Here is a 72,089-nt window from a genome sequence, read left to right on the forward strand (position 1 = left end):
TCGTCAGGTAGGAAAACTTGCCACTCTATTACAGGCTGCCCCCCCCCTCCCCCCCCCAAGGTCCACCTCCCAAGTTTGTGATCGATCGGTGCTTGTCCGGTGTCGATCTGACATCTAGAATCTGAGATATAAGTATCAACGAAATACTGTCAGCCGCCAGTGACGTCATATGAACTCTTAGCCACCAGTGACGTCACGGCGACTGTCTGCCGCTCCGCCGTTTCTGTGGCCTGGCCGCTGGGGGCCGGCCGCCAGCTGGCAGCACCTGTCAAGCGTGCGTGCCGGCCGACTGCGCAGGTGGCAGCACCTGCCCCGACTGGGCATTCGGCCGCCCATCTCCCCACCCCGCCCCCACCCAGCTGGCCGCCAGACCGTGGGAACGACTATGTGCGTGATGTTGGCGTCGGATTCGGATTCGTATTCAGCGTCGAGTACCGAATCACTTGAAAACGTCATATCTGGTCAATTCGGGGACGGGGAGCACGAATATGACATTAATTTTGCCCTAGCAGGTATCCCTTATCCCTTAATCGTCCCTTAAATGACGGGGCGCGCCAAAAGTGCCTCAGGGGCTCTTCCGATCGCGAAAATAATAGTCCCAGGCGATTCCCCGGGTCGATATCTAGCCGCACCACCACTAACTTCACACGTGCCTCATATCCCTTATCCCTTAATCGTCCCTTAAATGACGGGGCGCGCCAAAAGTGCCTCAGGGGTTCTTCCGATCGCGAAAATAATGGTCCCAGGCAATTCCCCGGGTCGATATCTAGCCGCACCACCACTAACTTCACACGTGCCTCACATTCCTCATCCCTTAATCGTCCCTTAAACGACGGGGCGCGCCAAAAGTGCCTCAGGGGTTCTTCTGATCGCGAAAATAATGGTCCCAGGCGATTCCCCGGGTCGATATCTAGCCGCACCACCACTAACTTCACACGTGCCTCATATCCCTCATCCCTTAATCGTCCCTTAAATGACGGGGCGCGCAAAAAGTGCCTCAGGGGTTCTTCTGATCGCGAAAATAATGGTCCCAGGCGATTCCCCGGGTCGATATCTAGCCGCACCACCACTAACTTCACACGTGCCTCATATCCCTTATCCCTTAATCGTCCCTTAAACGACGGGGCGCGCCAAAAGTGCCTCAGGGGCTCTTCCGATCACGAAAATAATGGTCCCAGGCGATTCCCCGGGTCGATATCTAGCCGCACCACCACTAACTTCAGACGTGCCTCATATCCCTTATCCCTTAATCGTCCCTTAAATGACGGGGCGCGCCAAAAGTGCCTCAGGGGTTCTTCCGATCGCGAAAATAATGGTCCCAGGCAATTCCCCGGGTCGATATCTAGCCGCACCACCACTAACTTCACACGTGCCTCACATCCCTCATCCCTTAATCGTCCCTTAAACGACGGGGCGCGCCAAAAGTGCCTCAGGGGTTCTTCTGATCGCGAAAATAATGGTCCCAGGCGATTCCCCGGGTCGATATCTAGCCGCACCACCACTAACTTCACACGTGCCTCATATCCCTTATCCCTTAATCGTCCCTTAAATGACGGGGCGCGCCAAAAGTGCCTCAGGGGTTCTTCCGATCGCGAAAAGAATGGTCCCAGGCGATTCCCCGGGTCGATATCTAGCCGCACCACAACTAACTTCACACGTGCCTCATATCCCTTATCCCTTAATCGTCCCTTAAATGACGGGGCGCGCCAAAAGTGCCTCAGGGGTTCTTCTGATCGCGAAAATAATGGTCCCAGGCGATTCCCCGGGTCGATATCTAGCCGCACCACCACTAACTTCACACGTGCCTCATATCCCTTATCCCTTAATCGTCCCTTAAATGACGGGGCGCGCCAAAAGTGCCTCAGGGGTTCTTCCGATCGCGAAAAGAATGGTCCCAGGCGATTCCCCGGGTCGATATCTAGCCGCACCACCACTAACTTCACACGTGCCTCATATCCCTTATCCCTTAATCGTCCCTTAAATGACGGGGCGCGCCAAAAGTGCCTCAGGGGTTCTTCTGATCGCGAAAATAATGGTCCCAGGCGATTCCCCGGGTCGATATCTAGCCGCACCACCACTAACTTCACACGTGCCTCATATCCCTTATCCCTTAATCGTCCCTTAAATGACGGGGCGCGCCAAAAGTGCCTCAGGGGTTCTTCCGATCGCGAAAAGAATGGTCCCAGGCGATTCCCCGGGTCGATATCTAGCCGCACCACCACTAACTTCACACGTGCCTCATATCCCTTATCCCTTAATCGTCCCTTAACCCTCGCACGACCAGGCCATTTCTCATAACACGAACGACCAGGGGGGGGGGGTTGTTACGACCCCCCCCCCCCCCCTGGCGTTTCGAAACGGAAGGTCGTAGAGCTTAGCGGAAAAAACCAACGGATTGCTCTCAACGAGATCTCGCGATTGGTGGTATATTTTTTGGTCCTAGGTCAACATTTGACCTACTTTTGACCGGTCAAAGGTCAAATTTTCGGAAAAATAGACTTTTTTCAACTTTCGGCGGCGATTGCGGCAAAACGGTGGGATATATCGACTTGAAACCTTCACTATCGTGTTCCTTGATCAATTCTCTATCGTTTGGTATGTATTTCGTTTCCCTAGCTCTAAAAATGGCGCGTTGGGAGCGCCGGAAGTCGGCAAGGTCACAGTCGGCGGCAGAAATTCGAAAAATCAAAATTTAAATTTTTGAAATCTGATTGTATTTTTGGATTTGGGAGGTCCATTTGCTCCCTATAGAAGCTAATATTGCTGCATATTCCCATTGAGGTGACAAGAATTAGCAAAATAGTGGTTCGGGCGCTTTTCAAAAATAGTACCGGACGCTGTTCCTCTTGTGACGTCATAGCTCCGTGACCTGACCGGACCCGGTCAAATTTCTTATACCATATGATAGCCAATACTTGCCCCAACATGCATGGGAAGTTTCATCACGATCCATCAACCGATGTCCGTACCACCGGCAGGAAACCTCGGGCGTTGGCACTCAGTTTGTGAAAATCCGGCCGGAGGCTGTACCTCTTATGACGTCATAACTCCGTGACCTGACATGACCCGATCAATTTTTTTTTCGGCAAAAGATGCGCAAAGGTTGCCCCAGAGGGTATTGAAAATTTCAGCCCGCTACGACAAGCCGTTTAGCGTGCACTTTGAAAAACCTCAGGGGGGGGGGGGTTGATACAACCCCCCCCCTAGGCGTTCTAGGGTTAAATGACGGGGCGCGCCAAAAGTGCCTCAAGGGTTCTTCCGATCGCGAAAATAATGGTCCCAGGCGATTCCCCGGGTCGATATCTAGCCGCACCACCACTAACTTCACACGTGCCTCATATCCCTTATCCCTTAATCGTCCCTTAAATGACGGGGCGCGCCAAAAGTGCCTCAGGGGTTCTTCCGATCGCGAAAATAATGGTCCCAGGCAATTCCCCGGGTCGATATCTAGCCGCACCACCACTAACTTCACACGTGCCTCACATCCCTCATCCCTTAATCGTCCCTTAAACGACGGGGCGCGTCAAAAGTGCCTCAGGGGTTCTTCTGATCGCGAAAATAATGGTCCCAGGCGATTCCCCGGGTCGATATCTAGCCGCACCACCACTAACTTCACACGTGCCTCACATCCCTCATCCCTTAATCGTCCCTTAAATGACGGGGCGCGCCAAAAGTGCCTCAGGGGTTCTTCCGATCGCGAAAATAATGGTCCCAGGCAATTCCCCGGGTCGATATCTAGCCGCACCACCACTAACTTCACACGTGCCTCACATCCCTCATCCCTTAATCGTCCCTTAAACGACGGGGCGCGCCAAAAGTGCCTCAGGGGTTCTTCTGATCGCGAAAATAATGGTCCCAGGCGATTCCCCGGGTCGATATCTAGCCGCACCACCACTAACTTCACACGTGCCTCATATCCCTCATCCCTTAATCGTCCCTTAAATGACGGGGCGCGCCAAAAGTGCCTCAGGGGTTCTTCCGATCGCGAAAAGAATGGTCCCAGGCGATTCCCCGGGTCGATATCTAGCCGCACCACCACTAACTTCACACGTGCCTCATATCCCTCATCCCTTAATCGTCCCTTAAATGACGGGGCGCGCCAAAAGTGCCTCAGGGGTTCTTCCGATCGCGAAAAGAATGGTCCCAGGCGATTCCCCGGGTCGATATCTAGCCGCACCACCACTAACTTCACACGTGCCTCATATCCCTTATCCCTTAATCGTCCCTTAAATGACGGGGCGCGCCAAAAGTGCCTCAGGGGTTCTTCTGATCGCGAAAATAATGGTCCCAGGCGATTCCCCGGGTCGATATCTAGCCGCACCACCACTAACTTCACACGTGCCTCACATCCCTTATCCCTTAATCGTCCCTTAAACGACGGGGCGCGCCAAAAGTGCCTCAGGGGTTCTTCTGATCGCGAAAATAATGGTCCCAGGCGATTCCCCGGGTCGATATCTAGCCGCACCACCACTAACTTCACACGTGCCTCATATCCCTCATCCCTTAATCGTCCCTTAAATGACGGGGCGCGCCAAAAGTGCCTCAGGGGTTCTTCCGATCGCGAAAAGAATGGTCCCAGGCGATTCCCCGGGTCGATATCTAGCCGCACCACCACTAACTTCACACGTGCCTCATATCCCTTATCCCTTAATCGTCCCTTAAATGACGGGGCGCGCCAAAAGTGCCTCAGGGGTTCTTCTGATCGCGAAAATAATGGTCCCAGGCGATTCCCCGGGTCGATATCTAGCCGCACCACCATTAACTTCACACGTGCCGCATATCCCTTATCCCTTAATCGTCCCTTAAATGACGGGGCGCGCCAAAAGTGCCTCAGGGGTTCTTCCGATCGCGAAAATAATGGTCCCAGGCAATTCCCCGGGTCGATATCTAGCCGCACCACCACTAACTTCACACGTGCCTCACATCCCTCATCCCTTAATCGTCCCTTAAATGACGGGGCGCGCAAAAAGTGCCTCAGGGGTTCTTCCGATCGCGAAAATAATGGTCCCAGGCAATTCCCCGGGTCGATATCTAGCCGCACCACCACTAACTTCACACGTGCCTCACATCCCTCATCCCTTAAGCGTCCCTTAAACGACGGGGTGCGCCAAAAGTGCCTCAGGGGTTCTTCTGATCATGAAAATAATGGTCCCAGGCGATTCTCCGGGTCGATATCTAGCCGCACCACCACTAACTTCACACGTGCCTCATATCCCTCATCCCTTAATCGTCCCTTAAATGACGGGGCGCGCCAAAAGTGCCTCAGGGGTTCTTCCGATCGCGAAAAGAATGGTCCCAGGCAATTCCCCGGGTCGATATCTAGCCGCACCACCACTAACTTCACACGTGCCTCACATCCCTCATCCCTTAATCGTCCCTTAAACGACGGGGCGCGTCAAAAGTGCCTCAGGGGTTCTTCTGATCGCGAAAATAATGGTCCCAGGCGATTCCCCGGGTCGATATCTAGCCGCACCACCACTAACTTCACACGTGCCTCATATCCCTCATCCCTTAATCGTCCCTTAAATGACGGGGCGCGCCAAAAGTGCCTCAGGGGTTCTTCCGATCGCGAAAATAATGGTAATCGGAATAACCCCTGAGGCACTTTTGGCGCGCCCCGTCATTTAAGGGACGATTAAGGGATAAGGGATATGAGGCACGTGTGAAGTTAGTGGTGGTGCGGCTAGATATCGACCCGGGGAATCGCCTGGGACCATTATTTTCGCGATCGGAAGAGCCCCTGAGGCACTTTTGGCGCGCCCCGTCATTTAAGGGACGATTAAGGGATAAGGGATATGAGGCACGTGTGAAGTTAGTGGTGGTGCGGCTAGATATCGACCCGGGGAATCGCCTGGGACCATTCTTTTCGCGATCGGAAGAACCCCTGAGGCACTTTTGGCGCGCCCCGTCATTTAAGGGACATTAAGGGATAAGGGATATGAGGCACGTGTGAAGTTAGTGGTGGTGCGGCTAGATATCGACCCGGGGAATCGCCTGGGACCATTCTTTTCGCGATCGGAAGAACCCCTGAGGCACTTTTGGCGCGCCCCGTCATTTAAGGGACGATTAAGGGATGAGGGATATGAGGCACGTGTGAAGTTAGTGGTGGTGCGGCTAGATATCGACCCGGGGAATCGCCTGTGACCATTCTTTTCGCGATCGGAAGAACCCCTGAGGCACTTTTGGCGCGCCCCTTCATTTAAGGGACGATTAAGGGATAAGGGATATGAGGCACGTGTGAAGTTAGTGGTGGTGCGGCTAGATATCGACCCGGGGAATCGCCTGGGACCATTTTTTTCGCGATCGGAAGAACCCCTGAGGCACTTTTGGCGCGCCCCGTCATTTAAGGGACGATTAAGGGATGAGGGATATGAGGCATGTGTGAAGTTAGTGGTGGTGCGGCTAGATATCGACCCGGGGAATCGCCTGGGACCATTATTTTCGCGATCAGAAGAACCCCTGAGGCACTTTTGGCGCGCCCCGTCGTTTAAGGGACGATTAAGGGATGAGGGATGTGAGGCACGTGTGAAGTTAGTGGTGGTGCGGCTAGATATCGACCCGGGGAATTGCCTGGGACCATTATTTTCGCGATCGGAAGAACCCCTGAGGCACTTTTGGCGCGCCCCGTCATTTAAGGGACGATTAAGGGATGAGGGATGTGAGGCACGTGTGAAGTTAGTGGTGGTGCGGCTAGATATCGACCCGAGGAATCGCCTGGGACCATTATTTTCGCGATCAGAAAAACCCCTGAGGCACTTTTGACGCGCCCCGTCGTTTCAGGGACGATTAAGGGATGAGGGATATGAGGCATGTGTGAAGTTAGTTGTGGTGCGGCTAGATATCGACCCGGGGAATCGCCTGGGACCATTATTTTCGCGATCAGAAGAACCCCTGAGGCACTTTTGGCGCGCCCCGTCGTTTAAGGGACGATTAAGGGATGAGGGATGTGAGGCACGTGTGAAGTTAGTGGTGGTGCGGCTAGATATCGACCCGGGGAATTGCCTGGGACCATTATTTTCGCGATCGGAAGAACCCCTGAGGCACTTTTGGCGCGCCCCGTCATTTAAGGGACGATTAAGGGATGAGGGATGTGAGGCACGTGTGAAGTTAGTGGTGGTGCGGCTAGATATCGACCCGGGGAATCGCCTGGGACCATTATTTTCGCGATCAGAAGAACCCCTGAGGCACTTTTGACGCGCCCCGTCGTTTCAGGGACGATTAAGGGATGAGGGATATGAGGCATGTGTGAAGTTAGTGGTGGTGCGGCTAGATATCGACCCGGGGAATCGCCTGGGTCCATTATTTTCGCGATCAGAAGAACCCCTGAGGCACTTTTGGCGCGCCCCGTCGTTTAAGGGACGATTAAGGGATGAGGGATGTGAGGCACGTGTGAAGTTAGTGGTGGTGCGGCTAGATATCGACCCGGGGAATTGCCTGGGACCATTATTTTCGCGATCGGAAGAACCCCTGAGGCACTTTTGGCGCGCCCCGTCATTTAAGGGACGATTAAGGGATGAGGGATGTGAGGCACGTGTGAAGTTAGTGGTGGTGCGGCTAGATATCGACCCGGGGAATCGCCTGGGACCATTATTTTCGCGATCAGAAGAACCCCTGAGGCACTTTTGACGCGCCCCGTCGTTTCAGGGACGATTAAGGGATGAGGGATGTGAGGCACGTGTGAAGTTAGTGGTGGTGCGGCTAGATATCGACCCGGGGAATTGCCTGGGACCATTATTTTCGCGATCGGAAGAACCCCTGAGGCACTTTTGGCGCGCCCCGTCATTTAAGGGACGATTAAGGGATAAGGGATATGAGGCACGTGTGAAGTTAGTGGTGGTGCGGCTAGATATCGACCCGGGGAATCGCCTGGGACCATTATTTTCGCGATCGGAAGAACCCTTGAGGCACTTTTGGCGCGCCCCGTCATTTAAGGGACGATTAAGGGATAAGGGATATGAGGCACGTGTGAAGTTAGTGGTGGTGTGGCTAGATATCGACCCGGGGAATCGCCTGGGACCATTCTTTTCACGATCGGAAGAACCCCTGAGGCACTTTTGGCGCGCCCCGTCATTTAAGGGACGATTAAGGGATAAGGGATATGAGGCACGTGTGAAGTTAGTGGTGGTGCGGCTAGATATCGACCCGGGGAATCGCCTGGGACCATTATTTTCGCGATCGGAAGAACCCTTGAGGCACTTTTGGCGCGCCCCGTCATTTAAGGGACGATTAAGGGATAAGGGATATGAGGCACGTGTGAAGTTAGTGGTGGTGCGGCTAGATATCGACCCGGGGAATCGCCTGGGACCATTCTTTTCGCGATCGGAAGAACCCCTAAGGCACTTTTGGCGCGCCCCGTCATTTAAGGGACGATTAAGGGATAAGGGAAATGAGGCACGTGTGAAGTTAGTGGTGGTGCGGCTAGATATCGACCCGGGGAATCGCCTGGGACCATTATTTTCGCGATCAGAAGAACCCCTGAGGCACTTTTGGCGCGCCCCGTCATTTAAGGGACGATTAAGGGATAAGGGATATGAGGCACGTGTGAAGTTAGTGGTGGTGCGGCTAGATATCGACCCGGGGAATCGCCTGGGACCATTCTTTTCGCGATCGGAAGAACCCCTGAGGCACTTTTGGCGCGCCCCGTCATTTAAGGGACGATTAAGGGATGAGGGATATGAGGCACGTGTGAAGTTAGTGGTGGTGCGGCTAGATATCGACCCGGGGAATCGCCTGGGACCATTATTTTCGCGATCAGAAGAACCCCTGAGGCACTTTTGGCGCGCCCCGTCGTTTAAGGGACGATTAAGGGATGAGGGATGTGAGGCACGTGTGAAGTTAGTGGTGGTGCGGCTAGATATCGACCCGGGGAATTGCCTGGGACCATTATTTTCGCGATCGGAAGAACCCCTGAGGCACTTTTGGCGCGCCCCGTCATTTAAGGGACGATTAAGGGATAAGGGATATGAGGCACGTGTGAAGTTAGTGGTGGTGCGGCTAGATATCGACCCGGGGAATCGCCTGGGACCATTATTTTCGTGATCGGAAGAGCCCCTGAGGCACTTTTGGCGCGCCCCGTCGTTTAAGGGACGATTAAGGGATAAGGGATACCTGCTAGGGCAAAATTAATGTCATATTCGTGCTCCCCGTCCCCGAATTGACCAGATATGACGTTTTCAAGTGATTCGGTACTCGACGCTGAATACGAATCCGAATCCGACGCCAACTTCACGCACATGGAACGACTCGGCTCAGCGCTGCCGGCCGCTGAACGGGGAAACCCCGCCCCGCCGCCCGCCGCCCGACACACTGCCGCCGGGCCGGCCGGTGGAATTTTCCAGCCGTCTCTCCGGAACGGCGGTAGCCCGCTCATATTCGCACGCGCATTCAGCGGCGGCTTGTCGATTTTTCGAGTGTCGGCTGCCGATCTCCCGAGAGCCGGCCACCTGTCAGCCGCCGCTCGGCTCTGTGTTAAGCGTATGGGGACGGCGAATTTCTCCCGGAGGGAAGCACCTCGCTCACAAAAGCACGTGAATCAGCCGCATTCCATGTCCTTCGCAATGCTGAAGAGATATGTCTGCACGCAGATATCTCGCAAGCCCTAAGAGAAAAAGCTCGCTGCAAAAACTGAGCAATTCAAAAAAACCCAAATCCTACTCAAATGGATATTTAAACAATATATTACTTGCTCGCTGTCGCTCACGTTATTGGCCATAAAATTTGGAATCGATTGGTGCTTATCCCGTGTTAATCGGACGTCTAGAAGCTTTGATATTCGCGAAAAACTTGCTGAACTTGCAAAAGTACTTGGTACTTGCTTGTTACTTGCCAAAGTACTCAGTACTTGCCAAAGTACTTGGTACTTGCTTGGTATTGGCCTAAGTACTCGGTATTTGCCAAAGTACTTGGTACTTGCTTGGTATTTGCAAAAGTACTTGGTACTTGCTTGGTACTTGTAAAAGTACTTGGTACTTGCTTGGTACTTGCAAAGATACTTTGTACTTGCTTAGTACTTGCAAAGGTACTTGGTACTTGCCTGGTACTTCGGGATAGTTTTCTACTTCGGGATAGTTCCGTGTTCGTTAGGTAGGAAAACTTGCCACTCTATTACAGGCTGCCCCCCCCCCCCCCTCCCCCCCCCCAAGGTCCACCTCCCAAGTTTGTGATCGATCGGTGCTTGTCCGGTGTCGATCTGACATCTAGAATCTGAGATATAAGTATCAACGAAATACTGTCAGCCGCCAGTGACGTCATATGAACTCTTAGCCACCAGTGACGTCACGGCGACTGTCTGCCGCTCCGCCGTTTCTGTGGCCTGGCCGCTGGGGGCCGGCCGCCAGCTGGCAGCACCTGTCAGGCGTGCGTGCCGGCCGACTGCGCAGGTGGCAGCACCTGCCCCGACTGGGCATTCGGCCGCCCATCTCCCCACCCCGCCCCCACCCAGCTGGCCGCCAGACCGTGGGAACGACTCGGCTCAGCGCTGCCGGCCGCTGGACGGGGAAACCCCGCCCCGCCGCCCGCCGCCCGACACACTGCCGCCGGGCCGGCCGGTGGAATTTTCCAGCCGTCTCTCCGGAACGGCGGTAGCCCGCTCATATTCGCACGCGCATTCAGCGGCGGCTTGTCGATTTTTCGAGTGTCGGCTGCCGATCTCCCGAGAGCCGGCCACCTGTCAGCCGCCGCTCGGCTCTGTGTTAAGCATATGGGGACGGCGAATTTCTCCCGGAGGGAAGCACCTCGCTCACAAAAGCACGTGAATCAGCCGCATTCCATGTCCTTCGCAATGCTGAAGAGATATGTCTGCACGCAGATATCTCGCAAGCCCTAAGAGAAAAAGCTCGCTGCAAAAACTGAGCAATTCAAAAAAACCCAAATCCTACTCAAATGGATATTTAAACTAGTGGATCCTGGCTTGCTTCGCGGCGCAAAAGGTTATGAAATGATGAGACATAAAATTTGGGATCGAATGGTGTTTGTCCCGTGTCGATCGGCTTTCTAGAAGCTAAGATAATCGCAAAAAACCTTTTCGACTTGCAAAAGTACTTGGTACTTGCTTGGTATCTGGAACATGCAAAAAGTACTTGGTACTGGCTTGGTACTTGCAAAGGTACTTGGTACTTGCTTGGTACCGGGTTCGCCGGGTAGGAAAATTTGCCACTCTACTCCCCCCATTTCCCAGTTCCCCCCCCCCCGCCCCCAGATTTGGTATCGATCGGTGCTTGTCCGGTGTGAATCGGTCGTGAATAGGCCTTGTTTGTCATTTCTTCCTGGTATTAAAAACGTCTCTGGCATGGCCGGCACTCGGCGATGACGTCACGGTCACTTCTGTCTTCATCGTCCTTGTTTGTCATTTCTGGTTTGGATTAAAAAACTCAGCTTTGTGTCATTTCTTGCTGGGATAAAGAAATGGACAGACACCTCGCAGTCAGATGCGCACCAACACAGGTGCTGCCATCTGCCCCGGGCGCCGTCTCCGCGCTGTGATCGGCTATATTTCTTTCGGGACGCGTAAATGGCGAAAGTTTATTGGTCTCACCGGGACTATTGAAAACGCTCTTTGTCACGGTATCATTCGTTTTTATAAACGTGCTTTGTGTGCGCCGTATCGAAGGATAATATCGGTAGGCCGAAGGTAGAGCTTCAAATCCTACCGATAGATGGCGCAAACTACAGTTGGTAAAATCGGGACCTGTTTTTCACGAATGGCTGGTGCATGTTTGGAGCTAAGGCAAAAGCGTGCATAGCGTAGAGTGGCCCACTATGTCACGATGGTATCTAGACTGATTACAGTGTCGTACGTTGGTCGTGCTCACTACAGGGCGCCGCAGAGCGTCGAACGGAGAGAGGAACTCCTCACCCGGTTAAAGTATAGTCTGAGATTCTCGTTCCGAAACCATCGAATCCTCGCCAAATAGTAATTGGACAATATATTACTTGCTCGCTGTCGCTCACGTTATTGGCCATAAAATTTGGAATCGATTGGTGCTTATCCCGTGTTAATCGGACGTCTAGAAGCTTTGATATTCGCGAAAAACTTGCTGAACTTGCAAAAGTACTTGGTACTTGCTTGTTACTTGCCAAAGTACTCAGTACTTGCCAAAGTACTTGGTACTTGCTTGGTATTGGCCTAAGTACTCGGTATTTGCCAAAGTACTTGGTACTTGCTTGGTATTTGCAAAAGTACTTGGTACTTGCTTGGTACTTGTAAAAGTACTTGGTACTTGCTTGGTACTTGCAAAGATACTTTGTACTTGCTTAGTACTTGCAAAGGTACTTGGTACTTGCCTGGTACTTCGGGATAGTTTTCTACTTCGGGATAGTTCCGTGTTCGTCAGGTAGGAAAACTTGCCACTCTATTACAGGCTGCCCCCCCCCCTCCCCCCCCAAGGTCCACCTCCCAAGTTTGTGATCGATCGGTGCTTGTCCGGTGTCGATCTGACATCTAGAATCTGAGATATAAGTATCAACGAAATACTGTCAGCCGCCAGTGACGTCATATGAACTCTTAGCCACCAGTGACGTCACGGCGACTGTCTGCCGCTCCGCCGTTTCTGTGGCCTGGCCGCTGGGGGCCGGCCGCCAGCTGGCAGCACCTGTCAAGCGTGCGTGCCGGCCGACTGCGCAGGTGGCAGCACCTGCCCCGACTGGGCATTCGGCCGCCCATCTCCCCACCCCGCCCCCACCCAGCTGGCCGCCAGACCGTGGGAACGACTATGTGCGTGATGTTGGCGTCGGATTCGGATTCGTATTCAGCGTCGAGTACCGAATCACTTGAAAACGTCATATCTGGTCAATTCGGGGACGGGGAGCACGAATATGACATTAATTTTGCCCTAGCAGGTATCCCTTATCCCTTAATCGTCCCTTAAATGACGGGGCGCGCCAAAAGTGCCTCAGGGGCTCTTCCGATCGCGAAAATAATAGTCCCAGGCGATTCCCCGGGTCGATATCTAGCCGCACCACCACTAACTTCACACGTGCCTCATATCCCTTATCCCTTAATCGTCCCTTAAATGACGGGGCGCGCCAAAAGTGCCTCAGGGGTTCTTCCGATCGCGAAAATAATGGTCCCAGGCAATTCCCCGGGTCGATATCTAGCCGCACCACCACTAACTTCACACGTGCCTCACATTCCTCATCCCTTAATCGTCCCTTAAACGACGGGGCGCGCCAAAAGTGCCTCAGGGGTTCTTCTGATCGCGAAAATAATGGTCCCAGGCGATTCCCCGGGTCGATATCTAGCCGCACCACCACTAACTTCACACGTGCCTCATATCCCTCATCCCTTAATCGTCCCTTAAATGACGGGGCGCGCAAAAAGTGCCTCAGGGGTTCTTCTGATCGCGAAAATAATGGTCCCAGGCGATTCCCCGGGTCGATATCTAGCCGCACCACCACTAACTTCACACGTGCCTCATATCCCTTATCCCTTAATCGTCCCTTAAACGACGGGGCGCGCCAAAAGTGCCTCAGGGGCTCTTCCGATCACGAAAATAATGGTCCCAGGCGATTCCCCGGGTCGATATCTAGCCGCACCACCACTAACTTCAGACGTGCCTCATATCCCTTATCCCTTAATCGTCCCTTAAATGACGGGGCGCGCCAAAAGTGCCTCAGGGGTTCTTCCGATCGCGAAAATAATGGTCCCAGGCAATTCCCCGGGTCGATATCTAGCCGCACCACCACTAACTTCACACGTGCCTCACATCCCTCATCCCTTAATCGTCCCTTAAACGACGGGGCGCGCCAAAAGTGCCTCAGGGGTTCTTCTGATCGCGAAAATAATGGTCCCAGGCGATTCCCCGGGTCGATATCTAGCCGCACCACCACTAACTTCACACGTGCCTCATATCCCTCATCCCTTAATCGTCCCTTAAATGACGGGGCGCGCCAAAAGTGCCTCAGGGGTTCTTCCGATCGCGAAAAGAATGGTCCCAGGCGATTCCCCGGGTCGATATCTAGCCGCACCACAACTAACTTCACACGTGCCTCATATCCCTTATCCCTTAATCGTCCCTTAAATGACGGGGCGCGCCAAAAGTGCCTCAGGGGTTCTTCTGATCGCGAAAATAATGGTCCCAGGCGATTCCCCGGGTCGATATCTAGCCGCACCACCACTAACTTCACACGTGCCTCATATCCCTTATCCCTTAATCGTCCCTTAAATGACGGGGCGCGCCAAAAGTGCCTCAGGGGTTCTTCCGATCGCGAAAAGAATGGTCCCAGGCGATTCCCCGGGTCGATATCTAGCCGCACCACCACTAACTTCACACGTGCCTCATATCCCTTATCCCTTAATCGTCCCTTAAATGACGGGGCGCGCCAAAAGTGCCTCAGGGGTTCTTCTGATCGCGAAAATAATGGTCCCAGGCGATTCCCCGGGTCGATATCTAGCCGCACCACCACTAACTTCACACGTGCCTCATATCCCTCATCCCTTAATCGTCCCTTAAATGACGGGGCGCGCCAAAAGTGCCTCAGGGGTTCTTCCGATCGCGAAAAGAATGGTCCCAGGCGATTCCCCGGGTCGATATCTAGCCGCACCACCACTAACTTCACACGTGCCTCATATCCCTTATCCCTTAATCGTCCCTTAAATGACGGGGCGCGCCAAAAGTGCCTCAGGGGTTCTTCTGATCGCGAAAATAATGGTCCCAGGCGATTCCCCGGGTCGATATCTAGCCGCACCACCACTAACTTCACACGTGCCTCACATCCCTTATCCCTTAATCGTCCCTTAAACGACGGGGCGCGCCAAAAGTGCCTCAGGGGTTCTTCTGATCGCGAAAATAATGGTCCCAGGCGATTCCCCGGGTCGATATCTAGCCGCACCACCACTAACTTCACACGTGCCTCATATCCCTCATCCCTTAATCGTCCCTTAAATGACGGGGCGCGCCAAAAGTGCCTCAGGGGTTCTTCCGATCGCGAAAAGAATGGTCCCAGGCGATTCCCCGGGTCGATATCTAGCCGCACCACCACTAACTTCACACGTGCCTCATATCCCTTATCCCTTAATCGTCCCTTAAATGACGGGGCGCGCCAAAAGTGCCTCAGGGGTTCTTCTGATCGCGAAAATAATGGTCCCAGGCGATTCCCCGGGTCGATATCTAGCCGCACCACCATTAACTTCACACGTGCCGCATATCCCTTATCCCTTAATCGTCCCTTAAATGACGGGGCGCGCCAAAAGTGCCTCAGGGGTTCTTCCGATCGCGAAAATAATGGTCCCAGGCAATTCCCCGGGTCGATATCTAGCCGCACCACCACTAACTTCACACGTGCCTCACATCCCTCATCCCTTAATCGTCCCTTAAATGACGGGGCGCGCAAAAAGTGCCTCAGGGGTTCTTCCGATCGCGAAAATAATGGTCCCAGGCAATTCCCCGGGTCGATATCTAGCCGCACCACCACTAACTTCACACGTGCCTCACATCCCTCATCCCTTAATCGTCCCTTAAACGACGGGGTGCGCCAAAAGTGCCTCAGGGGTTCTTCTGATCGCGAAAATAATGGTCCCAGGCGATTCTCCGGGTCGATATCTAGCCGCACCACCACTAACTTCACACGTGCCTCATATCCCTCATCCCTTAATCGTCCCTTAAATGACGGGGCGCGCCAAAAGTGCCTCAGGGGTTCTTCCGATCGCGAAAAGAATGGTCCCAGGCAATTCCCCGGGTCGATATCTAGCCGCACCACCACTAACTTCACACGTGCCTCACATCCCTCATCCCTTAATCGTCCCTTAAACGACGGGGCGCGTCAAAAGTGCCTCAGGGGTTCTTCTGATCGCGAAAATAATGGTCCCAGGCGATTCCCCGGGTCGATATCTAGCCGCACCACCACTAACTTCACACGTGCCTCATATCCCTCATCCCTTAATCGTCCCTTAAATGACGGGGCGCGCCAAAAGTGCCTCAGGGGTTCTTCCGATCGCGAAAATAATGGTAATCGGAATAACCCCTGAGGCACTTTTGGCGCGCCCCGTCATTTAAGGGACGATTAAGGGATAAGGGATATGAGGCACGTGTGAAGTTAGTGGTGGTGCGGCTAGATATCGACCCGGGGAATCGCCTGGGACCATTATTTTCGCGATCGGAAGAGCCCCTGAGGCACTTTTGGCGCGCCCCGTCATTTAAGGGACGATTAAGGGATAAGGGATATGAGGCACGTGTGAAGTTAGTGGTGGTGCGGCTAGATATCGACCCGGGGAATCGCCTGGGACCATTCTTTTCGCGATCGGAAGAACCCCTGAGGCACTTTTGGCGCGCCCCGTCATTTAAGGGACATTAAGGGATAAGGGATATGAGGCACGTGTGAAGTTAGTGGTGGTGCGGCTAGATATCGACCCGGGGAATCGCCTGGGACCATTCTTTTCGCGATCGGAAGAACCCCTGAGGCACTTTTGGCGCGCCCCGTCATTTAAGGGACGATTAAGGGATGAGGGATATGAGGCACGTGTGAAGTTAGTGGTGGTGCGGCTAGATATCGACCCGGGGAATCGCCTGTGACCATTCTTTTCGCGATCGGAAGAACCCCTGAGGCACTTTTGGCGCGCCCCGTCATTTAAGGGACGATTAAGGGATAAGGGATATGAGGCACGTGTGAAGTTAGTGGTGGTGCGGCTAGATATCGACCCGGGGAATCGCCTGGGACCATTTTTTTCGCGATCGGAAGAACCCCTGAGGCACTTTTGGCGCGCCCCGTCATTTAAGGGACGATTAAGGGATGAGGGATATGAGGCATGTGTGAAGTTAGTGGTGGTGCGGCTAGATATCGACCCGGGGAATCGCCTGGGACCATTATTTTCGCGATCAGAAGAACCCCTGAGGCACTTTTGGCGCGCCCCGTCGTTTAAGGGACGATTAAGGGATGAGGGATGTGAGGCACGTGTGAAGTTAGTGGTGGTGCGGCTAGATATCGACCCGGGGAATTGCCTGGGACCATTATTTTCGCGATCGGAAGAACCCCTGAGGCACTTTTGGCGCGCCCCGTCATTTAAGGGACGATTAAGGGATGAGGGATGTGAGGCACGTGTGAAGTTAGTGGTGGTGCGGCTAGATATCGACCCGAGGAATCGCCTGGGACCATTATTTTCGCGATCAGAAGAACCCCTGAGGCACTTTTGACGCGCCCCGTCGTTTCAGGGACGATTAAGGGATGAGGGATATGAGGCATGTGTGAAGTTAGTTGTGGTGCGGCTAGATATCGACCCGGGGAATCGCCTGGGACCATTATTTTCGCGATCAGAAGAACCCCTGAGGCACTTTTGGCGCGCCCCGTCGTTTAAGGGACGATTAAGGGATGAGGGATGTGAGGCACGTGTGAAGTTAGTGGTGGTGCGGCTAGATATCGACCCGGGGAATTGCCTGGGACCATTATTTTCGCGATCGGAAGAACCCCTGAGGCACTTTTGGCGCGCCCCGTCATTTAAGGGACGATTAAGGGATGAGGGATGTGAGGCACGTGTGAAGTTAGTGGTGGTGCGGCTAGATATCGACCCGGGGAATCGCCTGGGACCATTATTTTCGCGATCAGAAGAACCCCTGAGGCACTTTTGACGCGCCCCGTCGTTTCAGGGACGATTAAGGGATGAGGGATATGAGGCATGTGTGAAGTTAGTGGTGGTGCGGCTAGATATCGACCCGGGGAATCGCCTGGGACCATTATTTTCGCGATCAGAAGAACCCCTGAGGCACTTTTGGCGCGCCCCGTCGTTTAAGGGACGATTAAGGGATGAGGGATGTGAGGCACGTGTGAAGTTAGTGGTGGTGCGGCTAGATATCGACCCGGGGAATTGCCTGGGACCATTATTTTCGCGATCGGAAGAACCCCTGAGGCACTTTTGGCGCGCCCCGTCATTTAAGGGACGATTAAGGGATGAGGGATGTGAGGCACGTGTGAAGTTAGTGGTGGTGCGGCTAGATATCGACCCGGGGAATCGCCTGGGACCATTATTTTCGCGATCAGAAGAACCCCTGAGGCACTTTTGACGCGCCCCGTCGTTTCAGGGACGATTAAGGGATGAGGGATGTGAGGCACGTGTGAAGTTAGTGGTGGTGCGGCTAGATATCGACCCGGGGAATTGCCTGGGACCATTATTTTCGCGATCGGAAGAACCCCTGAGGCACTTTTGGCGCGCCCCGTCATTTAAGGGACGATTAAGGGATAAGGGATATGAGGCACGTGTGAAGTTAGTGGTGGTGCGGCTAGATATCGACCCGGGGAATCGCCTGGGACCATTATTTTCGCGATCGGAAGAACCCTTGAGGCACTTTTGGCGCGCCCCGTCATTTAAGGGACGATTAAGGGATAAGGGATATGAGGCACGTGTGAAGTTAGTGGTGGTGTGGCTAGATATCGACCCGGGGAATCGCCTGGGACCATTCTTTTCACGATCGGAAGAACCCCTGAGGCACTTTTGGCGCGCCCCGTCATTTAAGGGACGATTAAGGGATAAGGGATATGAGGCACGTGTGAAGTTAGTGGTGGTGCGGCTAGATATCGACCCGGGGAATCGCCTGGGACCATTATTTTCGCGATCGGAAGAACCCTTGAGGCACTTTTGGCGCGCCCCGTCATTTAAGGGACGATTAAGGGATAAGGGATATGAGGCACGTGTGAAGTTAGTGGTGGTGCGGCTAGATATCGACCCGGGGAATCGCCTGGGACCATTCTTTTCGCGATCGGAAGAACCCCTAAGGCACTTTTGGCGCGCCCCGTCATTTAAGGGACGATTAAGGGATAAGGGAAATGAGGCACGTGTGAAGTTAGTGGTGGTGCGGCTAGATATCGACCCGGGGAATCGCCTGGGACCATTATTTTCGCGATCAGAAGAACCCCTGAGGCACTTTTGGCGCGCCCCGTCATTTAAGGGACGATTAAGGGATAAGGGATATGAGGCACGTGTGAAGTTAGTGGTGGTGCGGCTAGATATCGACCCGGGGAATCGCCTGGGACCATTCTTTTCGCGATCGGAAGAACCCCTGAGGCACTTTTGGCGCGCCCCGTCATTTAAGGGACGATTAAGGGATGAGGGATATGAGGCACGTGTGAAGTTAGTGGTGGTGCGGCTAGATATCGACCCGGGGAATCGCCTGGGACCATTATTTTCGCGATCAGAAGAACCCCTGAGGCACTTTTGGCGCGCCCCGTCGTTTAAGGGACGATTAAGGGATGAGGGATGTGAGGCACGTGTGAAGTTAGTGGTGGTGCGGCTAGATATCGACCCGGGGAATTGCCTGGGACCATTATTTTCGCGATCGGAAGAACCCCTGAGGCACTTTTGGCGCGCCCCGTCATTTAAGGGACGATTAAGGGATAAGGGATATGAGGCACGTGTGAAGTTAGTGGTGGTGCGGCTAGATATCGACCCGGGGAATCGCCTGGGACCATTATTTTCGTGATCGGAAGAGCCCCTGAGGCACTTTTGGCGCGCCCCGTCGTTTAAGGGACGATTAAGGGATAAGGGATACCTGCTAGGGCAAAATTAATGTCATATTCGTGCTCCCCGTCCCCGAATTGACCAGATATGACGTTTTCAAGTGATTCGGTACTCGACGCTGAATACGAATCCGAATCCGACGCCAACTTCACGCACATGGAACGACTCGGCTCAGCGCTGCCGGCCGCTGAACGGGGAAACCCCGCCCCGCCGCCCGCCGCCCGACACACTGCCGCCGGGCCGGCCGGTGGAATTTTCCAGCCGTCTCTCCGGAACGGCGGTAGCCCGCTCATATTCGCACGCGCATTCAGCGGCGGCTTGTCGATTTTTCGAGTGTCGGCTGCCGATCTCCCGAGAGCCGGCCACCTGTCAGCCGCCGCTCGGCTCTGTGTTAAGCGTATGGGGACGGCGAATTTCTCCCGGAGGGAAGCACCTCGCTCACAAAAGCACGTGAATCAGCCGCATTCCATGTCCTTCGCAATGCTGAAGAGATATGTCTGCACGCAGATATCTCGCAAGCCCTAAGAGAAAAAGCTCGCTGCAAAAACTGAGCAATTCAAAAAAACCCAAATCCTACTCAAATGGATATTTAAACAATATATTACTTGCTCGCTGTCGCTCACGTTATTGGCCATAAAATTTGGAATCGATTGGTGCTTATCCCGTGTTAATCGGACGTCTAGAAGCTTTGATATTCGCGAAAAACTTGCTGAACTTGCAAAAGTACTTGGTACTTGCTTGTTACTTGCCAAAGTACTCAGTACTTGCCAAAGTACTTGGTACTTGCTTGGTATTGGCCTAAGTACTCGGTATTTGCCAAAGTACTTGGTACTTGCTTGGTATTTGCAAAAGTACTTGGTACTTGCTTGGTACTTGTAAAAGTACTTGGTACTTGCTTGGTACTTGCAAAGATACTTTGTACTTGCTTAGTACTTGCAAAGGTACTTGGTACTTGCCTGGTACTTCGGGATAGTTTTCTACTTCGGGATAGTTCCGTGTTCGTTAGGTAGGAAAACTTGCCACTCTATTACAGGCTGCCCCCCCCTCCCCCCCCCCCAAGGTCCACCTCCCAAGTTTGTGATCGATCGGTGCTTGTCCGGTGTCGATCTGACATCTAGAATCTGAGATATAAGTATCAACGAAATACTGTCAGCCGCCAGTGACGTCATATGAACTCTTAGCCACCAGTGACGTCACGGCGACTGTCTGCCGCTCCGCCGTTTCTGTGGCCTGGCCGCTGGGGGCCGGCCGCCAGCTGGCAGCACCTGTCAGGCGTGCGTGCCGGCCGACTGCGCAGGTGGCAGCACCTGCCCCGACTGGGCATTCGGCCGCCCATCTCCCCACCCCGCCCCCACCCAGCTGGCCGCCAGACCGTGGGAACGACTCGGCTCAGCGCTGCCGGCCGCTGGACGGGGAAACCCCGCCCCGCCGCCCGCCGCCCGACACACTGCCGCCGGGCCGGCCGGTGGAATTTTCCAGCCGTCTCTCCGGAACGGCGGTAGCCCGCTCATATTCGCACGCGCATTCAGCGGCGGCTTGTCGATTTTTCGAGTGTCGGCTGCCGATCTCCCGAGAGCCGGCCACCTGTCAGCCGCCGCTCGGCTCTGTGTTAAGCATATGGGGACGGCGAATTTCTCCCGGAGGGAAGCACCTCGCTCACAAAAGCACGTGAATCAGCCGCATTCCATGTCCTTCGCAATGCTGAAGAGATATGTCTGCACGCAGATATCTCGCAAGCCCTAAGAGAAAAAGCTCGCTGCAAAAACTGAGCAATTCAAAAAAACCCAAATCCTACTCAAATGGATATTTAAACAAGATATTACTTGCTCGCTGTCGCTCACGTTATTGGCCATAAAATTTGGAATCGATTGGTGCTTATCCCGTGTTAATCGGACGTCTAGAAGCTTTGATATTCGCGAAAAACTTGCTGAACTTGCAAAAGTACTTGGTACTTGCTTGTTACTTGCCAAAGTACTCAGTACTTGCCAAAGTACTTGGTACTTGCTTGGTATTGGCCTAAGTACTCGGTATTTGCCAAAGTACTTGGTACTTGCTTGGTATTTGCAAAAGTACTTGGTACTTGCTTGGTACTTGTAAAAGTACTTGGTACTTGCTTGGTACTTGCAAAGATACTTTGTACTTGCTTAGTACTTGCAAAGGTACTTGGTACTTGCCTGGTACTTCGGGATAGTTTTCTACTTCGGGATAGTTCCGTGTTCGTCAGGTAGGAAAACTTGCCACTCTATTACAGGCTGCCCCCCCTCCCCCCCAAGGTCCACCTCCCAAGTTTGTGATCGATCGGTGCTTGTCCGGTGTCGATCTGACATCTAGAATCTGAGATATAAGTATCAACGAAATACTGTCAGCCGCCAGTGACGTCATATGAACTCTTAGCCACCAGTGACGTCACGGCGACTGTCTGCCGCTCCGCCGTTTCTGTGGCCTGGCCGCTGGGGGCCGGCCGCCAGCTGGCAGCACCTGTCAAGCGTGCGTGCCGGCCGACTGCGCAGGTGGCAGCACCTGCCCCGACTGGGCATTCGGCCGCCCATCTCCCCACCCCGCCCCCACCCAGCTGGCCGCCAGACCGTGGGAACGACTCGGCTCAGCGCTGCCGGCCGCTGGACGGGGAAACCCCGCCCCGCCGCCCGCCGCCCGACACACTGCCGCCGGGCCGGCCGGTGGAATTTTCCAGCCGTCTCTCCGGAACGGCGGTAGCCCGCTCATATTCGCACGCGCATTCAGCGGCGGCTTGTCGATTTTTCGAGTGTCGGCTGCCGATCTCCCGAGAGCCGGCCACCTGTCAGCCGCCGCTCGGCTCTGTGTTAAGCATATGGGGACGGCGAATTTCTCCCGGAGGGAAGCACCTCGCTCACAAAAGCACGTGAATCAGCCGCATTCCATGTCCTTCGCAATGCTGAAGAGATATGTCTGCACGCAGATATCTCGCAAGCCCTAAGAGAAAAAGCTCGCTGCAAAAACTGAGCAATTCAAAAAAACCCAAATCCTACTCAAATGGATATTTAAACAAGACATCTTGGCTCGCTCCGCGTCGCTTTGGCCATAAAAAGACTAAGGAGAAAATTTGGGATCGAATGGTGTTTTTCCGGTGACGATCGGACGTCTAGAAGCTTCGATATTGGCGAAAAGCTTGCTGAACTTGCAAAAGTACTTGGTACTTGCCAAAGTACTCGGTACTTGCCAAAGTACTTGGTACTTGCTTGGTATTGGCCTAAGTACTCGGTATTTGCCAAAGTACTTGGTACTTGCTTGGTACTTGTAAAAGTACTTGGTACTTGCGAAAGTACTTGATACTTGCTTTGCCACTCTACTCGCCCCCCCCCGTTCCCGCGACTCTACTCCCACCCCTACCCCCTCGGGATAATTCCGGGTTCGTCGGGTAGGAAAACTTGCCACTCTATCCCCCCCCCCCCAGAGCCATTTGGTATCGATCGGTGTTTGTCCCGTGTCAATCGGTCGTAAATAAGCCGAGATATGCACGGCGAATTATTTCAATCGGCGCCGATCAGAATCTTCAGGACGGAGGTAGCCACCCTCATTCGTGGCCGTATCTCACTTTTCCGAGATCTACGTCAAACTACGTATTTAAAACTACATATTCTACAGCCGAATCTTCCAACTGGGGGTACCTCACTCACAATCGCACGTGAATTCAGCCGCATTCCATGTCACGCGCAATGCTGAAGAGATATGTCTGCACGCAGATATCTCGCAAGCCCTAACAGGAAAAGCTCGCTGCAAAAACTGAGCAATTCAAAAAACCCGAAATCCTACTCAAATGGATAATTAAACAAGATATCTTGGCTCGCTCCGCGTCGCTTTGGCCATAAAAAGATTAAGGAGAAAATTTGGGATCGAATGGTGTTTTTCCGGTGACGATCGGACGTCTAGAAGCTTCGATATTGGCAAAAAACTTGCTCTAGAAGCATAGATATGGACGGAAATGTGAAGAGAATTTAAGAAATACTGCTCTGAGGACTTCGTTGGATGAAAGTTGGGTGATACGGAGTCAAGACGGGTCATAGGGGTCAGCCCTGGTCACTCTGGGTCAGGCCAGGTCACATAGGTCACCTCTCGTCTGATGGGAGATCAGCCCGGACCCCTGTTCTACTTTTGCCTCCACCACTACCCCTACCCCTACCACTACCCCTACCACTACCCCTACCACTACCCTTACTACTACCCCTACCCCTACTACTACCCCTACCACTACCAGTACCCCTACCACTACCCCTACCACTACCCCTACCCTACCCCTACCACTACTACTACCCCTACCCCTACCCCTACTACTACTCCTACCACTACCCCTACCCCTACCACTACCCCTACCCTACCCCTACTACTACCCCTACCCCTACTACTACCCCTACCACTACCCCTACCACTACCCCTACCACTACCCCTGCCACTACCACTACTACTACCCCTACCACTACCCCTACTACTACTACCCCTACCACTACCCCTACCACTACCCCTACCACTACCCCTACCACTACCCCTACCCATACTACTACCCCTACCACTACCCCTACCCCTACTACTACTCCTACCACTACCCCTACCCCTACCACTACCCTACCCCTACCACTACACCTACCCCTACCCCTACCACTACACCTACCCCTACCACTACTCCTACCACTACCCCTACCACTACCCCTACCCCTACCCCTACCTCCTACCACTACCCCTACCACTACCTATTACTGGGTCATGTCAGGTCACAGACTAATTGAATCCAATAGGTACTAAAAAACAATCAGACTTAAAAGTCTTCCCAGCCCTGCCCCTATTCGTTCCATTCCATTACCCTTAACCGTATTTGTCGGAAATGGCGCTTTGTGACAAATGTGGCGCATTGCGGCAAACGTGGCGCATTTTTACCCGTTGATTGACCATACATCTTTGTACCAAATTGCACCCATATCGGACCATATTTTACAAAACTGTGCGATTTGCGGCAAAAATAACGCCTTGTGACCAATGTGACGCCTTGCGGCAAACGCGGTGCATTTGTAAATTCCATCACAAACTGTACCCATTTAGCGATAATCAACACATTTTTTCGCCACTTTTCATTCAAATTAATAACTTGCCCATCCGCCAATGCGAGGCACCCGTCGCCGATCGGCATGCATTTAGTCCACAAAGTTTGTCAACCCCAGCTCTCGATGAAGATCTACGAACCGATCAAAATTTCATTGGCGTTCTTCCGGCGCCCGCCACGTGCCAACCGTGCACCCCAGCGAGTCGGAACCTAGAAAAGGCGTTGACCCGCTCTGTCACCTAGAAGGTGTGCACATTTCAACCTCCTACGGCATACCGTCTACCCTGTAGGCGTGACAGATTGAACCCACTACACGGCGTGGCGGACACACAAACAGACAGACGGATTCTGTTAGAATAGTAAGTTAGACAAGGGGCTTCGCCGCTCGCTTTGCGTCGCGAAGATATGGTTTGCGCTAAATTGGCCAGTTCGAAAAGTGAAGGTTTCACGTTAGAGTGACTTCTAGAAGTCTAAATATGCGCAAAAGAGTGTTTAAGTGGTTAATTTGAGGTCGAAGGGGTCATTTGAGGTCACAGGTGTCAAATAAGGTCACCTTGGGTCATGTCAGGTCAGGTCAGGTCACGATAGGTCATGCCAGGTCACAGGGGTAGCTTAGGTCACAACAGGTCACCCCAGGTCACGATAGGTCACGTCAGGTCATCATGGGTCATGCCAGGTCACGATGGGTCAGGTCAGGTCTCCGGTCAACTCGGATCATGGAAGGTCACAGGGGTCGCTTAGGTCACAATAGGTCACCCCAGGTCACGGGTCACGATGGGTCAGGCCAGGTCACAGGTCACCTAAGGTCATGATAGGTAAATGCAGGTCAAACTGGTCACATTAGGTTAGGGCAGGTCAATTAGGTCACGATGGGCCAGGTCAGGTCACTGGGTTGACCTCAGGTCACGATGGGTATGGCCACGGCACAGAGGTCACCTAGGGTCACGATAGGTCAAGTCCAGATCAAGCTGGTCACGTTAGGCACGGTCAGGCCATTTGGGTCATATGAGGTCACGATGGGTCAGGGTAGGTCAAAAAGGTTTCATGAGTTGGGCATTGAATCTGGAATCCATCAGTTTGTTCCATGCCGATCTGACGTTCAGAAGTTGAGATATAGGAGAAACACCGTATAAGTACTTGGTAGGTACTTTTTAAAGTACTTGGTAATTGTCAGAGTACTTGGTACTTGGAACTTGGCAGGGCATAAGATTTGGAATCGATTAGTGTTGGTCCCGTGTAAATCGGACTTTTGTGTCCCCGCCCGCTGCTTGCAAACTCAGGCCAGCCTCCAATGACGTCACTCGAGGCCGCTGGACAAACCGCCTATGGAGATTCGTGGCGTTACGCTGTGCAGCAATTAAAACAAATCAAAGAGTCAATATGCACTGAAAATAAGCCTAACTCGCTACTTTATCTTTTCAATTCAAGAAAACATAAGCTGCTACCACAGGCCCACAGCACTCTTGCCAATCCCACACAAATCTTAAAAACTTTGTCCTAACCACCTGTCTAGTACTCGCGCCACTTACTGCTAAGTAGGGGAGAGCGGGGTCAAATGTAACACGGGGCAATTGTAACAGTGTTAATAATTCATAAACTTACCAATAGAATGCGCTAATGTTAAGACCGAAAATGCGTAATTCTATACTGCCTTTCCCAACGGAGTTTGAAGCGAAAGTGCCGGGTATGTCGATGGCTGTGCACAGTAATGTGTTTTTGAGTGCATTTTATAATTTTTTTATACCGTTATATTTGATTAGCTCATTCCCGCCATTGAAAAGATATCGACTTCAGACTTTGTGTAAGCGTTGGCAGGCTTGTTGTCCATAAATTGAAAGCATTAAATGCTGTACATGCAACATCTTTATGCGCCAGTTTCGTCTAAAATATGTCAAGGCGCGACGGGGACAATTGTAACATTTTTGCAGGGGTCAAATGTAACAGGTTATAGGTCAGTGGCCATTATGTCAAAGTCGTCAAATTTTCTTAAAAAAGCCACAACATTTCTATTGCCAGAATCGTGTTCCTCTCCCCGAGACGCGTCGAATGAACTATAATTTGACCTTGAAATGTCAACTTGAAAATTTGAACTCGGGTCAAGGTCATGACCTGACCGGAAAAGGTCATGTTGCATATCATTCGATGCGTCTCAACAAGACAAACACAATGAGACCATCCCCAGCGTCCTATCTCTTTCCAATCGCGAGTTATTGGCAAAAATCTGTTTGTAACCTCAAATGACCTCGGATGACCTTTCTAGAGGCTATCAGCAAAAAGACACCTTGGTCCTCACGGGTGGTCCAAATCATTGTGGTTCTGAAATATTTGGACTGTTCCTATGCGTACACACGGATCTAGAGGCATTTTCATTTTTCTCCATTGACTTATATGCGTCATATAGCATTAACCTTTTACCGCTGGTGCCGAATCGTGTTACCGCGTACTTTTTATGATACAGGCCATGGCCTCACTGCTGGACTGCTGGGGTCCTCAAACTGAATGGAATAGTTCGCCGAGCCGCCGCAGCCAAGAAGCGATACTTTCAAGACAGATAATGCTTGTAATGTAACATCAAAAACTCGCAGTGAGTATGCAGCATGGAGTCTGAGCGGTGGTGTTAACTCGCCACCTGTTCACAGACGCACGTGCGCCATCGGCAGTCGACGCCGCGCTGCCGGCCGACCGGTCGCGATGACGCCGCGCGGCGGCCGGCTCGCATTGGTCGGCCGCCGCTCGCCCAGCCTACAAATAGTGGAGCCGGGCGGCGGCGGCCGAGTCGCGACTGGACAGTGAAGGGCAGCCGTGCGGCGCCGTGCCCACTCCCACACCGGCCGCCATGACCTCCGCGTGGCGCACCATGATGCTGTGCGCCGCTCTGAGCGCCGGCTCGGCCGCGCCGGCACACAATCTGCACCTTCACTTCACCGAGGCCGAGCTGCGCCAGACGTTTGCCGTTAATCGTCACGACGACGTGCCAGAGTACGACGTGTTCCACGTGCGGTCCCGACAGCGGCGCTCCGTCGACGGCCGCGCGCGGCGTAGCGTTCATGTGAGCGCTTTTGGAAACCGGATCGATCTGGACCTGCAAGCCAATCATGAGATCGACGATCGGATTCGACTGTTCTACGCCGACGTCGGCGACGCAGGCATCAATATCGAGCGCGTGCGCGGTGACACGGCGATGCACGTGGGTGAGTTGTATCAGGACGTGGCGGCGGACGCGGCACTGCTGGTCGATCACGCTGCCGACGGCACGCTGCAGCTGAACGGTGTGGTGGCCGACCTGGTGATCGCGCCAGCACCGCGCCGCCTCCACCGGCTGGTGCCGCCGCCAAACGACGGCCACCCGCTGCTGACGGAGAGCGAGACGGCTGACCTGCGGCTCTTGAACGGCACCGGCAGCGGCCGGCGGCGCCGCTCGGCGGCCGTCACCAGCGGGATGCACCTCATCTTCCAGCGGCGGCACCAGCGCGGCCTGGTCGGCAGCGCGCCGCTCGCGCCAGCCGACGACGAGGCCTTCCTGGAGCCCGAGCCCGGCCAACAGCCGGAGAGCCGCCCTGAGCGGGACACCGGTAGGCGGAAACGTGCCCAGGGGGACGACCTGTTCCCGGAGGTGCTGGTCATCGTAGACTACGACACTTACGCAGTGCACAATTATGACGCTGCCACCGCCAAACGCTACATCATGAGCTTCATGAACGCCATCGACCTACGCTACAAGCAGGTCTCCTTTCCCTCTATCACCATCAAAGTGGCTGGTATTGTCATTAGCAAGAGCAAAGAAGCGACCCCATACCTGGAGAACAATCTGGTGGAGGGAATCTATCTAGATGCCGTGTCTGCACTGTCTTCGATCGGAAGGTACCTTTACAACGAGAACCGGCTGCCTAGCTACGATGCCGCCCTCGTCTTGACAAAGCGAGACATGTGCACACGAAATGGCAACTGGGGCTCCTGCAACAAGGTAACGGCGGGTTATGCATACGTCGGCGGCGGCTGCAGTATCAGCAAGTACTTTAGCAAGATCAACTCTGTAGCGCTAGTAGAGGACTCGGGTGGTTTCTCCGGCATTATCGTGGCCACGCACGAGCTGGGCCACCTGATGGGAGCCGTGCACGACGGCTCGCCGCCAGCCTCGTACGTCGGCGGCCCGGGAGCTCTCTCCTGCGCCTGGACAGACGGCTACATCATGTCGGACCTGCGCCGCGACTACAAGGGGCTGCAGTGGTCAACATGTAGCATCAGCCAGTTCGCGCATTTTGCCAACGACCGACGTTCTGCCTGCATGCAAAACTACCCGTCCCAGTCTCAGGACGTCTCCTCCGGGGGCGTGTTGCCGGGGAAACTCATCAGCCTTGACGCGCAGTGCAAGCGAGACCGCGGCTCGAGCGCCTGTTTCAAGGACCACCGCGTGTGCGCCGAGCTGTACTGCTTCGAGCAGACGAGCGGCTACTGCGTGTCATTCCGGCCGGCCGCCGAGGGCTCCTCGTGCGGCCAGGGCATGCACTGCAGGAACGGCTTCTGCGAGCCGGAGTCGTTCTTCTACTGAGTGGAACGTCGCGCTGTCATGGCGCCGTGTGTTCCACGCACTGTTCTCAGGTAGCTGCGGCGCCAGCGGGAGCGGGCCGGCGGCGATGGCCCCTCGCTGGCGAGGGCTGGCCGCGCAGACGCCAAGCGCAGGCCGCCAACTCGGTCGTGGCCGTGGGTTATGTTGTTGTTCGAAGGCACGCTGGCGTGCAACGGGTCACATGGTGCTGTTGTTACTGCTGCGCCGCGCCGTGCGGCGGGTCCGTCCAGTGCCAGATCTTGTTATTGGTAAATGTAACTGTGTGAGATGAATACCTGTGTGAGATACCGTGAATAACTGGCGAATTTAGAGTGAGTAGTGATACCTCAGCCCATCGAATAGTGCGCCGCAGCCGCGCAAACCGCACCCTCATGTCCATTGTTGCTTTTCTGATGGTCGTGTTCACACCAAAGGTAATATACGTCGACTGATCACGCAGAGTGCAGTTTGATTAGCGAGAAACTGGAAGCGGAAAGGGGTACGAGTTCGGCTGAATTGCACAGGAGCTACCCAGGAGGCGTCTCCGTCAGGCTAGGAGTGCTACACCTCGTAGCTGGATGGCATTAGCAAATAACATTGGGAACATCGAAACCGCAGCCTTTTTGAAATGATGCGTACCAAAATACGCAACAAGATACGTAGCTGATCCCGTAGCTCAGCCGGTAGAGCGTTGGACTCCGTGTGGTGAGAGCACGTGCCCTGATTAGAAAAGTCCGGTTCGAAACGCGACGGGCTCCAGATGTTTATGAGCGTCCTGACAGGTATGGTTACGGTTGGTAGCAGGCCGTAATCAGCGGAGATCAGTGATGGGGACCGGGCGTACATACATACGCGGCTATGTACGGACGTTAATGCCTACTATAAATTCTGACATAAACCAGGAATTGTGCGATTGGAGGGCAGAGGGCAAAGCAAGCGCAACAAGCTCTGCAACAAGTAAAACATAATATTTTTCCGTTCCAGATTCATCATTCAACAAGCCACTTAACTCAAGTGACTTGAGTCTAGCATTCGCGCCCCGCGCCCGGTAGAGAGAGAGAGAGAGAGAGAGAGAGAGAGAGAGAGAGAGAGAGAGAGGGAGAGAGAGAGAGAGAGGGAGAGAGAGAGAGAGAGACAGAGAGAGAGAGAGAAAACACACACAATATTGAAACTCGATCAGCAATCACCATGGACAGGCTAAGGCAGCTACCGAAGGCAGTTGAAAGAGAAAGCCAGTTGAAGGCCGAAAAGTTCTTAATCTTGGCATTACCTGAGTGAAAAATTCCTCTTATTTCCTAACTAACCCGCGCCCCACTGGGGATCCTGGATTTCCACGCCCTGCTGGGGGTGTTTGAATACCCCCCCCTTCTAACTCGGTTCCTAGGCCACGTAGCGTCAGCGATAAGCGGAAGGCGGCGTTCCAAAGAGCGCCAAAAATAATGACGAAATCACTTCAGCTACTTTTTTGGCCAGGTAAAAGGTCAATACACCAGAGATCATTAAAGGCAAAATTTTGCCGATTGTCAGGTCGCGTGTCGACAATTTCCAAGAACCCAACGCATAACTCGGGAACCAATAGAACGACAGCGCCGCGGAAAAGCACATGCGATAGCCCTATTTACGCCCTTTCTGGTTAATTCCCTCAGCATGGTGTGTCAAAAGTGGAAATAGCCGGTGCGCCGTCTGGCAACCCGGCAGCCCGCCGCCATAGGGGAATGCATGCTTTTTGTCGCTTTTTCGCTCCTTATGAGTCACTTGATCTAATTAGAGCTTAACTAGGAACGAGGCGGGTCACTTGGACGTATTCGGGAGCCGAATACGGTGTTTTGGAGCCAATACCTTGGAAACCCTACCCGCCCAATGCGAGTTTTTAAGAGTCTGCATGCCCAAATTAACGTTGAGCGCGGCCGTTTTCGGTCGGTTTTCCGCGACCTTGTGGCGAAATCGCCTTATTTATTCAACCAGGGTGGGCTAATTCGCTTAACTAGGAATGAGGCGTTGAAGAGAATTATTCAAGGAATAGAGCTGTGCAAAAATATTTTTTGTATTGTTAAAACTGTATCCGCCCTCGAACGATAAATATTGTTGACCCATCAGGAACACATCCCCTTGAATGCGTTTGGACTTGGCTGGATCTAATATTAGCGAGTATCTGCTAATGCAGTTTCTTGGCTTACACAGTACGCACACAAGCATACACACTTCCTGCCCTTGGTTATTCCTCACTTGAATGAAAAATTTGTTGTAATAACTATTCCAAGCAGTTAACAGGTTTTAGTGCAGTGCCAAGTCGGAACTGTTCAGCGCCGCCAGTCTCCCAGGCGGCGCGTGACGGCCGCCGCCGGCCGCCGCGCCGCCGTCTGGCAGGGTGTTTGACTTCATATCTCTGTTGCTAGAAAAGTTGTGGACCGATTTACTTGATTCTTGCATGAAAAGATCCACCATTCAATTCTTAGCAGATAACGAAAATTTGACGTCAATTGCACTATCCGCTGCCCATATTGTGGTACTGCCATCTATTGACAAGGCTGGCGAACTAAAGCTGGGCGGCTATTTCCACTTTTGACACACCATGGATTTGACCTAACGTCAACGGTCTTGCCTGCAGGGGGCAAAAACTGCCAAAATAACCGATTTTTTTCGGAAACAGTGCTTCTGCAATAACTTTTGGCCCAAGCCTTGCACGAGGTTACTTTTACTGGCATCGTGTTCCTCTCGTCAAGACGCATCGAATCAACTATAACTTAATCTTGAAAGGTCAACTTGAAAATTTGACCTCAGGTTAAGGTCATGACCTGGCCGAAAATAGTCATGTTGCATATTAGTCGATCCGTATCCTCAACCTGAACACATCTAAGGCGTTCTCATCGCTCTAGCATGCCTATATCAAAAGTTATTTGCGAAAAACTGTTGCGATACCATTCGTGACCTTCAGATGCGTCTGCGCAACAAGCTCTGCTTAGCGTGGGCTCCGGCTCTGTCAATCCGTCAATTCAAACAATCGAGCTGAAATTTATTTAAAAAAAAGGCCTCAGGGGCATAAACAGGGGTCAAGGACACCATTTTCATGTTCAGTGTGTCTAAAGTCTAAGTTATTCAGAGATTGGGAGTATTTATAATGGCTTTCGTCCAAAAGCGGCGCATTTAAGTTTTCTCCCATTGACTTATAATGGGGAGGTCGCAAAATTGACATGACCTTAGGCCATCGATATCGAAATTCTGAGATAAACATTTTGTACATGCTATTGCTAATCGCTGAAAGCTTCAAAGCGATCGGTCAATCGGTGTAGCTATGACAGACATTGAAACTTTTTATGACGTGAGATCACTTCAAGTGACCTAGTGATCTGACCTTGAATGACCTTGGTCTGAAATTCTCACAACATTAAGGTGTGCCAAGCGCCGCCGTTTTTTGAGATATTCGCAAAAAGCCACAGGGGGTGTTCAACCCCCCCCCCAGCAGAGCACCCCCCCCCCCCAGCAGGGCGAGGGTTAAACAGTCACAAAGCCAGGTATGCTATCGACATGAAGCACTCAGAGGGTGCCAGCGTGGTGCCTGACGTTTCCAAGGAGAATGGACTGCCGCTGTGGCCTGTGTCGGTGAGTGGACTGCCGCTGTGGCCTGTGTCGGTGAGTGGACTGCCGCTGTGGCCTGTGTCGGTGAGTGGACTGCCGCTGTAGCCTGTGTCGGTGAGTGGACTGCCGCTGTGGCCTGTGTCGGTGAGTGGACTGTCGCTGTGTTCTGTGTCGGTGAGTGGACTGCCGCTGTAGCCTGTGTCGGTGAGTGGACTGCCACTGTGGCCTGTGTCGGTGAGTGGACTGCCGCTGTGGCCTGTGTCGGTGAGTGGACTGCCGCTGTGGCCTGTGTCGGTGAGTGGACTGCCGCTGTGGCCTGTGTCGGTGAGCGGACTGCCGCTGTGGCTTGTGTCGGTGAGTGGACTGCCGCTGTGGCCTGTGTCGGTGAGTGGACTGCCGCTGTGGCCTGTGTCGGTGAGTGGACTGCCGCTGTGGCCTGTGTCGGTGAGCGGACTGCCGCTGTGGCTTGTGTCGGTGAGTGGACTGCCGCTGTGGCCTGTGTCGGTGAGTGGACTGCCGCTGTGGCCTGTGTCGGTGAGTGGACTGCCGCTGTGGCCTGTGTCGGTGAGTGAACTGCCGCTGTGGCCTGTGCCGGTGCCCAGCACGGCGAGCGCCTCGGCCCTCGCCACACCAGGTCCGGCGTCGCCGGGTCCCATCCGCACACCATCGCCGGCCACCAGGTCCGGCGAGCCCCGGCCCCCGCCGAAGTTAGTTGGTAGCACTGCTGCTCCACGGCGTACATTTCCTACCAGCCCATAGGCTTTACATGTTAAATGGCCTGTTTTCGGCGAGCGATATCTCGGTCAACCTTTGAAGGAATCAATGCTTCTTAGTCTCAAATGATAGATCGATGAATTTTCTTTCGACAATTCCTCTACCATTTTTCACGAAACCCAGCCGATCTTCTACGGCGTACAGGGTAAAGATTTCTCTGCACGCCAGCACCCGCGATCCGCCTCTCCGATCGTCGGCGCGCGGTTTTCGGTAGCGCAGTCGGTAGCGTATCGGGCTACGGATCCGAGGGTCATGAGTTCGAATCCTGGGAGCGCCGTGTGATTTCGGCTAGAATTGAATGATGTAGAATCTTGAATGTTTGCGTAATCAATTATGAATAGCTAATTGAATGTATCTGCGCACTAATCGGCCCCTAAAACCTGTTATTTAAGAAATTTAAGAAATGAATGTCACGTGCGCGTCACGACTGCCAACCATAAGCGCTACCATATTCTAGTTTGAACTAACTTTTTGCTAGTCCCGACCACATATAGTAGGTTTTCTAGTAGTTATACTAGAAATTCCTACCAAAGTTCGTCCTACCCTTCACTCAATATACCCTGGGCGAGCCCAGCACCGCACAGTAGCTGGTGTCCGGCGTCGGCTGCGTGCATCGGCACTGGCAGATGTTGACATTTCGTATATCCGCACACATCGAATAGGCACACACGCGCTCATTCAACTTTTTCAGACGAGACGAGCACAAGGATTGAGGAGTGTCGTTTGAAGGCAAGGGCCAAGGGGTAGTGGCGTGAGTGAGAAGCAGCGACACATTGATATAACATTTGCTCCAAATGTCCTTGAACTCATGCGGATTCCCATTACTTCAGGTAGGTAGTTGCAGATACCCAAACGTTTCTCGGCCGCCAAGTAGTTAAAAAAAAAATCAAATTCATGAGAACCCTACCTTTTTAGCTGTCAATGCTAATTTTAAGTCCTGAATACTGCTATCGATGCCGATCTACAACTGTGAAACTTCACTACTCATGACCAGAGAGATGGCAAATGTGCAATCGCAGGCAGTGATGTCACTTTGCCTGTAGCCCCTGTACAGGCGCTTCGGTGTGACCTTGACGGCCCATGTGTCCATTTCTGGTCATTGCTCAGCGCGCGGCGGGCCGCGGACCGGCCTGGTAAGCCGGCCTGGAGACCGGCCGTGCAGGATAATCCCTGCCAGTCCGGCTCTGTGTCTGAGAGCCGGCGAGGGACGCCGGCACTCCTCCGAGCGCGCCAGCAGAGCGGCTCGCCGCCGGCGGCCGTCCTCGGCCCACTCTGCACCCCGGCTCCCGAGGCGGCCGGTGCCGCCCGTGGCCCCGGCCGCAGCGCTGGCTTACAGCCACATAGAAGTGGATTTGCAGCTGAGTCGTGATTAGATTGGAGATTGTTGTCAGCTCCAGCGGCCACGTCCTGTTCTCTGTGGGAGACTGCGACAGCTGGAAAAGGGGTGAAGGTCATCGCTCGTCCAAGGCACACCGGTCGCTGCCGCAGTCGACCAACAGCGCAGTGTCGCAGAAATGCCATGTCAACACTTCACAGGTCAGCGTCTGAGACCGGTTTCAATACATAACGGCAGCATCGTCATCAGGATGAAAAAGTGGCAGGTAGAAAAATGACTTCGGTGGTTAGAATTAATTGATGCTGAAAGGGGTGCGTCTCAGGGACGTAGCCAGGGGAGGGGGTTACGGGGGCCATGCCCCCCCCCCTGAGGGCGAAAAATAAAACGAAATTGAATAAAAAAAAATATAAAAATAAAAACAGCTGCACCACACCCCAAAAATAGTGGGCCGAAACCGAGGAGCTTTCCGTTTTTGGAGGAGGTACGACCCTAGGCCGCGACCTGTGGGCCGTGGCCTAGGGTCGAATTGAATTGAAGTTCGGGTCGAAATGCGACCCGAACGACGAAGAAGGGTCGAATGCGAATTGAAGTTCGCAGCCCCCCCCCCCCCCCCCGGCCGGACCGGACCACGAATCAGATGGCCCAGCACCTGGCGGAGGCCATGATGAACGCTAGTGCACGTAACATCCCCCGAGGAACCAGAGCGGACCCCAAACCGTGGGCTGCCGACCCCGAGCTGGCTGCGGCGGTGGCGGAGCGCCGGGAGGCGAGAGCAGCTCTAAGCCCATCACCCAACGACCAAAACCGCGAGACCTGGAAGCTCAAGAAACAGCGCGCGTCCGCCGCGGAAGAAGCAGCCAGGAAAAAGTCGTTCAGAAAATTCACATCTGAAGAGCTAAACAAGCCGACAAGCCTCGGTCGTGTCACCGAAGTCCTATGCAAGATGGAGGGTTCGGTTCAGACATCCGCCCCAGGCCAAGCTGTCGACGGTAACCGCGGTCGCGAGGTCAACGTCAGTACAGTCCTCTTCTTCCCGCGTGGTATGGATTATCTTTCCGACAAGATCGAAATTACTCGAAGGTTATGCTATCAGTCACTTGGAAATCATAACCACAAGTCGCGCGATCTTCCAAACTATCGCGTAGGCCCAACATAAGACAAATTGTCCTCCTAATGATGAGGCAAGGAAAAGTCGCCGCCAAATTGAAATAAAGTTTTGATCAATGACGAGCCCAATTAAAGTAGTGTAGCCTTGCATGTTTTAGTTGTTAACGAGTGACTGATACCATAGCCTAATTGGGTGTGATGTATTGTCAGCTTTGTCGAAAAAGAAGAGTACGGCTACCACGCAGCGAGACCAGCACTGTACCGTTGTACATTCATATCTCACAAGCACAGGCACAGGGGATTATTTTGAACGGATATAAAACCCTACACCCTACACAGAGCCGACCGGCCGGGTGACGCGGGCTACGGTGGGGTGGCCATTCTGGTCAAGGACAGCTACACGGCGTCTGTCATCCCCCAGCCTGCGTCAGACTGCGCGGCCTGTCGGCTGGAGTCGCTGTGGCTGCGAGTGAAGCCGGCGACCGGCCGACAGTTCTCCATCGCCGCAGTGTACCGTCCCCCGCGCCGTACGGTGGCGGCCGTCCAGGCCGACTTGGACGAACTAGAGGTGCAGTTTCAAAGAGTTTTACTGCAGCACTCTGGACCAATTTTTATCATGGGTGACCTGAACTGTGACTTGTCTGACACTACCACTACCACCTGTGTTGGAAAGGACCGACTTCTGGAGATGCTGCGATCTTTAAATTTAGAACAGTTCGTTACACAACCGACCTACTCATCAGGATCTCTTTTAGATGTAGTTATATGCAATTCGAGTAACGTGGTGCAGCGTGTGAGAGCTTTTAGATGTGCTTTTAGCCCTCATTACTTTGTTCGTGCTCTTTTTAACGTTCCTAGATGCCGCCGTAAGCCTCGCCGTGTTAGCACTCGTCTTTTTAGGAACATCGATCATCTCACTTTGTTACATGACTTGTATCTTGTTGATTGGTCCGGTGTTTTTAGCTGTCCGTCTGTCGCCGAGAAATGGTCTTATCTCAGTCGCCGTTTGATTCATGTCTTTGACCAGCATGCTCCGCTCCGATTGACCTGTATCCGGAACCCGTGTGCGCCGGCTGTCACCTCGGCGACCCTGTGTCTGATGGCGGAGAGGAGGGGTGTGTTGCGCCGTGAGGGGAGATCGCCGGCCTTCCGTGCACTTGACAGGAGGGTGAGGGCGGCGATCCGGCGCGACTGCCGGGTGGACATCGAGGCGAGACTGCGCGATAACGGTAGCAGCTCTCTGTACCGCATCGTCCGCCCGCTGGTCGCCGGTAAGCGGAGTGACACAGCAACCCTCCCCACCGCCACGCCTGATGAAATGAACGCCTTTTTTGTTGATGTCGGCCCACGTGTCGCGGCTAGCCTGGCTGGCTCCGGGGTGCCGCCCGACGTTCCGTGCCGCCTGCCGCGTGTTGGTGCGTGTGGCTTTCGGGTCGCCGAGGTGACACTGGCGGAGCTGCGGGAGGTGGTGTTCTCCATGAAGCGTTCCGGTGCGTGTGGACCTGACGGCGTCTGTATTCGCATCCTGCTCCTTTCTTTCGAAGCCATTGGTCCCATCCTGCTCCATGTTGTCAATACCTGTCTTTCCACGTGTGACTATCCCGATGCTTGGAAGCACTCCCTAGTCCATCCTATCTTTAAGTCCGGTGATCCTGATCTGGTCTCCAACTACCGTCCTATTTCGATCGTCCCCACCATAGCCAAAGTTGTCGAGCGCTTAGTGCACCGACAACTTTCCGCCTACATGTCTAACAACCACCTTCTCTCTTCATCCCAGCACGGTTTTCGTCCTCTTCACTCTACCGAAACCGCTCTGCTCTCTGTAACTAATCGCGCTTTTTCCAACATGGACCGTGGCCTTATCTCCCTCCTCTGCCTTCTGGATCTTAGTAAATGTTTTGATGTCATTCCTCACTCACTGCTAGCTTCCAAGCTCCAGCTCTATGGCATCCACCCGACCTGGTTTTCCTCCTACCTCACCGGTCACACTCAGTCTGTCTGTATCTCTTCTCTTTCCGGTGACAGAGTGGTTTCGAAGCCCCTTCCTAACACCATGGGAGTCTTCCAAGGATCAGCCCTCGGTCCTCTGTTATTCACCATTTTTGCGAACGACCTCAGTCTGCACGCGCCGGACGCTCATGTGACCCAGTACGCTGACGATACCCAAATCCTTATTTCCGATACCAAGCGCAATCTTCCTTACCTCATCCAACGCATGGAGTCTACCCTCACCTCCTTGGCATCGTGGTTCCATGCCCACGGACTTAAACTCAACACGTCCAAAACGGAAATCCTCCTCCTTGGCACCCGACAGAATACCAGAGATCTCCCCCCTGTCAGCGTGCGGGTCGGTGGCGGGACCGTTCGGGAGAGCCAATATGTTAAAAACCTTGGTGTCATTTTCGACCGCCACCTTACGTGGGATGCTCATGTCAGTGACGTGGTACGTAAGTGTGTCGGCCTCCTGATCGGTCTCCGCCACCTGAGGCGCCTCCTCCCGCGGCGGGCGCTTCTTGCGGTCGTGCAGGGCCTGGTCGTCTCGCGCGTGAGATATTGTCTATCTGTGTACGGGAACGGCTCCGCGGCTAACAACGAGAGGCTACTGAAAGTTGTGAACTTTGCCACCAGAGTAGCAGCCGGTCTCCGAAAGTACGATCGTGTGTCTCGCGCGCGGGACGACCTGGGCCTGCACACACCGCGCCAGATGTGTGATGCGCAGACCGCTATCATTGCGCATAGAATCCGTGCCCTGGGCGAGCCCGAGGAGCTCGCCTCACTGTTTGTGACTTTCGCCGACGCACGGCAGTGTAACCGCCCCACTAGACAAGACCGTGACTTGCGCCCGCCAGCTACAAGAACAGTGGTCGGGCGGCGAGGGTTTGCATACCGAGCAGCCTCGCTTTTAAACTCTATGCCTAGTGAAGTGACACGGCTCGAGCCAGCAGCTTTTAAACCGGCAGCGAAACGTTTCTTTTATTTGGAGTGATTGTGCGTGTGTTGGTGTTGTGTGTGCTGTTGTTTCAGCGGATGATTGTTGTGTGCCGTGTCCCATTTGACTTCCCCAAACCGTTTTATTCACTGACAATTGACACGTAATAGCCACCGTGTAGTGGAGTGTCTGCTGACGTAAATATATAAAAACAATTTCTAATGCCAGTCGTATTTAACCTACGAGTTGTTGGGGACCTTAAACGCCCCCACTTTTTTTCGCTACGCTAAAAACTGTGCGCCGCAAGCGCGGCAATTTTGGGTACCTGTAGTGTTATTGCCACTGAACTCTATAATGTGGAATGCGCATCGGCCGCCAGATGGTGTCCAACGGTGCCGCCATGTTGCGCAGACCAGGAAGCGGTCGCCGCCTGTGTTGGGGAATAGGGAATTCGGGACCTCGATTTACGTTTGCGGTCGTTGCATCCGTTACGTTCAAGCTATGTGGACACGGAACCCGGCATCTTACGCAGAATTGAGTGGAGAACAAGATGAAATCCTAAAAAATCCTTAGATACAAGGAACTAATACGTTAAACCCTTATAAATCAATGGGGAAATATGAAAATTGCTATTTTGGCGCCGAGAATGATCTGAAACTATCTCAAGCATATAGAATCATGATTTCATGCAGTCTTTGCAAGATTCTATGCTTCATATTTGCATTGTTGTCCTTGCGTGACGTCATTTGTGACGTCACAAGGGTCACAATTTTCCTTCAATAACTCCCGATCAAATTGAGCTAGCGAGTCAGAAAGGCCACCAATGGACTCAGGAAGACCTGCCGAATCGAATGATATGCGACATGACCTCTTTCGACCAACTTCGTGACCTGGGGGTGCTGACCTGACCTTGACCTGAGGTCAACACCCTAAGTTGACCTGACCGGAACAAAAAGTATATCACTCGATGCGCCTGAGCTAGCTGAACACGATGATGCCAAAATCGCGGCTCTACGGCCATTTTTGGCGAAGTTATTTACCAAAAACCGAACCCGTGCCTTAGATCACTTGACCTGACCTCAGAGGCCACTGGTTGACCTGAAACCCTTACAGCGGGTTCCTACCAGTCACTCTGCATTATACTTTGCCGCAAACGACCACTTTACCGCTTAATTCTAGTTTAATTAGCGGCGCATCAGCGAGGTGGGTTCAATCAACCCCCTCGGCCGGGGCAAATGTAGGTCCGGCGAGTAAATTTGAGGAATTCTGAAGATACGATCGTGTTCCCCACTCAATTCTGCGTAGGGTGCCGGGTTCCGTATCTACGTAACATGAACGTAACGGATACGGCGGCCGCAAACGTAAATCGAGGTCCCGAATTCCCTATTCCTCAACACAGGCGGCAGCCGTTTCCTGGTCTGCGCAATATGGCCGCCACCGTTAGACACTACGGCCAATAGGGTTGAAGCGGCAGTGCTCCCCTGTGGTTATTGCCCATACAGGATCTAAATGGCGTTGCGTTCGATACGAATCAAACACCAAACACATTTTAGCTCTAAATTTATACTGGCGAATCAATGAGCCCACTCCCCCTAATCTTCTACCTTGGAGAACTGGCCTGCTTCAACTGTTAGTTTTGTTAGCCCTAAAGTGCTGGTAATGACATAATTTTCGCCCTCCAAATCGGTAATAGACAGGCCAGCCACTACTTGAGTCGGTACGGAAACGGCCCGATCCACTGTCGTCACTCGTCAGTGTTAGATGACGACCGGGCAAGTGTTTCAAATTAAGCTTGTGCATTAGTGACGTGGATATGAATGAGTGCGTCGACCCGCTATCAAGAAAGGCGAACGTCGTGCAGTGGCCTGATTCACTCTTAACCTTTACAGCCACAATGGGTAAAATGGCACACTTCGTACCTTCCGCTGAAATGCGACACGAAGTAACCTAGGCCCCATCAGCTTCGCCTTGTGTCCTCGGTTGATATTGAAGTGACCCGCCTCGCTGATTCACTGGTCCACCATGTTCATGTAATGCAGTTGGATGACTTCGATTGCACGCACGACATCTTGCCTAGTGATGTCAATCGGTTACCGAAAAGATATGCTGACCGATTCGGTAATCGGTAGGTCAGGCCCCCCAAAAATCGGACACTTTCGGTCACCCTCCCAGTGAAACCATTTTCAAAAAGAGAAAGTATTCCATTTTTGCCTAGTTAAAATGAAATTTATTGGGATGTTAATGGTAAAGAGTTGCAAAATTTCCCCCAAAGGCTACAAGAGATGCCACATTTTGGCAACCTCAGTAGCCATCCCACTCAGCAGGCAGCAGCCACCCATTGTCCAACCAAAACTACAAGCAGGCTAATTTTGACTCCGTTGGCCCCACAAGTACACACAATTTTGAAACTCAATTCCAGTCTGTTAAAATATCACCTGTAATCAAAGAGATACTGCCTACAAAAATCATTAGTCATCTAAAAAGGCAAGGAGAAAAAGAACTTGAATTAATGAAATGTGTTTCTGAAGACTGGACAGTTAGCACTTAGCACTTAGCAGTGATCACATTCACATTTCACAGGTGTTCTTCTATTCCACATTCTCCTTAAATATTGCAGGTACCAACCAAATGTTTGAAATCTAGATGACCACCACATAAAAACATAGGAATCTTGATAAAAACTACAGATTCGGCCATATCCGCTTTCTGGAATCTTCCACATCATCTCCAAACACATGGGTTATCAAGGATTTCGAAATAGATGCGCCATAAAAGAGGCTATTTTTTTAAACCAGCTGATTAAGTTGCTACAAAAAAAGTTTTGGATTGCTACATGCTGCCTCGTGAATTATTTTATTGATGTAAATGATCCAACACGATATTGAATCCTAATGAAATCAATATTGTAAGTGTAATTCACAACAAGGAAATTAATTTCCCTTCAATAATTCAACCAAAAGGGCATATAAATAAATATTACGTCATCTTGCATCCTTTCGTTAGGGAAGAGAGGATCCTAAAAGTCAATTCTTGGTTCTTCTATTATTTTACGCCTCTTTGTATTCATTTTGTCTGCATATTGTGTTTTCTTGTAAAGAAAAGACAAAATGCCAGTTAAATATATTTTCAGTTCATTTTTGGGACGAAATTTAGGCTCAGGGCTACCTAATACCTGCCTTTTCAGCTGGATTTTCAGTGTCAAATTCTTTGTAGAGTATCTCAGACCACATCTCAAGACTCAAGGCCAGTTTCCAAGCAGTGTTGATGTGTTTTGTGGGGTTTTGATTCTGCCTTTTCTCCTAGGGAATGCTGTCATGAACATACCTATTATACCAACCATTTGACTAATTGATCGTGCTTTTGCAACATGAATGAGTATTCTTCCTTACATAGACCACAGTAGATTCTTGACAATTCTAATTAACCAAATCTGTGAAATGCTGAGGTCCATGTGTAACCACTACCCTTAGCAATGTAACGTCTACCACAAAATGTATTTTGCAGTGGCTAAGAATTGACTGAACTTGGACTGAAATACCATTTCCCATTATTTTCCATCAGTTTAATTTTGGGGTAGAAAAATAGCAAATAGAATTCCGGTCAAATTTCGTTCAAATTTTGGCTTGGGGTGTTATCGTTCGGTATTTGGTCGGAAATTTTTCGCACTTTTCGGTTTCGGTCGGTATCGGTCACGCATTTTTTGGAAAATGACACCACTAATCTTGCCGGTCTCTGGCGGCACAAACTTCGCCTGTGGGCTGTGACCACTGCGAAGGCACCCAAAGCAAAATGAATTTCTAATAACAAATGACTTCTTTTCTTCTGCCGACAACTCCTTCAGCTTAGCACACTCGGGGAGGTAATGCGAGTTGTCCCCGCAAAACAAACGTGTCGAATAATCATGCGCTTGTGTCGCTGTCACTAGTGACCAGTGGCGCAGCCAGGGGGGGGTCAGAGGGTCAGCTGACCCCCCCGAAATTTCTGTCAGGGGCCCGCTCGAGAAAGAGAGGGAGAGAGAGAGAGAGAGAGAGAGAGAGAGAGAGAGAGAGAGAGAGAGAGAGAGAGAGAGAGAGAGAGAGAGAGATCCTAATCTACATAATCGGACGGGTCCGCTTCGAAAAGTAAAGTGCCTAGGTACTGGGACATCACGGGTGAGGGGTAGGCCTGAGGGCCCCGGTGGATGGGTCCGGGCCCCCGGGAGAACGGGCCCCGGAGCCCCGGGTGGACGGAGCCCGGGCCCCCGGGAGAACGGGCCCCGAGCCCCGGGTGGACGGGGCCCGGACCCCCCGGTGGATGGGGCCCAGGCCCTCGGGAGAACGGGCCCGGGCCCCGGGTGGACGGGGCCCAGACTGCGGGTGGATGGGGCCCGGACCCCCGGGTGGACGGGGCCCGGGCCCCCGGTGGATGGGTTCGGGCCCCGGGAGTACGGGCCCCGGGTGGACGGGGCCCGGGCCCCCGGGAGAACGGGGCCCGGACTCGGAGCCCAGGTGGACGTGGCCCGGGCCCCCGTGGGGATAGGGCCCGGGCCCTCGGGTGAATGGGGCCCGGGCCCCCGGGTGGATGGGACCGGGTCCCCGGGAGAACGGGGCCCGGGCCCCGGGTGGATGGGGTCCGGCCCTGGGTGGACGTGGCCCGGGCCCCGGGTGGATTGGACCCGGGCCCCGGGAGAACGGGGCCCGGACCCTCGGGTGGACGGGGCCCGGGCCCCAGGTGGATGGGGTCGGGGCCCGGGTGGACGGGGCCCGGACCCCCGGGAGAACGGGGCCCGGGCCCCGGGTGGATTGGACCCGGGCCCCGGGAGAACGGGGCCCGGACCCTCGGGTGGACGGGGCCCGGGCCCCTGGTGGATGGGGTCGGGGCCCGGGTGGACGGGGCCCGGACCCCCGGGAGAACGGGGCCCGGGTCCCTGGGAGAACGGGCCCCGGGCCCCTGGTGGACGGGCCACGGAGCCCCGGGTGGACGGAGCCCGGGTCCTCGGGTGGACGGGGCCCGGGCCCTCTGATGGACGGGCCCCGGAGCCCCGGGTGGACGGGGCCCGGAGCCCCGGGTGAACGGAGCCCGGGCCCTCGTGTGGACGGGAACCAGCCCCCTGTGGATGGGGCCCGGGCCCTCCGGGTGGATGGGGCCCGCTAGGGTGACCCGTTTGCTCCGCAACGCGAATAAGGCATATTTTCGATCGGTGGGCGTTTGGTTGGTCTTGTGTCCGTGGGTCATGTATACATTTCGGTCGGTTGTCTTTTGACGGCTAAGCATTTTGGTTTGGAAAAAAACATCCATCGCATCGAGGTGCTCGTGTCTGATAACCATACGTCTACTACAGAACTTGTCAAGTGTATTTTATAGCATAGGTTGACGTAGGTCATTGAAAAATGAGAGCCATAGATGAATTGCCATGTAGAGGTTTGAAAATTTATCTTTTTAAGAATACTGTTGCTCGTCTTGCAAAAGCGATGATTGGATCTTGGACAAAAATGAATGCTCTTTCCAACGATGCCATTTTTAATTGTCAACCGTATCAGGTTATGCAGCAAATGCCGTGTAATTAAGTAAGTCATGAACAAAAACCATTTTCTCCAGCGATTTGTTCCACATTGTTTTTAATCAATGCGGTGTTTTAATCAATGCGGGTTTAATCAAAGCGGGTTAATAAACCCGCTCCGTCTGACAGTCACCCGAAAATAGCATTAAGTCCAAAATCCGTCCGAAACGTCAATTTTTCAAGCATAAGTGCCCTCACGGGTGCACGTGGCGCGTGCCATCCCTGCACCGCTCACCATTCGATAGCCCGTTCGATCCTCATTGTTCCCCATGCCGATCGGACCCACGGTTACCGAGATACTGCACGGGGACCGGACCCGTGTCGGTCAAATTTAGCCATTTTCGCCCAATTTTGCAAGCCTGTAAAGTCTATTACGCGAGTTTGCACTTATTGAGCACGCGCCATGTGCTCACCACCAGCCCGATCAAGCTGAGACCCCTCACAGGCACGTTCCCCATCAGTTGTTCTATAAGTTGCGCAAAGTTCAGCGCACTAACGTAGGTGCAACGGTCTGGCCTGTACCTACCCCGGGATAAGTAACACCATGCCGGGACCACGGTGACAGACAGAATCTACGTCACCACATCACCACACCACAATTCAAACCTGGCCCAAGGCAATACATGACCCATGTGAGCACGTTAACCCTCGCCGGCTCAGGCCATTTTGCGTCCTTCGACGGCACAAGGGAGGGAGGGTACGACCCCCTTCCTCGCGTTTGGCGTATGATCGAGCTAGAGCTTCGCGGAAAAAAAACGAGCGTGTTGCCCGTGACGAGAGGAAGCCGATAATACCCAATTCCAAGGTCCTAGGTCACTGGTTGACCTTCCAGGTCAGGTCAATGACCCAAATGTCGGGAAAATCGGGACCTGTTAGAACGTCGTAAAATGTGGCTGCTATAGGTTTTTTGTCGGGGTGCTGATCACGAATATTATGTCAGTTTTGATCACAGATGATGTCTTTATGCAGTTAGGCCAGGTCGGGTCAGGTCAGGTCAGGTCAACCAGTAGTGGTCCCGCCGGGTATTCGTAGTACCTACCTACGTGTCAACCGCCTCTGACAGCTTTGTAACATGTTACGAAGGCACCAGAACTACTTCGTAAATGATCAAATGGTTGTTAAATTGGAATTCAGGTCCAAAAAAGCTAGCCTAGAAACATGCATAACTTGAAAAAAAGTGTACCGAGGTCATCATAGGTCAGTGACCTGACCTGACCTTCAGGTGACGTTGACATCCACCCTTATGCATGGGAGCATCATCAAATCACATGTTTGAACGCTGGAATCCACGAAAGGACTGCAAACGCGCGGCTAATGCGAGCCGGCATATGCCGAACCGCGATTCTGGCCAAACATGGTCTCGGAAAGTAGGTCACAGCTCAAAGTTCATTTGGGTAAGGGTCATTAAATTTCTAGGGTAGGTGTAAAATTGATGAACGCGAGGGTACTGAAAGTTACGTCGCGATCAGCCGCTTTTAACGCGAGTTATTCGCGAAAAAAAAAACCTTAGGGGGGTTGCATCAACCCCTCCCCATGTGCCGGCGAGGTGAGTTCTTCTTGCTTCTTGCTTCTTGTGAGCGAATTCACGTAATGAAGAAGAATAAAGGCACAATGCTTTGTCCGACAGAAGCAGGCAACAGTTCTGATTGCATTATATGCTATACATATTGCGGAAAGGGCACATTTCGGCCTCGAAAGATACGAATACATACGTCATAGTAACATATTTCTGTGGTGGTCAATTTGCGTAAAAATTGAACACCGGGTGATTAACTACCGAGCTATTGTTCTATCCAAATTTTCTGATTCAAACTCGCTCAGGGTTATCGTGCAGGTAAAGGGGGCCCGCTCAGCAGAATGCGTATGAAATATGGAGAGATTCTGAAAAATGGGTGGGGGGCCCGTACACTAGGGGGCCCGCTTTGGAGGCGATGACCCCCCCGAAACGAAATCCTGGCTGCGCCACTGCTAGTGACTCCTGATTTTGTACCATAGAAAATGATCCATTAATATGCTTCTTACCGTTTCCTCGACTGCCATCGTACATGTGATGCTCAAAAGATGCGTTTGTAGCGACTCTCGCCTCTTCATGACAAATTCGACTAGGTCTTCAAAAACTGCGGAGCGCCCATGAGTTTCTACGAGATCATCGACGCGCCTGCGCCATCTATTTCGAAGTAGGCTAGGGAGTTTTTCTGTAATATTCCGTAGCGATCGCGGATCACTAATTAAATGGGATGCATTTCCCAATGCATTTTTACAGCTCATCAGAAGAAGCGCAAATTTGTCCAAATCTTCACCATTTCCAAAGTCCATTCGTTCTTCGTCATGAATTTTATCCATGAACGCCGCTGCAATAGTGCTCGGCTGACCATAACGTTCGCGTAGGATTTGCATTGCCTGCTCATAGCCGTCCTCAATATACAGGGTGTCCCAAAAATAATGTCACACCTTTCCATCGACAATTTCATGAAAATAACAAACATGAGAGGCGCGCTTTTCTTACATATGCATCCCACCTTCTCCCTGATGCAGGCAAGCATACGGTCCGGGACATCAGACATCAACATGTCTAGCTTCTGTGGACTGATCTTGGACCAGATAGATCGAACCACAGTGTATATAAATAGATCGAACGTTCCTGGTCAGCGTGCGTTCAGGTTATCCTGGCGCCGTTTTGCTCACCTCTTACACAGGACGGTCGCCCAAAGATTTTCTATCGGCGACAGGTGGGGCTATTCACCGGCCATTTGTCCTTCTTCCAGAATGCTGGGTAGTTCGATTTGTACCAGTCCTTCGTCGTTCTATCTCGATGAGCCGGGGCGCCGACTTGTTGAAAGCGAGACCGTATGTTGAAAGATGGCCCTGGACATGTTCAGCAGAAGTTTTCGGCTGGAAACGTGGCTTGTTGGGCTTCAGCTTTAGAGACATCCTCCGGTATCGATGGATTATCAATTTGAAGAATGGATGACTGTTGGCAATCAGCCTCCTTGCCTGTTTCCTTGTCGATAATCCCGTCTTTAGCTCCGCACTTCGCGATGACGATCTGCGCTATACCCGGCTGGCGGAAGTCTTCCTGCCGCGACCTAGCTTGTTCCCAGGCGTAAATTCGTGGCTAGAATGTAGCGTATATGGTCTGGGAGCCAGTACCGGTGAAATTATATTGATATTGCGCAGTAGAAGGCAAAACAAAGGTTGTGGAAGGGTGGACATTAATTTTTGGACACCCTGTACATACAACTGGCAACGATAGTGAGCGGTTTGCTTGCACCAACTAAATTCTGTTCCCAGATAATGCAGCTTTTCACTGTCGTCTTCTAGCTTAGACGCCATCTTCATCTCAAAACTGTGAATAAATTGTGCAAACTGAGTAATGTCACCGCCAAATTTCTTAATTTCTATAGGAGGAAGACGCATCAATGCTGACGTTTTTTTCTCTTTCTGTCTTCAGCTCAGAATGCACATCATCTCGAGAACCTTTTAGATGCCGTTCGTTCAGCGGTAAATGGAGGCTGGGCTGTGAGCCGAGGGCCATATCTGTCTGCGTTATGTGTGACTGTTGAATTGGGCACTGTGTATGTGTATGTGGTTGGTTGGCTGGTGCTGGGCTTACGCCGCCATTTTGACTCACACAAGCCTTCCGTCCCGCGCCTAGATTCGAACGCACGATCTTTGGATCACGGTGCAGGCATCCTAACCACTACGCTACCGCGGCGGGGCTGCGGCCGGCGGAAGGGAGACTGCGGAGGCATGGGGGCTTTTTTACACATTTTCGGAAAAACTTAATGGGTTTAGTGAAAAACTGATCTCAGATAATTCGAAGAAAAATGTCTCGTCTTTCAGATGATGCACCTAGTTTTGTGCTACTTTTTTAGCAGTTAGTTCTACAGTGCTTCAAAAATCGCCCATTTACATGGGACTCAAACGGGACGTAAGACTTGCTCCCAGATGACGTCACGATCAGGTAGAATCGCCGGACGACCCTCTCGTAAGTCGTATATAGGGCCTTGGGCCTATATGCAGGTGGCTCGATCTTGCTGGTCGAGTTCAAGCCTTCCCTGCAGTGCGACGACTTCGTCCGCGTGGAGGAAGTTGTGCAAAATGCACGTGGCGTGCACGATCTTGCAGACGTGCTGGACGTTTACGTTCATTGGCCGACGATACATCCGCCAGGTTTGTGCGAGAATGCCGAAAGTGTTTTCCACGATGCGACGAGCCCGCGAGAGGCGGTACTTCAATACCGTGGCTCGGACTTCAAGCATTGCCTCTGTACGCCCGGGATACGTCTAACGTCGTACGGCCGCATGATAGCGGTGGTGAGCGGGAACGCCTCGTCGGCGATGACGACGTGCGGCATGATAGCGTTGGTCCCAGGCAGGGCTTAGGGCGGCGGCAGCTGCAGAGAGTCGTCTCGGAGGGCGGCGGTCAGGTCGCTGCGGCGGAATACGCCGCCGTCCGATTCCCTGCCGGCTCTTCCCACCGACACCAGGGGGATGTCGTCCCGGTTTTCCCCATGTATTATTCGCCAATCAGCTTAACACTACCGGTGACGTCACTGGTGGATCGCCAATCGGGGCCGGCCGACCGGCCGGCCTAGCCCGTAGAAGGTCAAACGCAGACGTTTTCAGAAAAGCGTAAGCCTTTTCTGAATGTAAGACTATAGGTGCAGTCGCGGATGGAGTTTTGCTGTGATTCGGCTCTCCAAGAGTGCGTCAGCGGACCAGGACCCGGATAAAGGTCATAGTGAACCGGCATCTGATAAAATCCGCTCACGGCAGCATCCGACTTCGACCCTTCGCCCTCGTAAAGCACAAAACCTTGCCGGTCATCAATCCACCTTCATCTCCTCATCTGCTTAATGCCTATATCGACCAGTTACTGCCAGTTTTGGAACGGCTCACGGCCGATAACACGACGGGCGTACGCTAGCCGCCGGTGCTTAGCGTTAAAGGAAATAGTTCACTTTCACGAAATTATTTTTTTTTGCAATGGATTTATGATTTTTTATGTTCAAAATGATCAGCAAAGAAAATAAAACCTATTTATAACAAAAGATTATTTTCTATATTTTGATATAGGAAGAACTTTTCAGTTTCTGTAAGGCACACGCGATCCAGTATGAAAAGAGCATGGGTCCCGAAAATTCTTCAGAAACTAGAGAAATTATCGCGGCCACCGGTATTTGGGCGATCTGCTGCTGCTGAATGTCCTTATTGATCAGTACGAGAATTTCTCTAGAGTTCTCGTAGATAATTTCTCTAGTTTCTGAAGAATTTTCGGTACCCATGCTCTTTTCATACTGGATGGAAATATATGCAAGGCACACATCCTCAACGCAAGACACCTTTTTCGGGACGAGAAATAGAATATCTTTGCCTAGGGTGATCGTTGGGCTGTAAAAGCTCCTGATTTATGCTCGTCTCAGCCCAGGCTACGGAACTGCTATTCCAGTTCAAAACCCATGTTAAAAAGTGAACTATTTCCTTTAACCATTGAGTGCGCACTGCGCGTGGCCGACTGCCGCCCCGATGGCGCTGGCCCCCGGCACCGACACCGGCGCGGCGCCGCTGACCCATGGGGGGGGGCTGCTAATTAATTAGTTGAGCCGGAATTGGGATAGAAGCCGGTATGGGATTGGGATAGAAACTCAGCGAGACTAAGGGATTGTGTTGTGCCTTCGGTAGGCCCCCAAAAATCACCGGTGTAGTGCCCTCAGCCCTCAGGGCCGCCGGTTATGAAGCCTTTGGAGGCACTGCTGTGAGCCCTCACAGGTAGGTACCGGTGTGAGACCCTCGGAGGCATTGGTGCGGGGCCTCAGATGTACCGCTGTGGGCCCTCTGAGGTGCTAGTAGGTGGCCCTCAGAGGCGCTGGTGAGGGTCCTCACAGTTGCCATTGTGGGCCCTCAGAGACACTGCAGTGTGGGGTCATCACAGCCGGGTGTGGGACCCTTAGAGCCGCTGGCTCGAACCCTTTATAAGCCGACAGGGGCTCTCAGAGACCGACAAAGGGCCCTCAAGAGGTCTGTGATGTCTTCAGAAGCCCTGTGGAGTCCTCAGAGACCAGCAAGGTACTCTCAGACGCCGGTGGGGACCCTCAGAGTCGTCGGTGTGGGGCCCTCAAAAGTCACCGGTGAGTGGCCGTCCGATGCGAAGGTCCCGTCTTAGGCCGTCAGAGGCTCCGGCGTTGAGTCCTCAGAGCCGCCGATATATGGCCTTAAGAAGCACTGGTTTGGGCCTTTGGAACTTCATTCAGGGGTACCGGTTGAAATCAGAGGTGGCAGTGTGGGGCCCTCAGCTGGGCACCGGTTTGGGGCTTTCACAGCCAACGGTGAGGGCCCTCGCAGGCGCCGTTGTAGGGCCTTCAACCATTGGTTTAGGGGGTCATCACAGGCGTGTGTGGAACCCTTACAGCTGTTGGTCCCTGATAGGCCGGTAAGGGCCCTCAGAGGCCGGCAAGTAGCTCTCAGAGGTCGCCAATGGGCCCTGAGAGGCCGGCAAGGGGCCCTCAAATGCCGACAAGGAACAATACAAAGCCGGTGTGTGGCTCTAATGGAGAGAAGTGTGGCTATTCGGAGCACATAAGGTGTTCTTTCGAGCTCTGTGGGGCCCTTCTGAGTCGAAAATGCCAGCTTGGACACTCAGTCGCCAATTGGCGTCGCAGGGCCCCTCGGGCCCGAGAGGCCCCCTGATCCGATGGGGGCACGTGCCCCCTGCCCCCCCCCCCTCCGGGCGCTGATAGAGTCAGAGAATGCAATCGGCGGTGCGGGACACAACAATTGCAATCGTTCCTTCTCCCGTCGAGAGGTCGCCCATCCGACCCATATCCCAAGATTGTCAACCCTGGGGCTCGGGTCGGCAATGTATCGGCAAGGAAATCAGCTTTAGGTGGGTAAAAAAGTTATTAAGAGTCATTAGTTGTCGTTTCGTTCAGTAACAACAACGATAAAATGCCAAATGTACCCGACGTACGGCTTGGAGCCGGGCGCCGCGCGGTCTCCACCAGTGACGTCACGCTAATGCTTAGCGACCGGTCCATTGGAAAATGCGGGATGATTCTACCTCTCTTATACGGCCTTGACCGACACGTACACGAATCGATAGTCGCCGTCCACGGCGGCCAGAACAGTGCTGAAGGTGTGCTTATAGTTGTAGTACTCACTTCCGGTGTTGGCTGGCGCCTGCAGGACGACATGTTTTCCGTCGAGTGCTGCCACACAGTTTGGGAAGTTCCACCGGTCTCGGAAGGTGGCCTCGCTCCTCTCCCAGGTGCGGCGAGTAGGGGAGGCCAACACCTCCGGACCGACGGCGGCGATGATCGCGGCACACGTGTCGTAGACTATGGGGCGGACCGTCTTCTCTCCCAGGCGGTACGTGGGAGCCAGAGCCGAAAACTCCATTCCTGACGCCAGGTACCGAAGCGTAACGGCCAGGCGCTGCGCGGCGTCGATGGGCTCTGAAGTTGGTGTGTTTTATAGTGATAGTTGACCCGATCTTGCTTAGAAGAAGCTCAAAGGTGAAAGTGTTGCGGGCCATCCGGAAGTAGGTGCGGTGCCATTCAGGATCGCTGGTACGCAGCTCTTGAACGAGGTTGAAAAATTCACCCTAAGCTCAGCGGCGGCGGTTCACATCAGCGACCCAACCCTTGTGCCGACGTTTCGGACGGCACTCCTCGTCATATTCAATCATTAATAGCTCGGCTTGGGCCAAACTTAAGCCGACGTCCATTCTCGATATATAAAGTATAGAAGCAATAACAAGAAAAGGTACTACCTGAGATGTTTTGCTTACATTTGTTTTCCTGACGGCGGTATTTGCTTCGTATGTAACCCAAGAGTATCAAAAAAATGTCGCGTGCTTATTTTCGAAGGATTTTATTTGTTAATCTGTTGCATGGTTTACCTACTGAATTATTTTGTTTTATATTTTCCCTACATAATTATCATTCTATGACTTCAGGTGGCTTGCGCACCCTATACTAACAAAATACTTGATACTATAGTTCGTTTTTTTTTTCAAAAGGACGCTGGCTCCAAGTACCTAGATTTTTCGAACATGCACGTGTTTTAGCGAGCAAAACGGGCAAAAACTGAACCTGAGAAACTCGAACGTCGCCTTATTTTAACATGTGAGTTATTCCCGATAAATTCCATGCCTGCGTTTTGGAACTAGACATGAAAACAGTGGTGACGTCATGCTGTGGGACTTGCATTGGAATGCAATGCATAACTATCATGGAAAGGATCGCTTACTCGATTCGGGCCTCGGTAAGAGCAAAAAACGAAGTTTTCCCAAAATTCGCAGGCAATGCATGCTTTCGTACGGACATTGGGTGCCAGCTGCCACCAGTGACGTCATCATAGTATGCTTATTTTTGAAGTCACAATTTCCATGTATTTACCGAGCACAATTTGAAATCGATCATTTTTTCGGCAAGAAATTCCTAGCCAGACGCTGAAGTTGCTAAAACTCACGTGATCGAGCTTCGATAATGAACTTTGAGCCAGCGTCCTTTTGAAAAAAAACAACTATAACTAAGCGCGTACTTTCAGCGCCTCTGCCAATGCTTTTGTGCAGTGGACGGCGTCAATTTAATGTCGCCGTCCACTGCACATTGGCATCCGCCGAAAGTAAGCGTGCTATCGTCGATAAACGCGTATTTCCGGCGTTTGCTGAAATGACTCCGTCCACTGCACAAAAATATCAGCAGAGATGCTCGAAGCGCGGCTCAAAGGACCCGCCAGTCGAGGCCGTATACAATAGAAAGGAAAAACACAATCACTAGCTCGCCTGCCCGTCCAGTTACTTCGTACTAACCACGGTGAGTCAGCTGCCTCTGACAGCTACGTAACATGTTACGAAGGCACCAAAACTACTTCGTAAATGTTCAAATGGTTGCTAAATTCGAATTCCGCTCCAAAAACTAGCCCAGAAACATGTAAAACTCGAAAAAGTGAACCGAGGTCATCAAAGGTCAGTGACCTGACCTGTCCTTGACACCCACCCTAGTGTATGGGACCAACATCATATCACATGTTTGAACGTTTGAAACCACGAAAAGACGGCAAACGCGCGGCTAATGCGGGATGACATACGCCAAATCGCTATTACGGCCAAACATTGTCTCGAAAGATAGGTCACAGTTCAAAGGTCATTTGGGTCAGGGTCATGAAATTTTAGGGGTAGGTGTAAAATTGATCAACCCGAAGGTACTGAAAGGTTCGTCGTGATCGGCCGCTTTTTACGCGAGTTATTTGCGAAAAACCTTAGGGGGGGGGGCTGCATCAATCCTGTGCCAGCGAGGGTTAAAATAAACCAATGACGTTCATTTTTTACCACTTGTGAGCGCAACTTTCGAAACAAGAGTGTTTTGACCGATAACATCATCCTATTCCACAGCTCTGGCTGCTCAGGCGTCATGAGCTAGTGACGTAATCTCATGCATTGGATATGTTACGGGCCAAGTGCGAAGGCTAGTCCGTTTGCGAACGGACTAGTCCATTCGCGAATGGACTAGGCCGTTTGCGAATGGCGGTCCGTTTGCAAACGGACTAGTCCGTTTGCGAATGGCCGGCCATTCGCGAATGGCCGGCCATTCGCGAATGGCCTAGGCCGTTTGCGAACGGACGGGTTTGTGGCGTTGCACTTAGCCGCCGGAAGCATGGATCCTCGGATTGGGGTACGATTCCGAATGAATGGGGGACCGCTGGTCGATGCAGGGGCGTCGCCAACGGGGGGGGGGGTCGGAGGGGTCCGGACCCCCCCCCCCACACACACACACATTCTTGAAAATATGCCGGTCCGACGCCCCCCCCCCCCACACACACACACACTTTTGGCCACGAAAATCGATCAAGAATAATATAAAATATTTTAAAAACGATTTTGGTGTATTCCCAAAATAAAATTGTGTAAATCCGAGGAGCTTTCAGTATTTGGTGGGGATTACTTTGACTGACCGTCCGACCAGATCCCCTAGTCGAAAATCCGTGGCGACGCCACTGCGTCTATATGTTTAGTTTGTTCTCCGGAGCAGATCTGCGAGCTGGCGCAACTCTGGGTTAAGGTCTCCACACACCTGGTCCATTCGGGATGCGACTTTCCGCTGAACCCTGCACAACGCGGAAATTATAGCAACGTGTTGCCGCTGGCCAGGCTTCGGCCACCGATCTGGATCTGGGGAGGTCAAACATCCCCGTGACCTTCGAACAGCGGAGAGTCGCGTGGTGTGCGGAGACCATTAGTACCGTGCTCCGGGCTCCCCGCTGATGACCCGACCTGACCTTGGTCGAGTTTGTGGCGCTCGATTCATTCTGCTCTGGTGTGGTGTACCGGGACGGTGTGGCTTGTGTGTGGTGACTGCGGTGCGGTGTGTTCGAAAAACTGTTGTGTTGCATTGCTTTTAACAATACGCGCACTGCAGGGGGGGGGGTTGCTTTCAACCCCCTGTGGTTTTTCACAGATCACGAGAAAACGGCGGCGCGCAGCAAAGCCAAATTTTGTATACCTTTTCTCCCATATTCTGCGCATGTTGTGTGAAAATGCTGACTCGAGATGACCTAAGGTCAGGTCACCAGGCCAGGTTAAGTGACGACACCTCCGAAAAAGTTTGCACTTGCACCAAAGCTACAGCTGTTGAGCAATCGATATGAAACTTTCAGGATGTAGTAAGGGTGACACTGACCCGGTTTCCATGGGCACTTTGAGACTTAGCGGATTACGGGAGGATTAGGGTTATAATTCCGACTCGTACTCACGGAACCCATGTTTTTAAGTGGATTAGGGTTCGAATGCCTCCGTTTTATCGGCTGAGAATAAAAAAGTATCGGAAATTACGGAAAGCAGGCTGTAATCGCACTAATCCTTTATTTCACTGATCCGATCAGTGAAATAAAGGATTAGTGCGATTACAGCCTGCTTACCGTAATTTCCGATACTTTTTTATTCTCAGCCGATAAAACAGAGCCATTCGAACCCTAATCCACTTAAAAACATGGGTTCCGTGAGTACGCCGTACGGGTCGGAATTACAACCCTAATCCTTCCGTAATCCGGTATGACTCAAAGTGTCCATGGAAACCAGGTAAGTATGTACAAAACGTATATCTCTGATTTGTTATATTCGTGACCTGAGGTCAGGTCAATTTCACGCTCTCCCCATTATATCTAAGTCAATGGGAGAAACATCAACTTACTCAGAATGCCATCCTATGACTTCAATATGCTCGCCTCAGGATCATGGTATTGCAGGTCCCTGTTGGTGATTCCGCCGAAACATATCACTTGTGACCTTTGGAAGGTGATCTCCATGTCATCCGAGGTTACCTGCGGTCACCAACTGGTTTTCTTCAATAACTCTTGATTGAATAGAGATAGAGACTTCGTTCGACGTTTATCGCGGTTTTACGCCTCCCCCCCCCCGTCTAACTCGACTCCTGAGCGTCGTAGCGACAAGCGGTAGGCGGCATTCGAAAGAGCGGTACAAACTAGTAAGAAAGTACTTGTGTCATTTTCGGTCAGGTCAAAAACTAGGTCACCAGAGGTCACCGAAGAAAAAATGTTCGTTTTTACTTCTGATAGTTTTTCTTGAATAACTTTTGATCCAGAGAAGATAGAGGATCGATTCAAACGCTATCGTTCTTAGCTCGTCAAGGCGCATCGAATGGTGTATAATATGACCTGGAAAGGTCAAGTTAAAAATTTGACTTTGGGTCAAGGTCATGACCTGACCGAAATAGGTCATGTTGCAGATCGTTCGTGTTTGTCTCGTCAATAAAGATCGAATGATAGGCAACATGACCCATTTTGGTCAGGTCATGAACTTGACCGGAGGTCAATTTTTCAACTTGACCTTTCGAGGTCATATTATATATCATTAAATGCGCCTTGACGAGCTAAGAAGATGGCATTAGAATTGTTCCTCTATCTTTTCTGGATCAAAAGTTATTGCAGAAGAACTACTGCGAAATTTCCGTTGTGAAAACCGTAACATTTTACTTTCGGTGACCTCTGGTGACCTCGTTTTTTACCTGAGACAAAAGTGACCTGTGTATTTCCTCTAGATAACATCTCGACCTATCCAACGTCGTTTACCGCTTGTCGCTACGTTGCGCCGCTTTTTTTGTAAGCACGATCAAAATGCATTTGGGATGCTGACATTTTCAACATTTGAGCTGCAGATGCAGCCTCAACAGAATTATTGCCATGAAGGTTGCCTCGTTCACAGAAAAGTTATTTTCCGGTTGAGTTACCAATACTTTGCACGCATCATTTCACACGAGACTTTGCACATGCCAAGTTGACTTGCCAAGTTGACGTCATTTTGCTGGATATTTCGCACTTGGCCTGACTTCGCATTTGGACTGGGAGCATAAACGCCCGTCCATTCGCAAACGGCCTAGGCCAACTGCAATAACGCACATGGACTAGTCCATTCGCAAACGGCCTAGTCCAAGTGCGTTATCGCACTTGTACTAGGCCATTCGCGAATGGACTAGCCTTCGCACTTGGCCCGCAACAGATACATCTAATCGTACCATGATCTGCCCATGATTCGTATTTTGTTTCGAATGAAACGCTTCATTGCGCGCGGATCAGGCTGCCAAACTCTGGTTGGCAGAGTTTTTCACGTTTCCCCCAAGGTAAGGTCACTGCATCATCAAAGCAATATTTCAGTTTTTCAGCATAGGAAGTTTGATGTTTATTTTTTTTTCTTGACTTATGTCTTGGGGGGGGGGGTGCAAAACATAGTATGCCCCCCCCTTTGACCGTCTTGGGGGGGTCATGGCCCCGTTGGCCCCCCTGGATCCGCCCTTGTAACTTCTTAAAAAACAGTCGCAGAGCGCGATTTTAGCATCAACGTGCTCGCCTTGCTTACGCGCATCGAATGGTATGCTTTTTGTTCGGGTGAGGTCAACTTGAGGTGTTGATCTCGGGTCAAGGTCAGGTCAGAGACCCTTAGGTCGCGAAATTGGTCAAAGGAGGTCGTGTTGCAGATTATTCGATTCGGCAGGTCTTCCTGCGTCCATCGGTGGCTCAACCGTCTCGCTAGCTCAGTTTGATCGGAAGTTATTGACGAAAAGCTCGTATGACCCTAGTGACGCCATAAATGACGTCATGCAACGTTAACAAGGCAAAATTGAAGCATCTAACCTTGCAAGGAGTGCATGAAATCACGATCCGTGTGCTTGAGATAGTTTGAGATCGTTCCCGGCGCCAGAATAGCAATTTTCATTTTTCTCAATTGACTTATAGTGGTGAGGTCACGTAACCGACCTGACCTCTTGTGATCTTTAGGAAAAATCCTAGAGGTACAAGTTGTGAGACTTCTAGAAGATGCACATACTGTAAGTTCATTCCCCTGTAAAAGCTTCTCTGGGACTGAGGGTGTTGCGAAGTTGCGGCATCTGAGGACCGTCCACTTATGACGTTGTAGGTCAATAACCTGACCTGACCTGAAAATCGGGTTGTTGTCACAAGATCCGGCTTGAATCAAAGGTCAGGTATGCCTAGCTTCAGCTCTCTGTTGCTGGCGTGTTCGGAGCTATCGCGAAAAAAAAACTGGGGGGGGGGGCGAGGATAAAGCCAGGCTGGGTTTGGTAAGTTTGGGTCAAGTAGTAGGCGTCCCACCCGCACCACCTGTTTATAGCAGGTGTACCTAAACCACCAGGGACAGCTTCGTAACAAGTTGCATTGGCACCACAACTATACGTACTTCGCAACTGTCTCAACGAATGCTGGATTCGATATAAGCTAAATTAAAATCGTAAAATTTGAAACAGTCACCCTATGTTACAGGCAATGTGTGGAATCAGGACCGACCAGGCAGGCATTCTATAGAATCCCTAGGTATTCTATAGAATCCCTGACTGCATGCTCCCAGGCATTCTGTAGAATGCCTAAGTATTTTGATTGTCCGAAACACACTTCGAAAATTGGGGGTCAGTGGCAGTAACGCTATTTGTTAACCTAATTTTCTTTGTTGGCCTATAGGCCGGTCGTCACCTCACACCATTTCAGGGCAATGAGTTGAGAGGAAGCGAGGGAGAAATTTAGCTATGCCGACCACCAAATGGTGCGCCGCAAGCAGCAACTGATCCAATCCCGTTGGCACGGGAGAGCCACGGCGCAAGGCACGCGGGAGAGCCACAGGCCAACCAGTCGCTTAACCCGCGCCCGTATGGGGTCCTGGATTTCCACGCCCTGCTGGGGGGGTGTTTGAACCCCCCCCCCCCTTATAACTCGGCTCTTGGGCCACGTAGCGATACGCGGAAGGCGGCGTTCGAAAGAGCGTAAAAAATAATAACGAAATCACTTCAGTCAATTTTTTTGGTCGGGTCAAAGGTCAGGTCACCAGAGGTCATTGAAGGCAAAATTTCGCCGATTTCCAAGTCGAATGTCGAAAATTTCCAAGAAGCCAACGCATAACTCGGGAACCAATAGAGCTACAGCGCCGCGGAAAAGCGCATTCGATAGCCCTATTAACGCCCTTTCTGAGTAAATCTCTCAGATTTGACCTTACGTCAACGGTTTTGCCTGCAGAGGGCAAAAACTGCAAAAATAGCCGATTTTTTCGGAAACAGTTATTCTGCAATAACATTTGACCCAAGCCTTGCACGAGTTTACTTTTACCGGCATCGTGTTCCTCTCGTCAAGACGCATCGAATGAACTATAACTTGACCTTGAAAGGTCAACTTGAAAATTTGACCTCAGGCCAAGGTCATGACCTGACCTGAAAAGGTCATGTTGCATATCAGTCGATCCGTATCGTCGAGCTGAACACATCTAATGCATTTTCATCGCTCTAGCATGCCTTTATCAAAAGTTATTTGCGAAAAACTGTTGGATACCATTCGTGACCTAAGATGACCTCAGGGCATAAACAGGGGTTACGGACACCATTTTCATGTTCAGTGTGTCTAAACCACTTGTAATTCAGTGTTTGGGAGTGTTTATATTGTCTTTCGTCCAAAAGAGGCGCATTTCAATTTTGTCCTATTGACTTAACCCTCGCCCGTATAGGGGGGGGGGGGTCGAACGGACCCCCCCCCCCATGGTTTTTCGCGAATAACTCGCGTAAAAAGCGGCCGATCGTGACGAAACTTTCAGTACCCTCGCGTTCATCAATTTTACACCTACCCTCAAAATTTCATGACCCTGACCCAAATGACCTTTGACCTGTGACCTACTTTTCGAGACCATGTTTGGCCGGAATCGCGATTCGGCGTATGTCGGCTCGCATTAGCCGCGCGTTTGCAGTCTTTTCGTGGTTTCAAGCGTTCAAACATGTGATATGATGTTGCCCCCATGCATTAGGGTGGGTGTCAAGGTCACCTGAAGGTCAGGTCAGGTCATTGACCTTTGATGACCTCGGTTCACTTTTTCGAGTTTTACATGTTTCTAGGCCAGTTTTTAGAGCTGAATTCGAATTTAGCAACCATATGAACATTTACGAAGTAGTTTTGGTGCCTTCGTAACATGTTACGAAGCTGTCAGAGGCGGTTGCCACCTACTACGAACACCCTTACTGGTTGACCTGACCTGACCTGACCCGACCCGGCCTAAATGCATGAAGACATCATTTGTGATCAAAACTAACATGATATTCGTGATCAGCACCCCGAAAAAACCCATAGCAGCCACACTTTACGACGTTCTAACAGGTCCCGATTTTCCCGACTTTTGGGTCATTGACCTGACCTGCAAGGTCAACCAATGACCTAGGACCTTAAAATTGGGTATCATCGGCTTCCTCTCGTCACGGGCAACACGCTCGTTTTTTCCGCGAAGCTCTAGCTCGATCAGGGGCGAAACGGCAAGGGGGGGGGGTCCAACGGACCCCCCCCCCCTTATACGTTCGCGGCTGGAAAAACACCAATACGGGCGAGGGTTAAAATGGGGAGGTCGCAAAATTGACCTGACCTTAGGTCATCGATATCAACATTCTGAGATATACATTTTGTACGTGCTGTTCCTCTTAGCAATCGCTGAATGTTTCAAAGCGATCGGTCACTCGGTGTAGCTATGACAGACATTGGAACTTTTTATGAGGTGAGGTCACTTCAAGTGACCTGGCGACCTGACCTTGAATGACAATGGTGTGAAAATTTCACAACATGAGTAGAATTGATGTATGACAAGGTGTACCAAAAACCGCGCCGCCGTTTTTGAGATATTCGCGAAAAACCACAAGGGGGGTGTTCAAACACCCCCCCCCCCCAGCAGGGCGCGGGTTAATACCTGACCGGAAAATTAATAATGTTACATATCGGTCTGTGCTCATAAGCTTATACAACATACACTAATATGTTGGCAAGATTCGTGTATTTCCTAGGCATTCTATAGAATGCCTGAAAATAATAGGGATTCTATAGAATCCCTGGTGGGTCAGGCATTCTATAGAATACCTAGGGATTCTATAGAATGCCTGGTCGGTCAGGCATTCTATAGAATGCCTGATTCCACACATTGCCTGTAACATATATATTATGTCTTCTAATGACTCAATCTGTCCCAGAAAAGAAAAGAAGAATTAACCAAGTCTATAAAAGCAATACAAACACACAAAAGAAGAAAACTAAACCGCTGACTCACACACGATTCTCTAGCCTCCGTTCAATTCTCTACACAGCGCTGCGCTTAACCCGCGCGGGGCTGGGGGGGTAAATTTTACCCCCCCTCGCGAATTTTTGCGATATCTCAAAAACGGCGGCGCGCAGCGCCGCCAAACTTTCAGTACCTTTTCTTACATCAATTTGACACGTTCCCTGAAAATTTGAGCGAAATCCGTCGGAAAATTTTTGACAAATTTACGTTTTAGTGACGCCATGTTCGCCATTTTCGCCTCAAAAACGGCAAAAGTTCAAACGCCGCTAACATCTTCATTTTTAAAGGAATCAAGACGTAACAAAAAAGGTTATACGTAATTTTACTTTGTCTATCAAATGGCTATCTCGGTTTTTTGAAAATTTTGGATTTTGGCCTAAATGTTTTCAAAAAACTGACTTTTTTGGAAAAATCATTATAAAATCCAAAATTTTGAGTCTATCGAAAAAAACCGGAATATATGTCAGAGAAGTGGTCTATGTGCACCTACATACGAAATTTTAGAAGAATCGGTTCAAAAATGTGGGAGTTATTCAAAATTTTATGACGTCACGACACACAAATTTTTTGAAAAATGACTTTTTTGGAAGTTCTAGACCTCGTACGGAAACAAAAATAGCACCATTCGATTCGCCGTGAAAAACTGCATCAGATAGACACCTTTTTAGGCCTTAACAACCAGCTTCAAAATTTGACCTCACTTGACCTGACCTGGACCTGAACTCGACCTGAAATTCATCCAGAGGTGGTCCAAATAACTTATTGAGTGTGCCTATTGAATTATATGAGTAAAATGACCCATAAAACATGTGTCGCACATGCCCTTTTCTATATTTTGTTTTTTGGTGACCTGACCTGACCTGACCTGACCTTGACCTTGACCTCTGAATGATATTGTATGCAACGAATATTGTCTTGGTAGCCTAAGAACACGTTTTGGGCGATCAGTCTCAGTCCATGACTCCATTCTTCGGCAACTACAGTGCAAGGCCGATACTGTAGAAACTTGCAATTTGTACCCTTTACCTGACCTTGACCTTGACCTCAAACTTTAAATTAAGTACATGTTTTTAGTAGTTCGTGATGAGAGCTTTCGATTGGCGTTTGAATTTTCCAAATCGGACCATTAGTTCGGGAGATAACAGGGGGGGGGGTAAAATTTACCCCCCCCCCAGCCCCGCGCGTTCGGCTGGAGACCCCAGCCCCGCGCGGGTTAATTCGCCGGCCGATCCGCCGTCGGGTTGCCGAGATGTCGGATCAGGGAAATATACAAGGCCCAAGAAACGACCCGCGCCGCCCGCTCTGCTGCATTCGCGCATTTTCACCCACGGAATTTTCCCGTGTTGAGCTAAGGGGGAAATGTGCGTTTTCCAGCGCGTGCCACGTGCCAACTGTGCACCCCAGCGACTGGACTGGAGGCCCCAAATGTTACTGGCCCCTGGCGCTGACGTCTAGACGTTGTGCCAATGTGAATGTAATCCACCCACTGGTCCTAACAGCTACCACATACCGTCTGCGCTCTAGGCGTGCGTAATGGAACCCAACTTACGATCGTGCGGACAGACAGACCGATAAATTAATTTTGTTCCTTTAGTATAGGTTAGTTAGAGAATCAAGCTAAGAGCTAACTGATAAATCAACATTATGCCCATGTTACCCCGCGAATGACTCAACGAGCTTTCACTTCAGACCGTCATTTCAAGACACTGTTCAAAACTGACAAGCTCTGGATAAATTATAAGACCATGCACTGCGAGCATGATGTCGGGATTTCCTAAGCCTCTTGTCACAAATCAAGATGAAATTCCGCTTCGGCCTGTGTATGCATGTTTTCCGTGCCCGTTCACTGGCAAAGTGTGTCTGTCTGTCTGCTGAGGATTAAGATATCTGCAGCTTGGGCAGGTAACAACCAGGAACTCTCGTCTTTCGAACCGGTATAAAACAAAGCCACGAAGTCCAACCCTCCTGCCTGTTTGAACTGAGCGTTTTAATTCGCTGAAATGAGTTCACTGGCTCAGGCGTGCCGCCCAGGGCGCCACGCTCTCACACAAGGTGATTGAGGTGCGGTGCCCACCAGGGGTAGCCAGTAACAGTTGGTAGCATTAGGCCAAATGGGCGTTCAAAAACTACTACCCCATAGGGTTTCCATGTTAACCCGCGCCCCGCTGGGCTATTCAGCCATACGCGCCCTGCTGCCGGGGGGGGGGGCAGATTCTGCCCCCCCCCCCTGTCTAACTTCCGAACCGATGGTCGTAGAAAGACGGGGAAACGGCAATCGAAAGCTCTCAACAAGGCGGATCTTAAGAGCCCAATTTTTTTTGCTTAAGTAGGTCAGAGGTCAGGTCAAGGTCAGGTCAAGGGTACAAAATGCAGGTTTCTACAGTATCGGCTCAGTACAGTATCGGCATCGGCAGTACAGTTCCGTGGGCTCGAGTCATGAGTTGATTCGAATCATTTTATCGAGGAACTTGATGAGTCATGAGTTGATTCGAAGCAATTAAATTTAACATCATGAGTCGTTTGATGAATCGATTCAAATTTCCAGACTCAAACAAAGAATCGACTCAAAAAAATTTGAGTCGTTTACAAGTCTGCCGGGCGGGCGCTGGTCGCTGCCACCGTCCGCCGCGCGGCCGGGCTGCTCGTAGCCGTCACCGCCCGCCAACCGGCCGGGGTGCTGATCGCCGTCGCTGCCCGACGACCGGCCGGGGTGCTCGTCGCTGTCGCCGCCCGATGGGCGCCCAGGATACCGGGCACGGTCCGCCGTGCGGCAGAGCGCGTCATCAGCTGCGATCTGCCGCTGCCTGTTGTGCTACGTGGCCGGCGGCCGATGGACTCGCCGGCACCCACCAACCCGGCCGCGCCGGACGCCGACCGTGTTCTCCCTGCCGCACCCCGCAGCGGCATGTTCCGCTCCATGAAAAGAAAGAACAAGGCTGTGAGACACTGGCAGCTCTGCACACCATGTATGTAAATCGAATTACGGTAAGCTTTGCCGTAATTACGGTAACACCAATAGGCGCAAATAAACACTGGCCATGCTCTGACGCACATACAGATGAAAATTGAAACTGTCGCCTCCAGACACCGACAGTAGCCCGTGCCATACTTAAGAACAAACGCACTCGTCAAAGGCTGCCCCCTGCCACAATCTAAACTTGCTTAAACGCGTGACAAAATGCTCTCGACCTGCTTCTGGAGCTCGCGCCAGCAGACCGGATGGATGGACACCGTCGCCGCCCACGAACCAATCCGCCATCGGAAAGTTACAGAACTGTATATGAGGGGCGGTCCTTGGCTTGCTAAATAATCGCTTCAGAGTTTTGTTTATGTTTATTGAGTTTATTTATTTATTATTATATTATTACATAATATTATTATAATAATAATATAATATATAATAATATATATTAATAATATATATTATATATATATATATATATATATATATATATATATATATATATATATATATATATATATATATATATATATATATATATATATATTATTAATATATATATATTAATAATATATATAATAATATATATATAATAATATATGTAATATATATATAATATATAAATATATATATATATATATAATAATATATATATATATATATATATATTATATATATATATATATTATTATATATTATATTATATATATATATTATATTATATATTATATATATAATATATAATAATATAATATATAATAATATATATTAAATAATAATATAATAATAATATTATTATATTATTATATTATTGAGTTTTATTTATTGTTTATGAGTCGCGGCCGTCGTCGGTATACCGACACCGACACGTCACCGTGGCGGAACGCAGTCCGCGGGGGGGGGGGATGGGGAGCACGTGAATGTGCTCGGCGCCGGCCCAGGCCGAAGACCAATTCCTCAAAACATTAGCTGAGGAGCCGTGGGCTGAAGTGCAGTCGGCAAGATCGTTTCCGCCCACGATGAGCAGCACCTCGGCGGGTTTCAGCTCATGAACCATTTGTATGGCCCACTGTCGAAAAGTGTCCCAGCTGAGTCGGGTGCCTCTCCAGCCAAAGACCCCGTACGTTCGGCCCCAGAGCGCAGTGAGACCGGGTCCAGTGAGCGAAACTATCGCCCAATATCAATAGCATGGTCCTGCAAACAAATTTTTGATTGATATCTACATACCAGTATGTTCAATAAGTAAGTTCCGTTTTGATATAACTCGTTTATTTTTTGGCACATCTCAACCAAACATGGCTCACGGCTCGACGAACTCGCCCTGCAGGCGAAGGCATCGCCTATCGCTTGGCCAGGTGGGTCCCGGATGGCCGCACGGAAGCTTTGAGTGAGGGTCTTTTCGCCATACTGATAAAAAGCAGACCCGAGTGCAGATCGCGAGCCGAACCTCCGACCCCGGAGATTTTATTCATGTCTGCGAACAGCCAATAGTCACTGTGTGCAACGTCTGGAGAGTAGGGATGGTGTTAGAGCACCTCAATGCCCTCTGCCTGCAGGGCATCCCTCGCCACGAGGGCACGGTGAGGAGGCGCGCAATATTGGTGGAGGATGAACCGACCACGGGCCTTCTCGGGGGCGGCAACTGGCGATTACTGGCAGGAGACGGTCTCTAATGCTCCTGGCGTAGGCTTATGTTTAGGCTTTCTGTTATCGCCTGGACAGTTTTCTGTTGGCCATCACCATCTCCTCCACTTTGGCGACGTCAGTAGCTGTGACCATCGTCCTCAGCCTGCCTGCACGTGCCAGGTCGCGCACGCTCTCCCTCCCCTCCCCAAACTTTTTCTTCCGCTTCCGAACTGCGGAATCTCTAAGAGCATGGCTCCCGTACACATTCACGAAGTAGTTGGCGTGGATGTTAGCCGCCGGCTAGCCCTGGATAGCTAGGGATCTTATCACTGAACGTTGATCCTCTCGGGTGGCCGATGCCATTTCTAAAGCAGTCTAAAAAATGGTGTTATTTGATCTGCTCCATATCGTCACAGAAATGGAACAAGAAGCTGAAAATGCGGTCACTTCGACATAAAGGTCTGAATTCTAATCCCTGAAAACATCGCGTGCGTAGACCGCGTGAATTTTATGTAATTGCTCTCCGGAACTTACTTATTGAACGCACCTAGTAGTACATAGTACGAACCGTATGAAGCAGGATCAGCGGAACAGCTCTCGCTGTGACCAACAAAGAATATGGCGCCGTAAAAGATTTAACGCGGTCTCCCTAAGCTAAAATAATAGGGGGTCCGGGGTAGGCTGAAAGGAAATAATTTACTTTTAACAAGGGGTTTTGAACTGAATACCAGTTGTGTAGCCGTAGGCGGCGGAACGGGGAGGACACCGGGGAACCGTGCCCCCTTTGATTTTGGCATTTTAACATAAGCCCTATGGGCGTTACATGGAAAGAATGGGACCAAAAGTCGGCAGTGCCCCCCTCCCCCCTCCTTAATTGAAGGTGTTCCGCCGCTACTGTTTGTAGCATGCGCTGAGACTAGCACAAAACGTAAGCTTTACGGCCCAACGATCACCCTAAGCAAAATACTCATCTACGGCAGTGTCAGAACAAAACCAAGTCGTCTAACGTGCGCCGAACGGAGACTGGCGATGCGCTCGTAACCGGACTACCCGCGGACACTTGCCGCGGTGTCAGAGCGAGAACTGAGCCGAGGCCTACTCACATGGTATTTAGCCCACAGTCAACCACAGATAAAGCCACAAATGGTGTCCAATCTGGGTGCAAAAACGTCTGTTGACCGATAACGCGGCAAACACTACACCCAGGACATGCCCATAAACTGACTGACCCAGCCAGAAATCTGACTCACCCGGTTACGTGGGAGCAAGTGCCGCAGGCCATAAGCACGGCGACTAGCCTTGCCCAGGCAAACGTCAGTTTCATGTTATAGCGAATTGCCGCCTGGACGAAAAGCCCCTTTGATCTACCTACCACTCAGCCACCGCCCCAGAGCAGGCATTAAAGGGACCCTCCCACCTTCAAAAAAGTTAATGAATTGACATGAAAGTGATGTCGCTCGGTTCAGAAAGAGCAAAAACGAATATCTACCAAATTTCATCGAAAAATATTCACCGGTTTTCAAGATATTAGACTTTTACTTTTGTTTACTTTTTGGGATCTCCGCTGTTCCTAGCGACTTTATTTGAAAGTGCGGCATTTGTTGCGCGCAAAGCAGCATATACCACCGCGTGCTACAAAACGTTTTAGTCAAACATTTAACGGACGTTCGAAAGCCTGATGACGTCATCAGATTCCCGTAATGGTTAAGAGATAGGGACCACGCTGGTCCCACCCTGCAAGTAAAGGGAAGAAATTTCTTGAACACCATAAAGCTGCGGGGGTTGCGACCAGGGCAAATGGTGGTTTCTGAGCCTGGCCGCAAACTTGGCTATCTCAACTCAAAACTAATGTTAAGGTGGGAGGGTCCCTTTAAGTCCTGTGTATACCGACGAAACGGTTATAGGGACAGGTGCCGCCGGCCAAACTACGGCGACCAGCCTTGCCCGGACTACACCAATGTCCTGTATTGGTGAAAAACGTCGGGATGAAAACTGCCGTGGGACCTTAACCCGCGCCCCGTAGGCCGTAGGGCTATCGGCGGACCCTATCACCCGTAGGGGAGGGGGGGGGGCGTTTCGGCCCCCCTAAGATCTCGGAAATTTACCGGCCGATTTTCAAAATTCAAACGACATTCGATAGCTCCACCGGGGAACTACCTTTTGACCAAATTTCATTGACCTAGGTCAAACCGATGACGTCACAGGTCAGGTCAAAGGTAGGATTTTCACCGTTCACAGGCATTTCAAGAAATATGTTGTGAAATCGAGTAAATTGTTAAGTATCTGAAAACCATCGATGGTACATTGTTCGTCAAACAAATACTTTGCTATCTTGGGTCACTGATACCAGGTCAGGTCAAAGAGATCAGGTCAGTTGGTCACAATATATAAGCGTCGTGCGATACATGTTTTATGGTCCACTTAACATGACAAATGCGATTATGTGGGTCAGGCAGCCCTTGGGGCCAGCTTAGGTTACATTCTGGTGAAGGTCAGGTCAAATTAGGTCAAATTTCAAATTTGATATTTTAACATAAATGGGTATCGATTCGATGCAGCTCGTCACGGGGAGTCTAATGGTGGTCTTTGTTTTGCCCTACGTGGTATAGAATTGCCAAAAATTAAGTTTTAAAATTTGACGTAACCATTTTTGAAGTTTTTTTTGCTATAACTTGGCCAAAAAAGAGGTATCGATCTGAAATTTTGTATGCAGATGGAAGACGGTAGGTACTATCGTATATATTCCGGTTGTTTGAAACTCAAAAAACTTTTTGGGTTTTCTGGCTAAAATATCAAAAAAAAGTTCTTTCTTGATTTTTGGGGGTCAAAATTCAAAAATTTCAAAAATCCGAGATACCAGTTTTAAGCCTTGTCAATTCTACACCTTTTATGTCCGAACATTTTTCTGCATCTTCAAAGCTGTAGGTCTGACAGCTCTTCTTTTTCGGTCGAAAGTGGCAGAAGCTTTTTTCGGTCGAAAATGGCAGAACATGACGTCATTCTGACGTCATTTGTGGCCAACCTATCAAAACCTCTAGAAACATTTATCACAACGTGTAAAATTGATGCCCGGAGGCATCCTGAAAGTTTGGTGGCGATATCTGCAGCCGTTTAGGAGATATCGATGGAAAAGGACAGGGGAAACGGCCCCCCTACGGGACACGGGTTAACTCGGCTTACGCCTCGGTGCTAACCGTTACCGCCGATAGACTGCCGGTCGCATAGGCAGACCCCCGCCTCGCAAGAAGTACCACACTATTGGTAACGTGCGATGCAGCTCTGGGCCTTATGAACGGCTCTACGCCACAGTCTACTCTCGTTAAAGGGACACTCCCACCTTAACATTAGTTTTGAGTTGAGATAGCCAAATTGGTGGCCATGGCCTGCAAATACCGGTTTGGGCACTCACAACATCGACAAATGCTTTAATTCGGAGATATGGAATTTCAAACTTGCAGTTTTCGGATTCTAAGGGGCTAGTGCATTGGTATGCCCCCTTAGAATTTGTGACGTCAGCGGAGATCTAACGATTTTTAAATCTTTTACTAAAACGTTTGGTAGCACGCGGTGGTATATGCTGCTTTGCGCGCAACAAATGCCGCACTTTCAAATAAAGTCGCTAGGAACAGCAGAGATCCCAGAAAGTAAACAAAAGTAAAAGTCTAATATCTTGAAAACCGGTGAATATTTTTCGATGAAATTTGGTAGATATTCGTTTTCGCTCTTTCTGAACCGAGCGACATCACTTTCGTGCCAATTCATTAACTTTTTTGAAGGTGGGAGGGTCCCTTTAAAGTTAGTGTGCCACCTTTGAAAGATTTCCCATTTCATTTTTCCTAGGATAAGAAGCTTCTGTTTATACCTAATATCGCAAAAAAAATCAAAAATGGGCCTGGAATAGTGCCTTTTTCGCCTAAAAGTTTATCGGTTTTTCGATATGTATAACAACTGTAGTGGGCTGACATGCAAACAGGCGTCGGCAACAATCGCGAATGCGGCGCACATGTGACAATAAGCAAAGGTCATTATAGAGTTACGACGTACGGGAATGAGTTATCAGCTGTCGAATCGTAGACAACACCATGTCGAGCCCTAAACTGTAAGCCTGTATTGGTATTGTTTCTTTTATTTGGCTGTCGAACATTATTTATGGTTTGAAATATGATTTTATGTAAAATAATTGATATGAAAAAACCGTCTCTTAAGTTATGACCCCATTTCACCACACGCAAGTGGCAGAAATGACAATGATCAGCTGACGCATTTTTCTTGGCCGAAGTCAGAGCGCGCGGCCCGACGCACCACCACCGCACCACAAAGTATGAGCAGAAGCCGTGCCCAAAGCCAGGGCCCCGGTAACGTGAGGTAGCCGAGTCGGGGCAGCGTGCGCTGACCCAAGCCGGGGCCGCAGCTTTGGGCGCGGTCTACCGCATCCCCGCGGGCAGCCCCGGTCTATCACATGACACCGGGAGGACGCGCGGCCCCGGCTTGGGTCAGCGCACGCTGCCCCGACTCGGCTACCTCACGTTACCGGGGCCCTGGCTTTGGGCGCGGTCTACCGCACCACCTAACAGGCGTGTTCGAAACCGCAGGAGACGATGATGAACGGGTTTATCGAAACTTGATTGGATGAGCATATCGGTAATAGCGATTTCAGTGTGTGCATTTATTGTTCATAGTGGTGTGAAATGTGGTTGGGGTACGACCGACAACCCGTCGGGGCGAATTTCGCACTGGGGTACTCAAAATTTGAAGAATTTAAGACGTTTTCATAAGTTTTGAAGGTATGGGTAAGTTCTAAAAATCCGGTTCTCCTTATCTGGGCCATTAACTCCATACTGTCCAGGAAAGCTGGCACACTACCTTTAAAAATAAATAACCGTAGCCTACCAAGGTGACCCCACGAACGACAAACTTCCGATTGAACGCACAACAACACACGCTAGGGCACTTGGCGGTGTGCACTGTGCAGCCCACCACGCACAGCCGCCAGGAATCGGCTAGCCTGACTCTTACCTTGCTGCGTTGTGTGTCAAATATCGGGGTTACATGAGCACAGTAAATACGTATTTAGCCGCTAATTCGAATTAGGAACGCATTACCGACTCATGTAGCCACCTGCTAGTACGAATCGGCGATCCGATCCGCGGTTACATGAGCAAAGCAAATACGTATCACGATCGGATTCACCGCTAATGCGAATCAGGAGCGTACTACCGACTCATGTATCCACCTGCTAATACGAATCGGCGGTCCGAACAAAATCCGTTGAGAAACAGGCTTAGGAGCGAATAGGACCAAGATACGTATTACAGGAACTATTTCTTCCCAAAAAGAAACATTAAAATGCAAAATTACAGGTACCTTTTTCATTTTTTCTTTTGAAATAATTATTAAAAAATTATGTCGGTATTTTGTCAAGTTTTCAAAAATAAATATCGTGAAAACCAAAAAGTAAAAATCTAAGTACTTTCAGTTGAAACATTTTTCTGACAGCACTACAGACGAATCAAGAGAGGCAAGTGCCCAATGAGTCAAAGCAAGACAACTTTATGTTCAACTTTTTTTTGTTAAGTTAATTGAGAATGATCAGGGCAGATTAAATGCAAAAAAGACATAAGATAATAAATTTTTAATTCAGTCACCTCTATTGCTACGGAAATGCGCCACATTTGTATGCTATTCCGTTTGTAATGCGCATCGGGCCGAGAGCCAAACTAGATCCGTTTGACGTCACTAAAACGAATTTGCTCATGTAGTCGGTGCCTTGAATAAGTTCTAGGGGAGCTGATGCGAATTAGCGTAGTACGTATTTGTAACGGATCGCTCATGTAGCCGATTTGTACGACTCGGACCGGAACTGGACGTATTTCACAAGAACTATTCTTTGCTGAATGGAAGCGTCAAAATGCAAAATAATAAGCATTTTTTATTGAATGCTTCGTAGAAAATAGCAAAAAAAAATTGTTGATATTTTTGTTAAGTCTTTGAAGGTGAATTCGGTAAATAGCAAAAATAAAATGAATGAAATATTTTGATGGATAAATTTATTCTGACCACCCTACTGTCGCTGCATGGCTAATCAGTGCTCAGTGATTTAAAACACGAAAACTTTGTTTTCAATTTTCGATTTCATGTTTATTTTTAATGTTTTTGAGCATATCAAATGATGTTATATCGTGCAATAATAAAAATTTAGTTCGGTCGTCCCTGTAAATGCCGCAACTGCGCCATGACTGTACGCTAATCCTATTCCGTTTGTTATGCGAATTACCGGCCGTCGAGGAGTCAGCCCGGGTGAGCCAAACAAGATCCGTTTGACGTAGATAAAACGAATTAGTCTCATGTAACCGGTGCCGTAGATACGTTTGTGGGGAGCTGATGCGCATTAGCGTAGTGCGTATTTGGAACGGATCGCTCATGTAACCCCGGTAAAAGAGCCGGTGCGCGCAGCCGCACACCCGGTCGCTAATGTGACCGGTCACCGAAAGGGCGCGCCGCCGCACCCCACCCGCGAGGTCTCGTGCGCAAGTGACGTCATGCGCGCGTAGGTCAGCGAGCCGAGCGATAAAACCGTTTT

The 72,089-nt window shown here is 51.2% G+C and overlaps 3 protein-coding genes across 3 annotated transcripts; 1 reads left to right on the forward strand and 2 right to left on the reverse strand.

The window, feature by feature from the left end:
- The first annotated feature begins 27,291 nt into the window (after positions 1-27,291).
- On the forward strand, positions 27,292-29,513 carry LOC122387518 (A disintegrin and metalloproteinase with thrombospondin motifs 18-like). Its single transcript, XM_043377786.1, has one exon. The coding sequence runs from the start codon at positions 27,349-27,351 to the stop codon at positions 29,059-29,061; it is 1,713 nt and encodes a 570-aa protein (XP_043233721.1). The 5' UTR covers positions 27,292-27,348; the 3' UTR covers positions 29,062-29,513.
- A 3,045-nt stretch (positions 29,514-32,558) lies between these two features.
- Positions 32,559-33,290, reverse strand: LOC122387968 (mucin-1-like). The gene has a single exon (XM_043378684.1). The coding sequence runs from the start codon at positions 33,288-33,290 to the stop codon at positions 32,559-32,561; it is 732 nt and encodes a 243-aa protein (XP_043234619.1).
- Positions 33,291-51,383: 18,093 nt separating this feature from the next.
- Positions 51,384-51,716, reverse strand: LOC122387975. The gene has a single exon (XM_043378695.1). It carries the CDS (start codon positions 51,714-51,716, stop codon positions 51,384-51,386), a length of 333 nt encoding a protein of 110 aa, XP_043234630.1.
- Between the last annotated feature and the right edge of the window lie 20,373 nt (positions 51,717-72,089).

Source organism: Amphibalanus amphitrite, unplaced genomic scaffold (assembly GCF_019059575.1).
Source record: "Amphibalanus amphitrite isolate SeventyFive unplaced genomic scaffold, NRLGWU_Aamphi_draft 000017F_arrow, whole genome shotgun sequence".
NCBI lineage: Eukaryota > Metazoa > Arthropoda > Thecostraca > Balanomorpha > Balanidae > Amphibalanus > Amphibalanus amphitrite.

Coding starts and splice junctions, on each gene's coding strand:
- LOC122387968 (XM_043378684.1), bottom strand. CDS start 33,290: ATGGGACCCGGCGACGCCGGACCTGGTGTGGCGAGGGCCGAGGCGCTC.
- LOC122387975 (XM_043378695.1), bottom strand. CDS start 51,716: ATGGAGTTTTCGGCTCTGGCTCCCACGTACCGCCTGGGAGAGAAGACG.
- LOC122387518 (XM_043377786.1), top strand. CDS start 27,349: ATGACCTCCGCGTGGCGCACCATGATGCTGTGCGCCGCTCTGAGCGCC.